We start from the raw sequence: 71,435 nt of genomic DNA, 5'->3' as shown, positions 1-71,435 counted from the left end.
GGACACCCCTCTAACTCTATATGGTCGTCACTTCGTCTCTGCATTCTCAGTTTTGCTTCAACGAATCGGTCATTGAGAGAGCGCCAAGTCTTTCTGCAGACAGCCTCCTTCATGAATAATGACTTTAGTAACTTTAGTGATTTGACAATGAGAATCTTTGAAGGTATTTATTGAAGAATTGCACAGATGTTATGTAATTCCTCTAATAAACGTTCCTCAAGAGTATTTATGTTGCTTGTGGCTGCAAAAACTGGAGAGATAAGCAGAAGGAAATTACTGTCCAGGCACATTTCTGCATAAAGCACGCCCACAAACTTCTGAGCAATCACGCAACACATCGCAGAGATCTCTTTGTGAAATAGTTCGACCCGGGCCTGGTGTCAAGAAGCGGAGGAGGACTCATCTCTACAAACAAGTGGATGCCATTTTTGTCATGCAACGTCGGTAGAAATATGGGAGGGTCCAGTAGTTGGTACAAATCAACTCACCAACACGCATATAATAACTTAATTCTCCTGTGTACAATAATGCACATCTTATATATCAGTAGTCTCACTCCCAAAGCAAAGCATCTGAGGACATGGAGGCAGACGCATATAAAGTATGAGCATCGGTTAATGGTCATCGTGTGACGTTGTGGAACTAAACTCCCAGTTAAAGCATAGCGGGACAATTTTGAAAAATTCATCCAAAGTGGGCAGTGCCTAGAGACACTGAGGGGCACGGCCAAGTCCTGAGCCCTGTGATGACGTCTATTATGTGGCTGTGATGTGAAAAGTGTATTTAGAAACAACCACGCAATCCATAAAAATGCTTATTGGAGCACACACTGCATAGAGGCAATGCAAATTCCTTTTAACGGCATTATTCAGTTTTATTTCATTAGTCAGATAGCAACCAATGCTTTGCATAATTTAAGTATTTGTCTTACAAATGTTAAACAGTTACAGAAAGTAGATATTAACAGTACTTTGATGAAGTTAGATTTTTTTAAAACCAAAATAAAAGGATGCTATTGATCATTTATCAGAAAAATATATGTTTTAATTCCCCATTTCACCTCAGTCATCTGTGTTTTTTATTTTTTTTTTATGTGGCTTCATTATGGGGAGTTGAAATGCAGCATAATGAATGGTTTCGCAGCAGCCCTATCACAGTACTGCTGATCCATACTGTATGAAGCAAATAAATCTTCAGGCTTGTATGTGTAGCAGTGGCTGTTATCCCATTATTCCTCATCTAATGATCTACTAGAACCACTATAGGTGATGTAAAGTCATACATCAAAGCAGCAATAAAATGAAGTGCTTCACAAGTCTTTTAATTTCAACGCGCAAACCTGCATTTTGAAAAAAACAAAAAAGAAGAAGAAGCAGGAGCCCTTCCTCCTCCTAACAAATCACCAGCCTTGTCTTTTAGAGCAGTTATTTGTTAGTTATAGAGATATTGATAAGGAAACTCAGCATGCAGAGGACAGTTAGTATTCTGGAAAGGGCACTTGGAAAAATAGGCTGTTTTTTATTCCTCCCATGGAACACCGCAGGCCACACCATTGCTCCTACTCCAATTAATTTCTACACCCCATTCATATTACTCTTCTATGTAAGTGCGACATTTTCTAATTGTATTCATCACCGAAAGCCTCACTTAAGTTCCCTCAGTATATTTATTATCGCGCTAACTGGGTCTAAATTATTAAACCTTAATGATGTGGGCTCTGAAAATATGTTGTCCTTTCTTTTCCCCACAGAGAATCAATGTTATACATTAGCAGTATAAATTAAGTAATACTTTACCTAGGCGTGTTGCCGCCTTCAGTATTCCCTCTCACTAAAATGTATTCTCACAGTCCAATGGCTTGCGGGTGCCTCTGGGGAGGGGATGATATAGTTCATTCTAATGAAAGAGCTAGGTACCGCTAATGGTTTAAATGATGCATTTGTGCGAGACCAGCAGAGAAAATACATCTGAGAGATCTGGCGAAAACAAGATAATTCACGCGCCCATTGGGAGATGATGTCATCAAACCGGAGGAGCATGCCGGAGCTCCTGGGAAGCCCTGAATGCGAGGACTGACTGCATCATTCTGATTTGATTTATACAGGTCAATAATAGAAATGGGAAATACATGGTGAAGTCCATCTCACTTAAAGGTTAATTACAAAGGCCACTTTTATTTTATGGCCAACGTAGAGCACAGCTGATGTCGAAATATTCCTTATATTTAAGGCTTTCTAGGATTTGTTGATTTCAGTTTACTACGTAGGCAAGCATAAAATAAACTTTGTCTACTCTTGTACCATCAGTACAGTTGGAAAGTAATCCGACCATTAACATAACTTGAAGTAAGTTATGTCTTCAATTTAAAAGCGTCTGTATTATTATCTTCTCAACAGATCAAATGGATTTCTTCTTTTCCAGGCCGGGAAGTAGCCTCTAGATAAACAGAGATTAGAAAGCATTGTCTCATTGAAATGGCATCATCCATAACACCTTCTCTCTTGGTAACTTGTTAAATTAACAGGCTAAATGCTACTGGGAGGCAAAACATTTTAGATGCAAAAACACAAAGGGCTGCTATAAAGCTAAAGCTGGAGACTGATGACAGTCAGGTTGAGAAAATACAGAAGAAAGAACAAACTGGTTTAAGGTAGGCCTTGATATTTGCCGGGGAGAGAAAAGGACTAAAGTCCCCCTGCCTCCTTTTCTCTTGTACCAGGATAAATCTCCACCGATCGCTAATTGTGTGATTCCTCTTGTCTACATCAACTTCAGCCCGACAGCTTATTTCAGCTTGTTATCGGGAAAACATTTATCTGCTTGGAATTATTGCCGTGCAGGGGCCTCTGGTGAAACACAAACAGTAGTGAATCTTTTAGACGTATGGTAAGGCCTCTCCTCATTAGATGGCCAATCGACTGGCGGAGCGGAGGGCCCCAATCTCGGCCCTTTATTGAGTGTTAAGAAGACACAGACTGACATTTACATCTCTTGCTTCTCCATGACTGGCTAGGGAGAAAATGGCCGCCATAGATCCTGGTTCAGAAGTTTTACGGCACGTAAGGTCATAGAGGGAGGCGCATCTTTATCTTTGAGCGATGCTTCATGGACAATATGGCACATTTGTTCACAGCGGAGATTAAGATGAAGCAGAGAAGAGAAAACAGAGGGGGTTTGGAAAGTAATATGTCATTTTGATCGGTTCATGGAAAAAAAAAACAAAAAAAAAACTCTGCTTGTCCATGCCATAGAACTACGAAATCACCAAAGAATGTAAATATGACATGTCACCTAATTTCTACGTCTGTGTATTGCCTTATGGAGCAGGAACAGAAGACAACAAGGCCGTGGATGCAGCACCCTCATATTCCCTAACAAACCACAACGGTCCCACATACGGAGGTGCTCTTTTCATTCAGTGGCAATTACACCCCACACCTGGCAACAAAGAAGACCTGCCAGAGCCTAACAATGTCGCAGAGGAACTCTCCTCCAAACTACCTGCCCAAATTGGCTGTGTAGCTCCGACCCAATTAGGACTGAAATATGGTAACTGCATCAGCCATTAAAGAGCCGTAGAGGCTGTACGAGGAAAGAACTCTTGAAGGTTAGGAGGCGGGTGTGCTTCAGCAGTGATATGTTGTGCGAGACTTGTGCTTACACAGCAGAAAAAAGGACCATGACAAGGAGACGGTGGAAAGAAGAAAGAGGCAAAGGAGGGCTGATAAATAAACACTGCTGGGTAGATATCCCGTGGACAAACAAAGCAGCAAGGAACACTGGGAAGATTGGTCTTAGCAACATAAACATTTCTTCCTCATTGTATGATGATGTAAGGAGACTGCTGTTAAATGCTAATATGGTCTGCTCAGTGCCTAATGTAACAAGTGATAGTCTCAACATAAAGTTGCTGAATTTGCATTGGAGCATGAAACATCTCTCCAATTTTTTTGTGTTTGCAAGTTGGAGACAGCCAGTACTAGTAAATATTTAAAAACCCAAGGTATTAGATATGTTTTTACCATGCAAGAAAAGAAAATCCTGGTTTGTACTCTCACCGGCTAGGTGCTCCTTGCTAACATTGGGTTTGATCCAGTTTTGCTTCAGGGGCTGCCTAAGTACTTCATGGTATAGATTCAGCGAGTGACAGAAAACTTCCTGTGAGGTTTTAATACATATTGACGTAATGGTATCATGCAATGGTTGCACATTTGTTGACTTCAATAATCCTAGGCTTTTTTTAAGTGCACCCTTTTAAAAAAAGGTGCACATAGAGTATTAGTGCTGTTCAGCCTTCCATCCCTCAGCTGTCAGCAGTGATGATGACTTCTTGGGATTCTTTGTAAATAAATTTGATTCAATTAAAAATTCAACTACTGACACTGCCCTGAATGGGAGTACTTTGACTTCAGAAAATGAGGCAGAATTGCAACTGTGGAACTTGATCTGTGTTTGGACTGTTTTTATCCAGTCGCGTTTTCTAAACCTTCAGCGTGTATGTTATATTTACTGGTAGTCCCACATCACTACCAAATTATTTAAGAAAAAAAATTCCCTTTGATTACCTCTTCCATTTTAGATGTTATTGACATATCCTTAGTCAGCACCTACAGACGTTTTAGTTTGTTGTGATTAACATTTAAGAAATGTTTCCTCAAGATGATAATAAATTATAACTTATATCTTATGCTCTTTATCTAAAATTATTGATAAACTAGTTGGCGATCAGGTTTGTGAGCACCTACACATTAATGATGTATTTAAAGAGTCTTACTATAGCACAAATTTAGTATTGGTGAAAGTTATTAACAGCATTCTATGTCCTTAAATAATGAACTTGTGTCTGTCTGGTCCTGTGAGCTTCCAGTACTATTATATTCTGTTGTCTTAGATCTGTCTGACCATTCCCCCTCATGTCCTCTGGCATCAGTGAGGTCTTATTGCACTTAACGGGATATTACTTACCTGGTCTATTCAGGCCATTCTCTGTAAATAAAAAAAAAAGATGATTGTGTCTGTAGGTCAGCAGTTCCTGAAATTCTAGCACCAACCACGCAACATTCAAAGTCACTTAAATCCGCTTTATTGTCTTTTGATGCTTGCTGTGAACTTCACTAAGTCATCTTTCCCAGTGTTAGAAAGTTTGGTTTAAATGCACTGAGTTGTTGCCATGTGACTAGCTGCCTTTTCATTTGTGTTAACAAGCAATTGAACAGTTATACTTTATAAAATGATTGCTGAGGAAATTTCCTCTTCAATCCCTCAAGAACTGAACCACTGCACAATAACAAACTACCTACCCCTGTTTTTCTTTCTGCATTCTGGCCGTGCCCTATAAATACTCCAGACATCAGAGTAACTAATGTTCTCTGTGTTAGCAAAGGATTCAGATTTGATATAAGAATTCAAACCTGTCTGCCTTGAGATATGTCACACGTCATTCATCTCTGCGATTGATCATCCCTCTTGCTCTAAAAGGCAATGCTTGCAACGCATGCCAAGGACACTCGCCTGCCTGGTCAAGTAATGACAATCGTCTTTAAGGAATAATGGCCTGAAACCTGCATTTGAAAAGTTACCAGGGTGCCTCCCATAATGAATTCCTGGTCGATGACACCTTGATAGATTCCTGTTCCTCAGATGGTCTCGCTGTGGCTGCAGTTTAATTGACAAGAAATTAATTCAGCAGGTCGGTGAAGGAAATGCAGAGACAATGCAGCAGTAGGATGAAAGCAAGAGGGGGACTAAATTCTGTGTGATCAGCAAGGTTTCAAACAATCATGGGTGAAGCAAAGTCTCGCCATATCTATAAGTCATCTTGTTTTATAGGCCATTAGGATCTCCAGAGAAGGGCCGTGTGGAGACCGTGGCTTTTTGTCGAAATTAAAATGTCAGAGAGGAAAGAAATAGAACAAAACAGAGAATCTGCAATTAATTACCTGGCCATAAAAATTCAATAATCGGGAGGCGATGCTGTTTTCTGCACAGCAGTACCCCTGATCACAGCAAACTGGAAGGGATTACATCCATCTCCTCAAATTACATTTCTAATCTAAAGGAGAATATAAAGAGGGGAATGACTGTACAAAGCTTGTGGATCAGTGTCTGCAATGAGCTTTAACATAGACAAACCTGAGCAGACTGCCAAATGTATGTGCTAAATCACTAATCTAAATTATTAGATGTATAGAAATTAAAGGCAGTAATTCAGTAATTACAAAGAAAATGTTCTGATATGCGTTTCCTATTTCCTCCTCTTTTGAGTTGTATGTAAATTATTTTTGCCTGAGGTCTCTTCTGCTAATGATTTTAAGAATTATACATGCCATTATGAACACAACAATGAAAAGGCAATAGTATAAGTGTTGTTAATGTGAGGGGAGCAATACAGAGCAATGTAATTTTCACAAATTTGTCGAGCCTGAATGTCAGCCTAGCTTTGGCTACCATAATACTCACACACAACATTGTAATAAAAAAGCGTCCGGCTGTGCTTTACAGCATTTTAAAGCAGACATACACACTTACACATAAGAATCTAGTTACTCATATTATATTATTGCTAAACATTGTTACTATTCGTATGCTGTAATGAATTAGCAATGCATATTTGCTGGTTCATTACAATATGCAATACATCAATGACCACTTTTTAAAATAAAATAAAAAATCTTGGGATTTGTTTGATCATATTTAAGTTATTTAACAAATCTAGATTATTTAACAAAACATCTGGGGGGGCGAATGCCACCTTTAAGGCGCAGCTCCTCCTCTGAGCTGTAGCTTCTGAGCTTCGGCCTCGTACAGCAGCCCTCACCCTTGACTCCCCCACTTGGGTCCTCCTGACACGGTAGCAGCAATTAGCTAACACCTGGTGGAACTGCGCATCAGCTGAGCTCATTATATGAGCTATTTCTCAGTGCAATGCTGGTAAAAACATTGTTAAAAGGTTAATAGAGGAGTCATGTTGTGATCACTTCCTGAAGGCGGAGTTTCAGAAAGAGCAAGAGTTTTTAAAGAGACAGGGGCCCAATTTCAAGGCGTTGAATCAAGAAGTGAAATTTGTTTTAAGTCATATTTGATATACAAAGCTTTTTTATAACAACTGATGGTAGCATATTTACTTGATTATACTATAAAATGGCACTATGTCCCTGGAAAACACATAATAATATCGCTTAAGAAATGAATGTGTAGAGAAATATGGGTATTATCAGTGCATAACTAGTTCACTGGCCAGTAATGCAAGTTTTTTTTTGTTGGTATTTTGTTATTCTGCTAGCTATTTCAGGAATCTTTAAGAGATGAATGTAACTTTCTGATACACCAATTAGTCATTTTTCCATAAGCCGCTCTGACAAGCAATCAGTAGGTCCAAATGCTAAGAGTCCAATTTCTTTGTCCCTGGTTATTAAAATACATAAAAAGAAAAAAATTACCGTATTTAGGGTTTCTAAATGCATAACCCAACAGAATATTCTTTGATGGACATTTTCTTTGTAATTTGTTAAAAATCTGCTCCAGGCTAGAGACATGTTTGGATACATGCATTTTCTCTTAATCCTTTTTTCGGGTTCAGAATACAGCTGCACATTAGACGTTGAATCTCGAGTATCATCACATAATCAAGGCTATGCAAACTTGTGTACTCTGGATATGGAGTCAGATATGTTGAAACTCATTGAGAGTAATAGAAACACTGTGATGAAAAAATAACAGCAAAAATAGGTGTAACCCTGCTTAGCTGCAAATACTATCATCACAAAGTATAGCAAAAACAAAAGTAAATACAAATTATCATCCATAATTTCCAGTAATGTGCGACTATTATTCACGGCTGCTAACTCTATCAAGGAAGCTGCAGCACATTTTAACCTTTCTGGTTAATGTTTATAATATTTACTTGTTGAATTAAAATATAGTTGGATGAATTAAGTTGTGGTAAAGATCTTAGAAATATAATGATGTGTTTTGGTTTGGTGGGGCAACTTTGATTTTTGATTTAAGCTGAAATTTTTGTGACCCAGTAAGAAAACACTTAGAAATGCAATCTACAGGAGATGTTTCAAATCTTCTGGCTTTTTTTATCCAAGAAGTTGCACCACAAGGTAAAAGAAGGTTGAGGCCACAGTCTTCATGACTCATTGTCACAATAACACTCAGCTCCCCGTACGAGGGTGGTCTGTAGGGGAGAGGGAGTGGTTTTAATTTAGACAATGCAGTGGTGCTATATTTCACCCTCTGCTGTTGTCTCACATTATCTTGGTAAACATCCCAGGTACTAATATGATATATTTTCAAGCAGGCAGTGTTTCATCCTGCTCTCTGCGTGACTGATGAATGATGAGGGTGGGGGGGCAACAGGGACAAAGATTTATGACCTGCTGGCGCATAGAATATGTATGATTATCAGCAGTGTGGAGAAAGCAGCTCAGTGTGAATGATAGGCACACAGTGAGAAATCTACTAAATGACTCCATTTCCTTAAAAAGTAAAGAAAAAAGAGGCAGGTTTTGTCTCTCTACTGAATTCATTCCCGGATCTGTGTAGGGACTAATTTTAGAACGATGTACCTGAAAGTACTGCATAAGTACAGTTCTATATAACATGTGTTTTTTCTGTTTTATATGTTGAAAATTCACAAGCTTTAAAACGTAAAAAAAATAGACCTTAAAAATCCACACACAGTGTTGCATCCCACACAGTTTGTGTTCACCTGCCTTTATGATCCCCTGAATAGGTGGGACAGTAACTGTCAGAGCGAAGGCTGTAGTTTATACTCCGTTATCCACTAATTCTGTCCGACTTCTGATTTAGCTATAATACCCATTGGCATGTCTGAGTGCTTTAAAGAGTCAGCGCCAACATGATCAATAGGACGTCATCATAAATCCCAAAACCCATGCACTTTATTGATTTCTTTTGAGCGCATGCCGCTTCTCTGCATATGTGATTGCTTCAGCCTACGCACATGCCAAGTGACAGACATATTTTATCCACAGGAAGCATTATCATATACCGTCTGCATTGTCTTCTGGGTCTGAGAATTACAGCTTGCCAGCCTGACTTGAATGACACCCCTGAGAGGGCTTCATTTCCTTTTCACCTCAATTTATATTTACACAGGGGTCATAAATAACGCTAATGCACTGAGGCGATTTGGTCAGTATAATTGTTTATCTCTCTCTAAGTGTAGATTCTAAACAATGCTGCTAGCAAACAGTCATTTAGAGATGAACTGGGGTTGTTCTCAGAACGTGTGTGAGGTCGTTCATTCAGACTTACCACTTATTAGATGCGGAACATGTCTGATTACACCCCATGATGTTTTTAGACAAAATAAGATATTTTGTTGGTTTGATGTTGTGCCATAAGGACAACTCAATCAAAAATGCATGAATAGCAGGGGGAGTCATTGGAATAAAAGAAAAGGCACCTATCCCGTTGAACTCAGTCAGTGATTTATTTGATGCTCCTGTATCCATTTTTATTTATTTTTTTTGCAGCAGGATTTTTTTTTGCAGAAAAATGGTACATTTCAAAACGTTTATCTGACTTTACGTGTACAGCTAACCTCTTGACTAAAGTGACATTTAGGTCGTTTGATCGGATGATCTTTTGTTGACGTGTTTGGCTTCTGTTAGCAAGTTTCCTCTCTGTTTTAATATGACTCATGCATAATGTGACGCGTAGCATATTTAAATACTATTTCAGAAATACATTTTTCTCATGCAGAGGCCACAGATAATGACACGATACAGAGAGAAAGGAAGGTGCAACAGCCAATGTGGTCTCTTTTTCACTGTAAACATCACTGCAAATAGTGGAAAAATCCTGCCAGAGTTGGAGAATAACTAGACTCATTAGATCAATAAAGCGTTATGCAAGACCTACAATATTGCACTGGAAAATAATCCACAAATTGACTGAGACAAGTCAATCATTCAAGCCATTTTAGGAAAACAGGACAGATGACACATTTGAAGTGATCCCTAAACCTGGCAGCAGGACTCCAAACATACAGCCAAGATGCAACGTATACTGTAACACAGTTTTAGCTAATTTTGCAAAGATGAATGATACACATACCCTAAAAAAAACTTTTAGCTGTAATCACAGCAAATAGTGACTCTCGAATCAACATATGCTAAATATAAATGCATTCAACACTTTTCTCTTCTTTTTTGTCTGTCAACATTTTAATACCAGTTTTCACCCTCTGAGTCCTTGTCATAATTAGCTTTGAAGTTTGTGGTTGCATTGTCAAAATAATCTAGAAAAGTCCAATGCAGTGCATCTTCTACTCCACAAGGAAACTTTCTGGTACCCCCCTTTCCCCACTGTTTTCTTTCCCACACTCTCACAGACTGAACTTTTGTTGAAGCCTTATATGATGTGAACAAGTTACACCGTCTTTGCAATATTAAGTGCCAGTATCGTTTCACTAAGTTCCAGGTGTGTTTACTGAAACATTGAGGATGACTGCTGAGGTGAAACCAGAAATTCAAACGGCTCAAAATCATAACACCAGACTTTGAGACAGGGTTGAAAAAGTCGAGGGGGGAGTGGGGTGGAGGTTACATTTCTTATTATGCACCAACTAACAATGACAGCGTCACTATAAACTAGGATGTGGAAATCACACGTACCTAACTAACCTTTAAACTTGGCAAGAACCAGAAGTCTTTGCCGGGAAGGATGAAGACCAAGTCCTAAGAAATGACTTACCCAGTGTTCATGTGACAGTGGCATGTGTCCAAGCACAGTCCACAAGGTTAAACAATGAGAGGATTTGTCATCTCATAATTGTAATTTGATAAAGATCTCACATGGTATCAGTGAAGCCTGACAGACTGGGAGCTTCAGGGCACTTGTTAATGCAATTGTTCTGGTCAGATGTTGCAGTCACAAATCATGCTGAGAGTTGGATGACAGGTAGCAGAGCTCATTGATATTTCCTGAGAAGGTCAAACAAAGTGTAATACATACCACAGCTTGAACATATATTAAAAAGAAACACTGCAGGGTTTTAAAATTAGAAATACGTGAAACAACATAGAGGAAGGTAATTTTCAACCAGTGTCCTCGCCATAAAAATAAAAAAAAATCACAAGGTGCGGACATGTTGCCTGAACGCATTTCCAAAATGGAGACTCTTGAGGACTAAACAATGCCCTCTCTTTACACTGACAGGTCCACCCTCCTTGTGCTGCATGTGTTTCACCTCTCTGTTTCAGCGCTGAAATATGGGTAATGCGTGACAGGGGGCTCGGAGGGGAGCTCTGGCAAAACCCGACATACATGCCAAAATACATTTTACAAGCTCTGCTCTAATCAGCCTCTGGCCAGAGGCTCGTAAATTGCCGCAGTGTGTCTGGACCTGGTGAGTAAACACAGCTTAGCTTTGGGCGAACATCAGGTCACAATCCCTGGGCAGAACCAATACTGAGTGGAGCCGAGATGTTTGAGAGTCAATTCAACAGAGAGAGAAGGGTAAGACAGTGTCTTTATATAAAAAAGAACAGGAAATGCATGCTCCTGTTTAATCATCTGATTAGATGAAGGCATATGTTTGTTAAGTTTAAGTCAAATATAATTACTTGAACACACTCTCCTTCATGAAAATAACTTCTAACATCATCAGGATATCGAGGGTCCAGTGGAGGACTCCTGAAGGTTTCCCAACGCTCTTGCGCGTCTTGAATTATCCAAATGATTTGGAGCTCTCCCACAGGTTGAACGTGTCACCATTCCAGTTGGGAGGTTGTTTTGTTCTTTTTAATCTCAGCTGTAACCTTCGGTGTCCTCCACTAGCAGGAAGTGCAGTTTATCAAGTGGGGATGACACCGTGGCAGCGGATGATATATGCGGGACTGTGCTTCCCCAGATAATTCTAATAACATGAAGCCCTGTTCCTGCTCTGCTTCTCATTTTTAAACATCAGGGAATTTCCTGAGCTATGTGGAGTGAATCTAGTAAGATAATACTGTAAACTGTGCAGCCAAGATGATGCCAGATCCTCAAATAATATTGTGGATCTGAATAGGCACAGATTGTGTTCTGTTTTTGTTTTGTTTTTTTTCCTTATTCTTTTATAATGTCTTTCTTTACTAAATGTATGACTGCTGAAAAAAGAGGCCAATATAGCACTTACCCTGTAAAAGCTGGGACTGATCTGAAGTCATGTTTAACGATTACAGTGGCATGGGCAACGTTTATAAGGTGCTTGAGAAGTAAGTGTTTCACATAAGTAAGTGTTTTACATAAAATTGAATATCAATTGAGTAATTGGATCAAAAGAATTACAATTCAAAGTATTGATTTTACTAATTTATATCTGTTTTATTACTTCCACAGTCAGAGCTGAGAGCTTTGTGTTTTATGGTCAAGCAGGACAGAGAAAGAGCTGAAGATGACCATATTCACAATCAAAGATAAATGTTTTTTCATATTTTGAAATGCTTAATAGGGCAGCGTCACACATTTTCCAGGCCCGTCGTGCCATTTTAAGACACAACAGTTTTAGAAATCCAATTAGAATCAAATTCATTGATTGATGTCGATGAATTTGTTTCTCATTTGTTTGTTTTTTTTCTCACCCAGGAACAGAATGGTTTGGATAGCTTTCCCTTGATGAATAAGATCAGAATCTGAAAGCTGCTTTTATCACTCACTCGTTTTATTTTACTATATAATGCTATTTATTTGATGACCTCTGTGTGCGTGATGAAAAAAACAAAAGAAAAGCGACAACAAAAAAAATCAAACAGACAACATCTATGGGATCGCATACATTTTTCTACTCAAATATGTGTATTACTAAAAATTTTCTTTACATTTGGATAAGATTGATTTGTTGGCTTTACATTCGTCTTCAAACATGCATCGATCTAACCAGTATCCATTAGGTGGCAGCACTGAGCATGACCTAAAAATTAGCATCAGCTCCACTCACACATCTACGTACATATATAAAAAGGTTTTTTAAAATTAATTGTGAAACAAAATACTAATATTTGAAGTAATCATCGGCTGGCAGTGATAATATAATGTGACATACACTTATGTCTAGAACTGAACACTGGGGTTTTGCAGTCCTTTCCTTTTCCATTGTTCTTTATTGACACATTTACAGCCATCTATCTCATCCAACTTTTTCTCTTTTTACATAGCTGTCATATCAAACTCCTCCAGAGTAAGGCTCATAACTGCTTGCAGAGTCAGGCTGGTGTCTATGAAATCCAAGCCGTGTTGCCTTTTATTCTGAGAGAGGATAAAGTTGTGTTTATACACCAACACGCACTTGTGCACGCACACAAAGACACCGACTTTTGCTCGGGAAGTCAATGAGCAGTCTGTGGCTTTGGCAGTGCTCTGTCTTATTTACAGGACGTTTGTTGCACTTGACATTTATCATGGCTCCGGGGCCATGAACTTCATGCAAAAGCCATTGAAGCATTCTGTGCCAAGGGCTTTGGGCCTCCTGTCTCAGCGTCATCACAAGTCTTTTCACGCTAAGATAAATCACTTCCACTGGACCCCGAGCACGAGGAATTAGAGGGATGGAGGTCAGAGGATGAGGAAAGTACTGAGCAGAGAAGGAAGCAGAGGAAGGAGTGGCTGGAAGAAGAGGAGCGGTTCAAGGAGAGGGTGTTAACATCCACCAAATACCAGGAGATTAATGTGGCTCCAATTTCTCCCTTGTTAATTGTTGGGAACATTCAAACACATATCACTAACCACTAATAAACATCTGGTTTGGCTGAACGCTTTTAAGATCTCAGAAAGACTAAATACTGTCCTCACATGACATGGACACATCCCTGCTCTTTGCTGGAGGTCATCAAAACTATGTGGTAAGATTGATTTGACTATAGCCAAATAAATGAATATAGAATAGGCTGTACCATCTAGGCTCAGGGTTTGGTACACATATACCACACAATAACACATCAGGCAATTTGTGCTTTTCTGATTAATGTTCTCCCTACCCGGCCTGTTCATTTGTTTGGATGGCCATGTCTTTGTAGGTTTTGCAATTTAACATTTTTTGAAGAAAAAAAAAAAGGAAAACTTTTTTTTTTCTTCATCCACCTGAAATAGGTGGATGAAGAATATAAAGTGGAAATAGCATTTTTTTTTCTTTGCAAGGTTTTTGTAACAGTAAGAAAACATCTTGCTGAACTTGCATCATTGGCAAAGTGTTTAATCTTGCACCCTTGATAGTCGTCGTGGTTTCTGCAAACTGGCAATCTGCTGTAATCCAACATTAGTCACCTTTGATTCAATTTATCTTTGGAAGTCAACTAACATGGTGATAGCAGTATGACAAGGTGTGACTAGACTGATCACTTATTGCAATCTACATTTACTAAGCGGGTGATAAATATAAAAATAAATATGTAAAAATAGTTTATGGCTCAGTGTGTATAACAAGACATGTTAATCTGTTACATTTCCTTCACACTGTAACAATATGTTCTGCTCATACATTGCATACTAGCAAAAACCAAAGATTAATGCTTGTAAGTTGTTAGTGTAATTTTCATATGATACATTTTACAGTCATAGATAAACTACACCTTCAAAATTTATACCTTTACATAGATATATAACAAACATATTTGACATATACCTATTTTACCAAACATTTCCATTTTATTGCCTTATTCGCTGAAATACATCTTGTACATTTACTGTTAGATTTGAGTCCATTTTTAACCCTTAAAGATAGTTAAAATGTATATTTTCCATGTAAGATAACTGTACACCTTGTTTGCTTCAATAAAAATATGTGGTTTGTTATTTTTTGATCATCTTGATCCAAAATAGTCAGCTAGAACACAAAAATAAGCTAGGAAAAGACACATTTATTTGTCTTTTTGTCTATTTGTCTTCAACAACATTCACTCATGTATGTTGTCCCAGCCTCTGCGAGGATGGTCCGATTGTCCATCATCTTTATGTAAAACTCTTTATGTATAAAGAGTGTACATTTTTACATAATGTACCACTGGCACATTATGTGGTACATCCTATGCTTGTCCGATCAGAGAAGATCGGACAAGCATAGGATGGAGTCTAATGATCCAAATTGCAATCCCATAATGTACCACTGGCCCATTATGTAAACGTTGGATCAAATGGGAAAAAAAACACTCATTTTAGCATCTGATGGTAAATCACTCGTTTTATTTGAGTATTATAAAATCTTGAAAGCATTTATTGTCTTTGCAAAGTACAAGTCCCTTAAATATTCTCAGATTTTCAATCATTGCAATCACTTACTTGCATTTATTTTATTTAAATTGTACGTGATAGACCAACAACAACTGCATAATTGTGAACTTGAAGAAAAAAAGAGGGTTTTCCCACTATTTCAAATCTGAAAAGTGTGGTGTGAATGTATTTTCAGCTCAATTTACTCTTATACCTTAAAGCACATTCCACTGAAACCCTTTGCTTTTAAAGGTAACTATATTTTAACATGCGAAATACTGTGGCAGGAAACTAACACTTTAATCAGTTTTGTAGCCTTAAATATTGATTTCACGCATTCTCCATATCCAACCTTACTCGATTATTTTGCACTGAAAAAATATATTTTTAAAAAAATGTAGAGACTAAATATTAACTTGGGGGAGCTGAATACTTACATGCTCACTGTTTTTCAAATTCCTTATTGTAAAAGTGAAAGTCAAACATTTTCTTCCACTTCACAATTATGCATAATTTATTAAAATACACACAAGTTTGAGGTTGTCTTGTGATAAAATCTGAAAAATGACACGGATACTTGAGGAAGATATTGCACATCACTTAAGCAATTTTTATTTTTTTTAATTTTTTTTTTTTTGGGGGGGGGAATTTTGTTTTTATAAATTTGGGCACACCGAGGGGTGAGTGACAAAAAAAATCTACGAGAACTATCTTAAGATATTTTGCCCCATTAAAAATAAAGTTCCTATAAAGAAATAAAATGTGACAATCAAAAACAACCAGAATGTGGTTCTGTCAGACTACAAGCCCTAATGGCTGTACACATTAACAATGTTTTCACCACAGAATGATGAATGGCTCTGTGGTGCACAGCAATTCCTTCTAGCAGCTTCCGATGCAATACATCTGAAAACATTGAGTCCCGAATTATAAATTGCAGATCCAATTGATTCATTGTAACTTATTGACAATAACTTGTACAAGTTTTTTCAAGATTTTTTCTGGCAGTAATTTTCAAATAATAATATATTTAAAAAAAGAAAATAGAAGACAATATTTCTTCTGCATGACTTACAATGCAGCAGAGAAGTGACAACGGTTTAAAAAAAAAAAGCTGACAAAAGCTCACTGATTCAACTGCTTGATGTTCTTGGAAAGGCAGGAAAGAGGATGACACTGAAGAATTAGCTCCGGGCTGCCTTCGGAGCATCATGCAGAGAACTAAAAAGGTCTGACTGAGATTTGGTGCCAAAAAAGTGATAATTATTTCAACAAAAACACACCAAAGGCAAACAGCTACAAGGGGAGAGTTAAACTGATCTTTATTCTGTCTTTACTCATTCTGAAAAGTCTCTATTTTCATGATGCCATGTCAGAAAAGTAGGGCTAATGGTGTATCGTACAAGTTTATTCTACTAATGTCATTGAATGTCACTCGATGTGATATCCGGTTTTTAGATCAGCATATACCTTTGTAAGGGATCGTTGACTGAAGCTAATACTGATCCCCTCAGAGGCTATTTCTGCTGCCCAGTGACACTGATTATGTTGACAGCAATCACCTTCCCACATCACAGCGACTGCAAAGGTCAGTGCAAATGAGAGAGATGTGTGAGCGTGGCCTGTTCCCCCTTCTAGAGCCTGACATGGCCTTTGGCGTTCTGCCTGATGAGGCCTGACCATCAACATAGAGTCATTATTCCAACCAGAAGAGACTCTTCAGACGTTGTTCCTGACAAGAGTTGTACCCAGGTAGAGGGGGGAAAAAAATGGTGGGACAGTTTTGGATTATGGTCCCAAACTATGCAGCCCCCCCCCCCACCCCAATTCCTCTTCCTCTCTTGTCTCCTGGCGAATGTAATTCCTGCACACCCTGGGGGAATTAATTAATTACAGAGCTGGCTGGGTATCAAAGGTAAATGATTTAATTACATTCCCACCGTCTTTGTTAAGAAGCCAACTGTCAGGCAGTTGTAAGCAGGGCTGTGGCCCTTTGTGATGCCTGGGGGGCCTGTGTGTGGGTAGGTGTGTGAGTGTGTGTGTGTTTGTTACTGTGTGTCACTTCTTTTGTGAGCAAAAATGGAACTTGACAATCAGCACTAATATTGTTGAAAGTTTGAAAATGTTCTCAACAGGAAAGCTGCAATATCCCCGCTGCTCTATATGTACAAACACAATGAAAGCCAACACACACACACACTTTAGAATTTTAGGAAACTAGGTAGCAGGAATTAATCATTACACCCAGTCCCATGCAATCATCCAACTCCAACTGCAACAGAATAATTTAACAAATAAAGATTGATGTGAATGGATGGGAGGTCCTTTCACACTTCCTGTTAGAAAGAACTGGGACAGTAAATATTAATTTATTATCTTTACTTTTATTTCTTTCTCCCACCCAGCCCTCTAAAAAAAAGAAAAAAAAAGTTGGTCTGCATATCTGAATTGGTGACCTGGATCAGAAAAGATGCTGGAGGGAATTAATATTTATAATGTGTGGATTTGGGGCTTGTGATATTTTGTACTTTGATTTCATCACTTCACTGTAATACATTATGAGTATTATGGTTCACCCCCATTATTTGTTGATTGAATCTGTGTTTTACACTTACACAAAAATATAAAAAACTTATATATATTTTACATTAAAGTTCACCATGGAAAGAGACTGTATTGCTGCTGCAGTTTACTTTTTATCTAGAACATGTGATCTACTTTAAGCTCAGGTGTCAATCAAGGTAGATTTACTCATTTACAGTCAAACAAACCATTAACGGAGCAAAACAAAAAAGTATGTTTTCTTTAAGTTTTCTCTACATGCTATGATTAATGGATCCCAACTGAAATGTGTTCAAAGTCAAATTACTTAATTGTGTCAAAACATAGAGTAAACATGCTAGCATTCACACCGGGCTAAAGTAAACCTCACTGTGTTAAAAGTTGTCATGAGCAATAAGGTGTGAGTTTATTGAAGGCTGCAGATGTGTGTGGAGTCAGGGGGGGGAAAAAATGGTAACGCTAATTTCCACTGACTCCTTACAACCTCCTCTTGTTTTAATCAGGTTAAACTCTTGTTAGTACAGATTACAACGACTGACAGAATTTAAAAATAGTAAGAGTACTAGGACAGACTGCAGTGTTTTAAACATCATTAGTGATTAAGAGCTAAAGGGTGTTTGAGGAAATTCATTTTTAGCGATCTGTACCAGCCGATGCTTATATTTAAATGACTTGAATCAACAAAAAAATGTTGGATGGGACTCCACATATTACAGATATGTTCAATGAATATGGACATTTCACTCAATGACATAAACCAATTCAGTCCATCCTATAAATCTTCGTAATATTTATTTATATATTTATTTATAATTTTCATTTAAATTCTCTGGCTAGGAATAACAACGGTTTATTCAAACAGGTGTACATTGAATTTAAATGGCACTTTCTTTCCTTCAGAAAGAGGAACAAAAAATATTTTTCTTCAAAAGAATTTATTAAAGGAAATGCTATAATTTCTATTTTATGGAGTTTGTCATTTAGTCTTTCATTCGCGCCACCTTTTAGAAAATTTTTTAGACAAAAAACAAATTATTTACTGATAAAAGAAGTACTGTTATTAAAATACTGTGGATTAACAGTGTGGCAATCCTTCAAGTCACTGAAATGCTTTCAAAAGGAATTGTCAACACACTGCAGAAATGTATGATGACTGGCTCTACTTGATGGACAATCTAAAAAAAAAATTTGGAACATTTGCAGCAAAACAATATTCTAAAGCAAATTTACTTAGTGTGGTCAAGCTTTCATATGATGGGGATAAACTGTGACATCAGTCTATCTTGATTTGTGCCTGGCAGAGATTATTTTATGACGCCACAAATCAGCGCGTTGAGTAAATGACCAAGAAACGTGAGCCTAGAGTCTGATGGAAAAAAAAACCTGGGTTACAAAAAAATCCTTCCCTCCACATGGCTGAATAATTGCTGAAGAAGCAGGCCTGAATGCAAGATAAATAGAGCTGTTACCGAGGTTTTGTCACTGCACAAAGAAGCTGTTTATAGCACAGAGGCTTCGGATAAACCATTTTCTGCCCAAACAAGGTAAATGAAGCATAATTGGAAGCCCATTACAAAATTGAAAAACGGGTGTCTTTTGTTTTAACTGTGTTAGAATTGAACCGGGGCGCCTCCTCTACTCTGTAAACCTGCATTAAACTGCAGGACTCAATAATTATAATGTTCAGGATCCTTCTGAGGGGCGAAGAAAATCAATAGACTAAGGACAAAGAACCTATAGCCATCACTTAATTCTCTTATCACTGTGATTTAGGGGAAGAGGAGGATGTTAAATAACTGTAAATCTTTAGCTATGACTTTGAGGGTGCTTTATGGCAGTTCTTACAGCGTCTCCCAGACAGAATGTCCATACCTTCCGCAGACCACACAATTTATAGCTTTATTACCCTTTGTCTTAAAGAGCAGGGAGACATAGCAGAGAGGAAAGAGATAACAGCCCCACACCGGGGCAGCTGGGAGAAAAAAGAAGTCAGATGCCATCATCGACAGAGACATATCTTTGTGACAGCTTTACAGCTCAGGACCTCGGCTACTATTTGGGGGTGCGAGACAATAAACCATCGGTGTCCCACTCCCTGTTTCAAAGTAGTCGTTTCTTCTAATGGCCACCCATGCTTTGCAAGCGCACGCCATTTCCCTCAAAATGCTGCCCCCAGTGGAGGGAGCAAGATTCAATTAATGGCTTATCCCCTGATGATCAGATTAACTTTGCTATGCAGCTGATTCTGCTGCCACCACCCCTTCCTAGAGGTCACAAGGAGGCCTGACAAAAGTAGACGGCTAAGGCAAGCAGGGCAGACAGAAAGGGGGAGGGTGGGGGGGGGAAGTTCTCTAGAGTCATGAGTTCCTATGGTTGTGGCAGATGCTTCCTCATATTTTCTTGCAGCGCTGACAAGAGGCTTATTGTTTCCCTTGATAAGGGTACAGTGTTCCCGGTAATGGGAATTAGAAGGAGGCGTAAGTCACCGAGACACAGGGTGAGAGTGAATCAATAGATAATGGGAGATTTCTCTTGGATGCAAAAGGCACGGATATTATCAGAGCCGGGTAAAAGACCGAGGCCTTTTATTTGTCTTTGAGCTGCACTCACGGGTAGTGTGAAAACCCAGATATAAAAGTTACACTCTGCTTGAACTCTGCGAATGCAGTTTCTCAGCGTATCTCGGCTCATGCCCACAGACATGTGGTGAACGTTGTCATCCTATCACGAGTGAAAGCTGAACTGCTAAATAAGTAAAGACTGGAAAAACGATCTTATGCAGTTTTCTCACAACGAGGCTTCCTATTTGCTTCATAGCGACGCAGCACTTTCATACCACCACTATTAAAGCTTACTTGCATTTTGAAAAGGAAAATTTATAAGAATAAAAGCATTCACACACAGCAAACTTAAGTATCTCTTTTGAGCTGCGTGTGCATGTTATCTACAGACAGACTCCATCCTATGCTTGTCCGATCTTCTCTGCAGTCACAGCTTAGTGTTTGATGACTACATGTTCATTAGTATCTTAGTTAACACACCTCATTTGTGGGGTGTGCCTTTGAGGTTATTGTTAGTGGTTTGAGTATTCAAGCAAACAAAAACCCTGATACAGTACGTAAACATGCAAACAAATCTGATATGCGATGTTTAGCATGGATTCTAAAAACCACAAATCCAAAAAAATAATAATAAATAAATAAATAAAAATAAAAATGAACTCTTATAGAATAAAACACTGGTCTGATCACAGAAGGTACAATTTCACCTTTATTGCTAAAATACTAACTTTCCCAACAGCCTCTACGCACCATTTACATTGAGTTAGGTAAGGTGTCCTGTTCTGTGAAGCTGACATAAAGACAGACTGTAGAAAAATCTTTGTTGAGCCAGGAGTTGAGCAGATCTATTAAAAACTAGACTTTATCATTTGATAACTCCCCCGTCCATAAAATTAAGCTGGGGTAGACATTAATGGCTTAATTTCCACTTCTGGGTAGAGGTAGATGTAGAGTTAAAATATTACTACTCTGAGCTCTGGCAGTGATGAGCTGGTAGTTAAATTTAAAAAATGGATTTTCAGACCTGGAGAGCAACCGAGTGACGAGGTTCCCTGAGATTCTAAGGAATAAAATAAACATTTACTGGTAATAAAATGCTTTAGTTTCTTCATATTCTAAAAAAAATGTTAAGAGCGCTGAATTATAACCATTCACCCCTATGGGACACTGCCTGAAATACACACCGTACCTTGCAAAAGGCACTGTATGTATTTACGGTATCTCTTGTATGCTCCTGCATTTTCTTTCACCCATTGTTATGTTGCAAAACAAAAATAGTTCATTGTATTTTATTGGAATTTTGTGCAATAAAAGCGCATAATTGTGAAATGGAGCAAAAGCAGATGAGAACTGTTTCCAAACAATTCCTCTGAGTTAACGCTTTATCGGCTTTTAGGCACCAACTTTGGAAATCTCTAGTCTCTAACTCAAACTTTCACCAGTTCCTTCCAAATTTGCTCATTTTCAGCCAGACTAGATGGCGAGTAACATGGCGAGTTATAATTGGCTCCCCCCATCTTCCCATAACCGTTGAGCAAATTTGCCTCTCTTCCTGTTGATAGAAATAATCCCTACGGCAAAATATTGTCACCATGTTTCACTGTGAGGAAGGTTTGTTCAAGATGATAAGAAAAGCTGTGTTAAACGATGTCAGATGGAACTGATCAGAGCACTGTCTTCCACATGTTTGCTGCTGCAAACGGTACGTCTTTTTTGATTTCTTTCAAAAATGGTCTTTGTTTTTCTGCTATTCTGGAAAAAGCAAATTTTCAGAGTAAAAATCATTTGCTGTCGAATGAACAGATTCTCCCACCTGAGTTGTGGATCTCTGCGGCTCCTCCACAGTTAAATGGGGTTCTTGACTGCTTCTCTGATTAATGCTTTCATTGCTCAACCTACAATCATTCATTTTGCTTCTTTGTAAGGAAGAAAGGTAATGTCAGTGTGGATGCAGAAATGCACAAAATCGCCATTTCTTAAAAAAATGAAAAGCGTAAAGAGGGACAATGACAAGTTTCTGTTTTATTTGTTTGGGGGGTTTTCTTCTTACCTCCAAATTGTACACTGTGTTCTCTTTGTAATTTCACTAGGGCACTTTGCTGCCAGAGATTTTTTATATTTATTAAAACTACAAACAGGAAGCAAACAAAGCGATTGTTGTCCCGTCTCTATGGGAACGCATAGAGACGGGAAAAGTTTCTTGGCGCATCTATCTGCAGAACCCTGCTGTGGCTCCCTCCCCGTTCCTCGACAAGAAGGATTCTTTCCTGTGTTTTTCCAACCCAAGTACAGGAGGTTCTGCTGAGAACCTCTAGCTGGGAGGCCACTCAACATCGACACCTGCCTGAAGAGAACAAGTTTGTTTTTTTTTCATCTTCCATCAATTTTTGGAATTTTGGACATTGCTTTGATCAGACTCTGATGATCGACTCAAACTGGATCATCGAGGCTGAGTTAGAGATTGATTGATTCCAGAACTGCTGGAATTCATTGGCTCTCTCTCTGCCAATCTCTTCTCCCTGAATCTCGCTGACTGAGTTTTGCTTATGATTTGAGATATTCTGGTTGGTGCCCAGATAAACAATCAGAGACCAGAATGTACAATTACATAAGCCTAACATCAACGCGAGTTCTGATTCCCAACAATTTTGATATTGTCGTGTGAGATTGGCACAACATTATTGGTTTCCAGAATTCTGATTCCCAGCACAATGGACTCCTCAAGAAATAAACTCAATTGTTTTGCAGTACAGACTTCAATGATTGCTTCTTATTCTGTGCTTCCCCCGCCCGCAAAATGCATCTACTTTCGCCACTTGTATTATCTCCTCTTGTGAAACGGCTTGGCGATCGTAGAAATCTTTTAAAAGATAAGTCAAAGAAAAACGTCGCCTTTATCTTGTTGTTGGTCGAAATCTAGAAATTCAGAACCAGGGTCGAGGTTAAAAGGAAAAATTAAAATACGTACCCTCGGAGAATGATTTTCAGACGCATATTATTGAATCATGAGCCATCCAGTGTGGTCAGTGATCAGAGCAGCAGTGAGGGTGTCCTGCCCCCCACACCCCTTGAGGCCCTGAATGTATTAACCACTGGGGTCCACAGGGGTGTGGGGAATAATTACTCATTCCCGCCATGTGACATCCCCAATAAATTAAACTCCCCCTATAAGTTTTAAAGGCAAATGCATATTGTGGCCATCACTTACAGGCTGGCCTGTCCGTGCCTGCGCATAATTCCTTGTAGGAATCTGTTACCACAACTTAGTGAGTGGACCCAGCAGCCGACTACAGATGAGTGAGCAATTTGCCAATTGAAGTTGTAACAAGTGTGGAGGAAAAGTCTGTGTGTATGTGTCTTCATCATTAATAAATCCTACTCCATTAAGCCTTAATCTAATTATAAATCACGCCTTCATCTGCCATGAATCATCTCCGCTCTGTGTTAGCTAAATTGGGGAAAAAGAATTTGGACACATAATTGAGATTTTAATGATTCCCCCCACCCCCCTCTGCCTTTGTGCAAAGAACAGAGAAGTTATCAGCCTTACATAAAATGATTGTTTAAGCCTCCGTAACTAAATGGCTTTAAAGAAAAAATATAATTATAATTTAATAATTGACAAATTAAGCCTGGGGAACTTTCAGTTTTTGGCAATGGATTCCTAAAAAAATCTCTCCTTTTTTTTTTTTTTTTTGCAGCCACGTGTCAAAAAGAGGTAATTATAGCCTCTGTACACACATATAAAACTTAAGCAAACGCACCGAGCAGAGAGCTGAGGATTAGGAACGAGATGGAGATGTCATCCAATCGTCACCATGGCGCACAATGTGCAGAATGGGTTTGAAAAAATGCAACTGGTGATAGGGGCTTTCAATAAATAAATTTCCACAGTGCAGGAGTGACTTCAGCAGCGACAGCCCAAAGACAGCTTGTGCCGAGGAACATCAACACCTTTACTCCAAAATCTAATTATGTGTCACATGGAGCTTATATTGAAGCCTATATTGTTTTTCTTAGTTAACACACGAGGAAGTCACTTAAAGGTAATTATGGCAAATAGCTCAAAACAAGTCAAATCACTTCTCTAGCAGCAGCTACTCCGACTTGTTTGTTGCTGTGGTTGTTTAAAATAAAATAAAAATAAGTAGGCAACATCTGAGATGAGAACATCTGCAACGTTTCCACAGTTGAAAGCCCACCCTCCCTTCTCCTCTCTGTCTGTCCACAGACATTCTTGACAAACCCCTGCCTTTCGACACTCCCCTGAGCTAATGTTCTGTCGCGAGGAAGCCACCAGCTTTGAGTTGCAGGTGAAAGTTTTACTTTTTCCTTCCTCTGTGCTCTTTTCGGTGCGCTCTAATGATCTCGATGTGCAACACCCGCGGCACAGGCAACGGGGAAGCCATAGGTAATGAGTCAGATGTATAATGTGATTAGTCGAGTCCCCGACCAAGGCCTTCAGTCAAAGGCAGCAACAGCAGAGATCACAAGACGCATTAAGAGGCACTCCGTCACGATGCAAAAGAACATGTGAGCTTTCAGCTGCCGCCATTCATTTTCATAATGACAGTAAATGCAGTTGAAAGCAGTGGGATCTCTGAATGGCATTAGGCTCCCTTCTTTCAATTTTGATTAGGTGTCTCGCTCTAGATGAAGAGAAATCATTTAGAGCGGAATAAGTGTGTCAGGAGATAATGGCTCCACAGGTTGAACACGGCGAGGAAACACAGGCTGACGAAATACAGCTGCGACCTGAGAAATTCAGGTGCACGCATGCTTATCTGTGTGTCTCTCCACGCACGCACGCGAGCGTTTGTTTAGGTGCCGGATCGCGTGCGCACGCGCGTGCGTGTTTGCCTGGCAAAGATCACAGGTTCTTTGTGTTTCATGTCAGACGTTTCGGTCTAGGTGACAGCATTTCACATTGATGTGACAGGTCTTTAGAATAAAACTAAGAAGGCTGAGTATCCCTGGTGAATACTTTCTCTTAGCATATTTAACCTAATTAAGGTCAAATATTAATTTGTGATTAATGGCCCTTGCTTAAAAAAAAAACTGTAAGCTTTTGTTGCTTTGCTCCTTTTTGTCGCTACTAATCATAAACGGTTTTTGCTCAAAATTGTAAAAAAAACACAAAAAGAAAACTGTACCGGGCAATCCACCTGGAGATTTAAATTGTAGCTGTGAAAGTATTAAATCCTTCCGAATGTCTTTTAAAACTTTACGAATGTTCGTTGCGCCCTGACCAAAACAAAACACGATGACAGGTGCCAGTTTACGACATCCCTCTCTTTATGTCTGACTCTCCTCAATTTCCCCTGACAGATATAGGGGTGGGGGGGGACAGACAGAGAGAAGGGGGAGGAAAGAGGCAAGGAGGAAACACAGGGGACCTGAGGAGTGTTTAGGAGGAAGATGGCTGTCAGTAGCTGTCAATCGTTGACTTTTTGATGCCATCGTCTTGGCACAGGCCTGTCTGTCTCACGGTGCAGCAGCTATCAAAGACTCACTCACAGCAGACAGACGCTGGGATGGAAACACAAGAAGATCTGCACATTCTCTCATTTCCACCTGGCACACAGACTCCGTCAAATCTGTGGATTGCGATGAAGCCCGTCCCTTCACCTGGTCTTCTCGAAACTCAAAAAAGCTGGTAACGCATAAAGAAAGACTTGATTGGAAGCAAATTAACAGAAAAAGGTGATTAGAGTCCAGTTGCACTGATGTATTTGTTACTTATTTATCATTAAACTGTTGCATTGCACAGCATATCAATGGTCTAGGAAGACACACTTCCTTATTACACACCTGATATGTAACTTGATTATAAACGAAGCCCAGGCTGACACATTTTTTAGCATATAAAAAAATTATGCATTGTCTACTTTCCTGAATCATTTCCATTTAGATAACATTGTGAAAGTGCTTGGAAATGTAAAACGTGTCGAAGAATGACGACCAGCCTTGTCAGCTCGTCAGTGAGTGGCTGTCAATTTTTTTGTGGATGTCTATGATTTGTACATTTTATGCAAATATAAGAGCAGAATTAAACTTAAGTCTATTGTCGACTGCTGTTCATTCCTGGTGTCTATTCGTTTTTGCTTTGCATGAGTGAAAAACCTGTTCTTGGATCGACGGTCCCATTTGAGGTCCCCTCTCTGCATCATCTCATTGGCCACGATGACCAAACCACAACTGAACACAACGTGCTGAGCGGATCGACGCTGCTTTCCCTTCCGAACATTTACGACCTACCTTGTTCATTCCTTCGCCCTCCCTATTTAGCAACCGAACATAAAAGCCAGAGAAATAAACTAACAGCAGGATCTCTATTCAGATGCACAGCTCAATATCCTACGTCTCAAGCAGCCTTCGGGAAGTCCTGTCGGCGCTCATCACTTGGCCTTGTACCTCCGCTAAACCATTGAATTCATCATGCATAAAACATCAAAGACGCACATCTGAAAGAGTGTCCGCCTGTTTATTGGCTCTCACTGCTCCATAAACCATTTTCATCCTCTGTGGGATGAGACACACATGCTCCTCGGTCCTATTGATGGCATTTAACACAGGAATATAAACTATAAAACACAATAATAAACATAAGCGGAGCAAATAAATCAGATTCATAATAACCCTGAGGTGGGATTTATGTAAGCAAAGATGGAGGCTTTGTGCAAATTGACGGCGCAAGCTCTATCAAAGTGCCGGTGAGACACTAATATAGTCTTATAAACACACCCAGCAACACTCTAAAGTAGCTCCATCTCTCCTCTTTGGCCAGCGTAAGTGCTTAAGTAATGTATTGCTTTCATAAGTGTGCAACTTAGTGGTACTTTCTTTGGTGTAAATGTGTCTCCATCCTCTGGGTTGTATGATTAAGTATAAAATACAAAGACTATTGCTGTGGAATAAATTCAAACTCAGAGCTGAGCAGCAGCAGTTCTTTTTTGGAAAGGCCCATGTGACAGTGGCAGAGAGCCCCAGAGAAATCCATCAGCGGCACACACACTGTCCCCCTGGCACCCAGGCTAATGTATCACCTCTGGATTGCAGTAATATCTGTCTGATGGATGTTTTTGGAGCACAGAGGGCCATATGAACCCCAGACAGGAGCCTCAATTGCAGGGTGTAGCGCTGAAGAGATGGGGCTCCAGCTCCTGGAGGTCCATTATACTTCTTTTCTCCTTCCCTCTCCCGAGTCCTGGACCCTATACCTCCTCCCAGTCCATTCATCCTGCCTTCTTCCTTCATTCTTCAACTATTTGTGTGCATGCACGCCTGCTTGCATGTGTTCGTCACAGGTCTCCGCTGAGAGGCCGACAGCCATCCTGGGGCGATGCCTGGGTTCCTCCAGTCAACTATACTGCCTTCATCTGGCCTGATGAATGGCTAGCTGCCTTATCAGTCCCTCTGCCTGCAATCTCAAGTGGTTCCCCGGAGCCTCACACCGCCTGCAGGTTCGGTCGCTCTCTTCTCCGAGCGGTTCCATCCGCCTCACGCAGCACACCCAGAGACACAGCAAACAGGGGCACACAATTACTTACAGATAATATTATTCCGCTGGATGTACAGTTCACAAAAGACACGCACAGGAGCGGAAAAAAAAAAAAAACAGAAAAAAAAACAAAAAAAAAACAACAACACACCAACGGTAGCAGCCAAGAAAACCTTCACACAGCCTCTTCCACAAAGGCACACGCACGTCAACAAGCAAATCCATCATCTTTATTTCCTCCCCAATGTGCTCATATTTTCTCGTGGCTGCAGCAAGCTCACGAAAATATTTATTTTTGCTGATTTTTTTCTTTTTCTTTTTTTTTTTTTCTCGAGAAAACACAAAAGAAATCACACCTCTCGTTCTCCCTGGCTCATGCCAAAATAATCAATGCTTTCCAGAGAGGGACTTGTGGCGCGACATGCGTGGAGGGAAGGCAGAAGGATGCAGACATAGCTCCAGGGCTCTGGTTGGAGATAATAAGTGAGGAGAAGTCCTTGGGTATGTTTTACAGCTATCAAGACTCATCATATTTGACATGCATTCTGGTGTTTACACAGACTCTTCCGTAAAATCCTCTGCAGCTATAGAAGAGAACCGGGTGCACGGAGCAAACACAATGCAAGCGCAGGCAGAGCACACACACTCTTACACACACAAGTACTTCAGAAAAGGAGGAACCGGTTGTTGCCTCTGCTTTTTTTTTTTCTTTTTTATTTCTCCCTGCCTCTTTTCTCCACGTCCCATCTCTTATCCACGGCACAATTGGCGGCGTTAGCACCTGTCAGCTGACTGACTTCTTGTTCCCGGCGGCTTATGAAAAAATCATGGCTGCTGGGCTTCAGAGGCTGCTCTCCCATCAATATGAATTCACCATGGTCTTCATGCAACATTAGGCCAGGTCCTGTTTTCTTACAGCAAGCCGCACGCTGCTTCGTCTGTTATACACAAGAGGAAATGAAAAGAGTAAATAGTCCTTTTAGAATGTTGCATTCAATCATGGGTGGAACCAAGTCGCCTATGAAAGGGACCAGTATACTTGGCTCTCTAAAGCACATTTGCTTTCTACCCCCAGATATAACGGCGTGCTGCTCCATGTCTTTTATTAGTGTGTCCAGTTCTCCTGTAAATAAAACAGTGCAATTCTCTGTGCGGCCCCAGTAGATTGTCCCCCGTTCTTGTACTCCAAACAAGCTCTCGCAGATTTATGTACTTTTAGTTTTACTGCTAAAGCAGGAGCACTAAAGGTGGCAAAATATATGGGGATTATACTTATATATTGCAAAACTAAAAAGCCAGAGTACATTTAGCAAAAACAAATAAGTTGAATTCTATTATTATTATTACTCATATAGAAAAAAAAAATATCTGGCAGGGAATTTTGTGTTGTCTGCTTGTGCCACAGGCTTTGCAACTGACTATTAGGATTTAAAAAAAGAGATTGATTTAGCAACATTTTTTTTAATTATGCCTACTGTAAACATTCTCTTCATCAATTCAAACAGAATTGTTTGAATTGATGTGGCTATAAGAAGTTATTAACCCCCGAATGTTTTGAACTTTCTATTGCTTTTGCAAACCATCCACAGCCAGTAAAAAATTACAAATACCCTTTAATATCAATGAGAAAACTGATTCCAATGAAATGTTGGCAATTAAACAAAAATGTTCAACATAAAAATAAGTGACTGCATGAATATTTAACCTCTTTAAAGCGAATGATCTAATTCGACAGAGTTCCAGCCAATTGGTGCTGCTGGTCTCACAATGAGTGGAATGAAGATCACCTGAAGGAGAGTGTGTCTGAAATTACTGTTGTTTGAAAAAAAAAAAAGAAACACTCCAAGCAAAACACAGGAAAAAGAATTTAAAAGTATCAGTCAGGGGATGGATACAAAAAATCTCTAAGGCATTGAACATTCTGTGGGCAGATGTGTAAATTTGCCTGGATCAGGTAAAAGGAAAAAAACAGAGATATCCAGGAAGACAACTTGTTTTTAATCTGAAGAATCCAGCTAAATCTACACAAAAAAAATGGTTTGAAGACAACAAAGTGGATGTTCCAGAGTGGCCAAGTCAAAGCCCAGACCTCAATCCTGAAATTCCTAAAAGGACTTGAGTTAATTACAGAAAATATAGTTATTTAATTGTCTTTATCTCGTAGATGTCAGTTTTCACTTCAACATTAAAAAAATCCTCCAATGTCAGAGTGGAAATTGATTACATCAGCACCTGAGGTTAAGTGATTTCTTGATTCAACATGCCTGGTATTAATCCATGAAGTCGAACCTAGCTTTTCAAATTACATGGCTAGTCACAATTACTTCAAGATTTAGCAAGAGGGCACAAAGTACTATTTTTACACATAGTCAGCTTCTTGTTTCTTTCCTTTCACAATAACAACAAAAAAATATCATAACTTCTATGCTTTTCTATTTCCTGAGGTTAACTTTGTTTGTAATGTGCTTGGTGATTAACACTAAGGAGCGACAAAGACACGGAGCATTTTTGTCACGCATTAATGAAACTCTTTTGTAAAAGACGAAAATTGTCAAATTAGCAAGTAAAGCTCAGTCTACAGTAGTGAAACCTATAAGAGTTCAGCAATAACAGTCTCTCACTGACATCAACCTGCTGATAATGCATTGACTCATTCAGCGTTCCCGTTACATTTGCTTGGGTAGACCAGCTGCAGGAATCTCTGCTTTCCTCCCACTTCCCTGCCTCTCTCCCAGCCCTTTAAACATGCCGACAGTCAATTATCTACACCACTTCTTCCTGACATCATCGCTCTAATACAAGCTGCTCCTGACCTTATGTTTGTGTGTCTTGAGCGGATGAAAGTGCTGTGTTTCTCCCTGATTGGATTAACTTCAGATGTGGTGTGTGTCCGGGTCTATTACACGAGCCCTGTCGAGATTTCGAACCCCAAGCCTGGACTCCCTCCCAGCCCCCCTCTAACCCTTATCTCCACATCCAAACCGTTGTGATCCCCTTCCTTACAGCCACGGTTCCACCCTTCTCCTCCTTTTACACCTCCCCAAAGGCCCGCTCTCCCTGCGCGCCAGCTCCTGCCGGCGCACACACACACACATGCAGCGCTGTCATGTGCACGCTCGCACATGCACATATGCCCCAGATCAGGCCTCTAAACAGTCATAGTCCATGTGTCCATTGCTCGCTGATGGAATGCCTGGGGAAACCCTGTTTCTTCATCCGCACCCTCCTTCTCTCCCTGCTTTCCAAGTCCAGAGGGGTCATCTCAGATGGGGAGCTCATAATCAACTCAATTAAGTGAATCTGATTGCGATGGCAAATTGGTCCGAGTTATAACATTATCATTAATGCCTCAAGTGCAGTCACAATGGGACACAGCAATCAGATGGGAATGAGACTAATAGGAAGGGAGGGAGCAGCGACTCTGCTCTGCAACTTAGGGAAAGACTGACTTTGCTTTAGTAGAGGAGAGCGAATACAAATGTAACTTTTTGTGAGAAGCATAAGAGCAGATTGCAGAAGTGGAAATGGGCAGTTAACGTATTATTTCTTCAGCAGAGAGCAGTTCTCCCTCTGACAAGGAGGAGTGACAACAACTGCGAGATGTTATTGGAGAAGCTCTACTGTATTTGAAATGCGGCTGGGAGAACTAGCTTTAAACCTGGGGTTCACCCGGTAATTGTTTCTCAGGATGTGACATTTGCCTCTTTTTTTTTGTGGGTTGCTCAAGGTGTCAACACCTTTCACATAGCCAAGATTTTTTATTTATTTATTTTTTCTTTTACTGTGGTTCACGTGCCCTGGAGCGGCCCGTTTGATCTTCTTGAGGACTGTCAACTTATTGCGTGACTGCATGGAAATTGAATTCTGTATTTATTTACACGGCAGGTTAATAGAATAGATGCCTTGGTGATTTGAAAGTCAAACAACCACACCTGCCATTCATTCCATTTCATTTTTTTTTCTCAGTAGAGGCAGATCCACTCCTTTGTTCTGTTTGGCTTGAACACACAAAGAGAGGATGATAATGAACTGAATGGCTTATCCTGTGCATTCTAACTGCAGAATGCACTGTAGCTCAGACACAAAAGTAGTAAATCCAGATTTTTATGATTGGCAAAACCAAAACAGTTTTTGGGAAGATTTTTTTTTGTTTTGTTACATCCTCATCTGCATTCTGCAACCCTTGCAATAGCCTGCATACAGCTCCTTGCAAAAATATTCATTGAACATCCACTGGAAGGTAAACATTTGTCCTTTGCAGCCTTTAACAGATTTTCCCTCAGAGGTTCTCTGTATTGTCAATCTTTCCATCAGCATTCCCACAGCATGATTCTGTAAAACACCACATTGTCCAGGGTGACTTGAGGTGTTATTTATTTACTTATTTTGCCACTCTTGATGTTTTGAAATTTTGAAATTAGAAAGAGCATTCATTGTGAGAGCTCTGAAATGCTTGGAATGTAATTTTAAAACGTACCCATGATTCTCCTGGTGTGGTTCTTTGTGTTGATGATGCTGTTTATTCATAAAAGCCGCCTAAAAAATCTCTGTAGTTTCACAAAACAGATGAATTTATACTCAAATTATATTACACACCGATGGACTCTATGTACCAAGTAGGTAACTTCTAAAGGTAACTAGTCAAAATGAATTGTTTCAAGGGTATTAGAGTAACATGGAAGAATAAAATGCATGTTGTACTTTTTTTTTCTAATAAAGAAAAAAAAAATAGTAGCCCAGTGCAACAGACTAGATTTTTCCATGGCTGTGTGACAGAATCAAAAAAAGTTTAAACAGTGGGAATATTTTCCACAAGCCACTTTACTAAATGCTTTTTATCTGTGTTGGTACATTGACTAATAATACCTAACCGGGCTTTTTTTTCTGAAAAAAGAAAAAACAAAAAAAAAAAGAAAAGGAAAAACATACGATGGCCCAGTTTGAGTAAACTCTGCCTCAGCGCACGCCTATCTGCTCATACTGGAGCTTTAAACAGACTTGTCATGCTGGAGGATGCTGTCGTCAAACAGAGGACAAATCCAAGGATGTCAATTGAATGCTGAGAACTGTCTGTCATCTGTCCTGATGTTGGTCTCTCCATTGTGATTAGCATCACTTAATATTCATGCATGCCTATCTGACTGCGGAGATGATGCCGAGCTGACTCCTGTTGTTCGTGTACAGAAGAGGCTGTCTCCCTATGATGAACACACGGATGATGTAAGAACCTTGTGGCGTTACGAGCGCATCAATATGTTGCGCCAGTGTAGGCTCTGATGGTGTCACAGGTCAATTCAATAAGAGGAAAGCGATATTGCAACAGAGACAAGGAAGTGAAAGCCTTGGTCTCTGAGAGTTGGTTTTTTTGTGCATTTGCTGAGCAACACTGCCACTCGGTGGTCAAAGTTAGGTACTGTATAGCAAAGTACATGGAGGAGAAAGCTGCACAGATTTGAAGACATCCTTTAAGTGAAAATCAGACACAAATCCCTGCCTAGAATAACATAGGGCTGGTTTTAAACTGACAAAATACCTCAGCTTAGCTTCTATATGCCCCCAAAATGTAAAAGGCTGTTTTGTTTTTTTTAGTTCTACACAATCCTCCATCCCACATGCATCAAACCAGGAACATCCTGAATTATTTTATTTCATATTAGCAGTTGTATGTGTCAGGTTTGTTTCCTTGCTCCTCCACTTGTTCAGACTTTTTTTTTTTTTTTTTTTTTTACCTCAGAGAGACTTTGTGAACGTGTATCATTGTGGCACAGTGACAGTCAAGGCCGGGAGGGGGAACGGTGGTGCGCTCGCCGCAGATGGCAGTGCACATTTTTTCATTCCTTAAACAGACACAAAAAGCAGCCGAGGGACCAGGGCCTGTCTGTGGAATGTGCTGGGGAAGAGTAGGTACTTGGCACAAGTAGCAGAAACAATTAGCATCACATAAGCAGGGGCCCGGAGCAGCAGGAGGCAGAGGGAGAGGATGGCGGAGAAGAAACACGGCATCTCGTTTTCACCAAGAGGACTTTAACAGATCTGCATACACACTTTGAGACATCCTCTTCCTTTCCTTTGCCACAGCTCAAACATTTTTTTAAGAGACAGCTTGTGTCATGGCTCATTTAAGTGACGTGTTCTTGTTCCCGGCGTGTTTTTGTTTGGATCTGTGCATTCTTAATTGGGGAACAGGCAGAGGAAGTGCAGTGTCCTTGGAGAGGCGTTGCATCCCACTCACATCCCGAAATTCCTTTTTGAACAATCCTGGCTATTCCCATTCCAGTTCTGAAGTTGCGAGAAGAGATGATATTCTTGCTGTAGATTGGAAAAAACTATATTTTTCCTATCATATATATATACTTCTGATTTTTATTTTATTTTTTTGCTAAATGGTGTCTCACTCAGTGCAAGGCTAATATGCAAACTAGATACGTTTTAGACTAGCCTCCAGACCAGCAGAGGGCCCCAAGATCACTAAATGCATGTCATGCATGTCAGGCACTTAATTGCAAATCTTTTTTGCTAAAAGATGTCAGTAGTAATAATCATTCAACAACAGCAGAAATCAAGAACCTTGATTCTTGATGTATATTTTTCAGTTGCAAACCAATCATCCTTTCATATGGCATTTTTTTCAAAATTTCATTTTGTTGCATGAATACATTTAATCTGGGTAAACTGGGGTTGAGCAGTGAAATGAATAAGGTTTTGATGCTCATACATATAACCTTTAGCAGGGTTTTGCAGTAAGGTCAAGATATCTGGTTGTAATTTTAAGGTAGGATGGTTGGAAGGCCACAAAATAAAATATTGTATAGGATCCCCTTTAATCCCAAAAAGGCACTGACATTACCTAAATACTCTCTGTTCTCAGTTTTATTTTTTTCACATCATCCCCAGCAATACAGCTTTCCCTTCTGCATGAGTGAATAAACTCACACCTGACCATGTACCGTACACATTTTTAGTTGCTTAACACAGATAGCAACCAAAGCTGATCCCCTCATATCATCTAGATGTGGCGAAGACATCTATCCAGTCAACTAAGGAGAGGAACCAACCCGAGGCTGCAATTCCAGTAATTTACATGATGCTTTAAAGATCCATTTGGAACAAAATCTCTGAAGAACGTTCCTGACACCTATGAAAACATGTGGTCCAACCCTAGTGGCAAGGCGTACCCAGTGGCGCAACTACACAATATACACAGGTGGATGCGAAAACATAGATCGGCGCCCCCCCCATCCCAGGCAGTGGTGGAGAAAGTACTCAAAAAATTTACTTAAGTAAAAGTACAAATACACAGTCAAAAATGTACTTAAGTAAAAGTCAAAGTACCACATTAACATTTTACTTAAGTAAAAGTAAAAAAGTCCTGGTTTTTAAAAATACTTAAGTATTAAAAGTAAAAGTACTCGCTGAATGCATTACCTAATCGCTAATATCATTAAGTGTGCCGATCGTATTTAATTTTAATACATCAGAAATGTGCCATTTTAATGAACACTACCACAGATTAAACATGTTCTTATTGTGTTTATTCTCTGTAACAGTTTAGACTTAGATATGTGATTCTATGAATCATAATTTCAGGGATGGAAACATTTTGTCTCGAAGTCCCACCGTCTGTGAAAGCGAAGCGCTGCTGATTTTACATGTCGCCATATCAATTTATGCAGCGCTATTATATTATAGACAAACATCTCCTCCCGCTCAGAGGAAACTACTGCGCATGTCTGGAGCTCCGAGTGCGAGTAAAGGTGGAGCCGATGGGTGACAACAGACACTAAGTCACGTTATTGCTCGGATTTTACAGCGCCACCTTAAGACCCTGAACTTCACATTTTAACGGAAGAAAAGAGCAGCGCGACTTGGATGTAACGAGTAACGCGACAGTTTTGTAGAAATGTAGTGAAGTAGAAAGTACAGATACTTACTGTAAAATGTAGTGGAGTAAAAGTAGAAAGTCCCCATTATTAAATCTACTTAAGTAAAGTACAGATACACGAAAACTGTACTTAAGTACAGTAACGAAGTACTTGTACTTCGTTACTTCCCACCACTGATCCCAGGGAAGGAACGTCAGGGTGAAGGAGCGACGCTCCCCCCTCACACCCCAAGGCGACGATACGCGAAAGGTACAACTCGCTACATTTACCTCGTTATGTGCGCGAGGTGAAGGAGCGGAAGGCGCGCGATGAAGTGTATGGGAAAACATCATCGGCGCGCCGCCCCCTCCAGATGGGGTTTTGGCGCCCCCTCTGGTGCTGCGCCCCGATGCGTTGCATACCCACTTTTTGCGCCACTGGGCGTACCCATTAAAAGGCCGGTGAGGTTAGTGTTATTGTGTGTGTGTGCTACTTGGAAATTCTGCAATTTTATTTCTTTTTTTGTCAAAATGTACTTTTAAAAGTAATTAGGCCCACCTTTATGTAGTTAATTTTATTTTTATAAAAGCTCACACTTGTCAGTTGTGTATTTAAACTGGAAAGTCAAACATGATTTGCCCCATAAATTTCACTAACGTCAACATTTTGAAGCTATTCTGACACTGTTCAAGAAATTGCTACAACATAATAATAGCAATAATCTGCACTCTGTCAATGAAGCTGTATTGGTACAATTTTACTTTGCGAGGCCAAACGCAGAATCAGTTGGTGGCTCTCATAACTTCAGTCAGTATGCAAAATATATTATGTCAAATCTTTTTTATGGACTTTTTATATTTCACTTTATTTATGTGAGTGTGGCGGTCTAAGGAGTTATATAAAATTATACTGTTAGAAAAAAAAAAGTCATCATTAGCTTTAAACTATGATCATATGCCAAAAGATAAACAGACTTAGTTTATTTCTTTCAGATGTCAGTGAAAACATTTAAACAAATAAGTGACAATCGTGAAATAGATTAAATTAAAACATAGCTTCAAAGACTGTTTCACAAAATGTAGAAATATAGTCTTTTACATTTAAATGTGACAATAAAACAAAAATATAATTCAATAATTTCAATAATAAAACAGGAACAGGAGCAGCAATTTCTGTTGAATTGTTTTACAATAGCTTCCAAATATTTATCCAATTTTGTTTTGCTGTTGCCTTTGGATTTTGAAAAATGCTGCATCTTACACCTTGGGAACAAGAATATTTCTCAAAAATCACTTGTCATATCTTCTGTGTTGTGAAGCAGATTCATTTTAGGCCTTCAATTGTGGAATAACAAACAACAAACTGAACAAAGCATATCAGCCTGGTTTGTAAGAATTCATGCAGCACTTCACAATTTATGACTTGAGCAAATAACATGGATGTATAAATGGAAAAATATACTGCCTTTTCTCAAAAAAGCTGATGTTACAAAACTTGATAGACAAAAAGTCATTATGTTGGGTTTTCCCTTTAAAAGGTTAACCAAAACAAACACTGATTGCAAAGTCCAAAAAGAACAGACAGTGAGTGATTTAGTACAGTCAAACACTAGCTGTTCAAAAATTTCCCACAAAAAAAAAAATCCCAAGACAACAGAGCAGAATGGCTGCAAACTTCAAGGTTCTTGTCTGCATTGGACTTGCTGTTGTTTTAACAGGTAGAAAATGTTTGAGGCGTTATCAGCTGGATGAAGAAATATTTGAAGTAATAATGTTTATTTCAGATGTTTTGTTTCTTTCTGTCCAGGTGTGGGAAAGTCTGCCTTTATTGGAAAAAGTCACAGTGGGGGAAAAGATAACCTGGTTCTGCAGTACGTAGTTAACAATTCCCTAAGAGAGCATCCAGTCCTCACCAAACTCAGGCTGGTAAGTAAAATCCCAAAATACTTGATATTATTTTTATGTCTTTTTAGGCAACTGATGACTAAACAGAGCATGAGATTCTGTCTTTATGAATCACAGACTATTTGTCAAAACTAAAGTTTAAGTTTTGTTTTTGTTATAACCACTGTAGTATTATTATTATTATTATTATTATTATTATTATTATTATTATTATTATTATTTACTTTTTAGCATTGCTAAAGTGGTCATTGTTCAGCATCTAGCTGGCACCACTTTATTAACAGGGAAAATAAACTGGTGTTTATAGGATAATTGTGAGGCAATAACAGATTTCCCACTCTAACATAATTTGCTTGTTAACAAGTAAAGTTTAGGTTCTCAGTAGTTTTGTGTTGAGCAACTCATGGAGCTAATGATCAATCTGACTTTTGAAACCAATGAAATCATAAGTCATCGATAAAGCGTCTTCCATGCTGTTTTTTTCTTTAGCAAACAGTATTCTGTTAAAATTAATTATGCAAGCACTTTTTGATTGAGCAATATTAAACTTGATATTGATTTAGCTTTTATTTGTATATCTGTAAATAATTAACTACCTCCTATTCAGGGAAATTTGGCCAGAGGTTAATTGATAACTAATTAATCATGTGTTCTTTGAGCTCTGTGGTATTTCATGATGCTATGTCCACACGAAAATTTGATTTAGGCAAAAAGAAGTGAAGAACATTATTTAGTTAAGAGTGAAAGCAATATGGTTCTCAAACACTGGAGGGCAGACACACACCAGTAAAATGTAGCAACATACAGTCTGAAGCTGCAGAACCAGTTCTTCTGTGTTTTCGCTTCAGAGGACCCTTGAAGATCAATGGAACAGAATGATGGTGGCAGCAGAGCAAGCCCAGTTTATGGCAAATCTCATACGACTGATCAATGCCACAAAAGCAATTGAAATAGGTAAGATAAGATTAGCGCCACACGCTGTGTGGATTTGAAAGTGACAGAACAAATCACAAGTTTATTACTTTTATTGTGCAGAGCTATCTGTTTTCCTCTAATAAACATTTTGCTTGAATGGTTCGGATTTGTTCCTTTTTCCGAGTAAAGGTTGTATTTATCTTTACACGGGAATCAAAATTTTAATGCAAGAAAATAAGGAAATAATCAATTAATTTCAGAAGAAAAGTGACAATAATTGTTATAGTTCAGAGCTTTGATCAAAGCATTTGATTGCAGACCAGCTTCTAGTTTCCAGCAGTGATTAATTGTTGTGCTAGAATAGTATAATTCAGATGTGTACACACTGTTTTCATAAAATGTTATTGACTAACCAATATATCTGTGATGCAGGGATGTACACTGGATACAACGCTCTGAGCATGGCTTTGGCCATGCCAGAGAATGGACGAGTGGTAGCTTGTGAAATAGAAGACAACTACATAGAAATAGCCAAACCCTTTTTTAAAGAGGTGAGAACAGTAAAAAAAAAAAAAAAAAAAAGAGCCAGAAGAAATATGACTTGGACCCCTCTCTTATGAATATCCTAATGTTTCAAAGCCCTATGCAGATTATATTACACAAGTGCACAGTTCTTGGTCTACCAACACCAGAATTTGCCATTAAGCTTCTGTCAGAGCTAATTTGTGCAGCAGACAGCAGATTGCACATCCAACAAATGTCAGTGTGTCTCCAGAAATCCTGCAGGCTGGACACTTTCAAGGTGTCTGCTCAGGAAACTGTGTTTCAGAAAGATCCAAAGCCAAGCAGGGAAATCAATTCCTGTGTAAACCCTGACAAAAACATTATTTTGAAGTGGCTGCATAAAACTCAGTTGATCAAATGTTCCTTTTATTTATTTTTTATTTTTTTGCAGGCTGGAGTGGAAAATAAGATTGATGTTCAGCATCAAGTTGCACTTAAAACTCTGGGTAAGTGGTTTCATTGATGTTATCGTTGCTCTTAAACAGATGTGAGTTTTGCGTTTACTTTTTCCATCTTGCGTTTTGTCAGATGAACTGACAGCAGCCGGGGAAGCCGGAACGTACGACTTTGTGTTCATCGACGCCGATAAATCCAACTACGACAGATACTACGAGAAGTCTCTGGAGCTCATAAGAAACGGTGGTATAATTGCAATCGACAATGTGAGTAAAGCTCAAGTATCCAGTTTGTGTTTTGACAACAAACATAAAGTGAATCATCTCTGTGATGATTGCCGCACTGACAGGTGCTGTGGAGTGGAAAGGTCGTGAACCCTGCGCCCAATGACACCACGTCACAGACTCTAGATGCTCTTAATAGGAAGATACACAAGGACCAGAGAGTTGAACTGAGCATGCTCACTGTGGGGGACGGGCTCACCATCGCTATCAAGCGCTAACGGGGGAGTTTTTACGACACAAATGTGTTAAACTTATGATGATACTGTCCATGATTTGATTAAACCGTTTACGTTTTTTCTGTAAATTCAACTCTTATTGGTCTTCACCGTTTTAGACATCAGTGTTATGTGATAGGGCCTAATTATAAATATTAAAAAAACATTTTGAGCTTTTTTGACTGTTTATGATGTCCTTGTTTTTACTGCATGTGGGCAAAGAAAGCAAGACCACAAGTGGGAAAACAAGAGAACATGGGGGGGGAGTGGTTCTGAGACATTTATGCATTTAAATCAAAATTAAATGGTAAACATCCAATCCATTTGATTGGATGCTTACCATCCAATCAAATGAAACTTTTTGATTAAATAGTCCATCCATTCATCCATCCATTTTCTATACACCCTTGTCCCTTGGGGTCGGGAGGGTTGCTGGTGCCCATCTCCAGCTAACCTTTCGATTAAATAGTCTATCTTTCTATCTATCATCCTACCCACAGCCATCTACAACTTTTTGAAGATTTCCTCACATTTCTGTCTACAAGATGTTGGTTTGCACACATCTCACTGTCCAGAGCTCCATTCCACTAAAGGGCACCATGGCAAGAAAGAAAGACCAAAAGATGGAAAGAAAACAAAATATTTCCTACTGTTAATTTACATGTTCAGGGAATTGGGAGTGGCCATGACAGAATACCTATAGCGACTATATGTGATCACTTCAAATCTGAAATGTAAAATACTAACACATGGTTGAGAGTGCTAGTTTTACTGTACTGATTTACACTAAACAGAGACACCATTAGAGGAAAATACAATTGTATTCAATTTTTAAATACACAAAATAGAACAAGTTCAACGTATTTTTAGTATCAGGACTACCTTAGATTGAGATAAACATTAAAACAAGACAAAACAGATCAACTGGATTATACCCCAATGATAAACTGATTGTTAAAATGTTTTAATTGTGCAACCTTTTAATCTATTTGTAAAAACAACACAAAGCAAAAAAAAAGTAAGTTAAAGATAAAATGAAGGAGTCAATTCCAACAAGAACTAAAGGTGACCAAGTTCAACTCAATCACTGCAAGGTGCAGAGCCGTGCAGAGACCACTAAAGGGGCAGGCGCTCAACAACAAAAAAGGTCACATCTAACCGCATTCTAAGACAGAATATTTAAAAAGTCACTCAGCTTTCAGAGTTTAATAAACAATGATAAATTACAAAATTGTGAGATATACAATCAAAGCTAACGAACATCTCCATATAGAGCATAACACTGCATATGTAAGATATTTTATAATTTCTTTCTGCTGTTTTGTTATAGGAAAGTATTGCAATATTCAAACCCGCAATTTAGCAAGATATGTAAATCAGAGCTGGACCACCAGACATATTTTGTCTTTACAGAATTACACTATTAAAAATATAAACAAGGGCACAATGCAACCTTTTAGTGTACCGTAATCTATAAAAAAGAGCTGCCGGTTTGCTGCAGTGGAGATGAAGATGGTCCATTCAGGAAAGCAGAGCTGCATCAAACTTTAACGTGGAACTGCAGAAAAACAAAAAAACAAAAGCAAAAATTGAATTGTTAATGCTTGCCACCATGAGAAAAGCCTACTGAGTTTTGCTTAAAAAAAAACTTTAAAAAAAATTTTAATCACACATTTTTGACTCATAAGGTTAACTTTTTTTGCAAAACAAACTTATTTGCGCTTGTCAGAAATCTTTTCTTGCTATTCTAAGTTTTTGTTTGCGACTCAAAGTTTTGCTTGTGACGTCTTGAGCAGGGCCTAAAATCACAACAAAAGATTTCTGATGTGTGCAAATAAAAGTTTGTTTGGTAAAAATGAGTTATTTAATTAAAAAAAGTATTTTTCTTTTAAAGAAATCATTACAATTCCAAAAGTTTTGATTACAATTTTATTTTACTTAACTGAGGTTAGTTTTTTTTTTTCCATTGAATAATTGGGAAGCGATTTTAACTTCATACTCTGCGAACTAGACCCTATACTTAAAGTCTGGGTTGGAACACCGGAGCCCTGAAACTCTATAGAAATGAAAGGGTATCATTTAGAGCTGCTAGATTTTCCACACAGGAAAAAGGACATTATGGCGGCTGGACCAGATGTTGTCCTCCTGAGGCCTGACAGACAGCAGGTGTCACAGATAAAAGTGAGAAGAGAAGTGAATGGGAAGCTCACAGTTTGTGAAGTTTGATCTCTTAATTATGTTTACATAGACATTGTTAGAATAGCTTTTTAATGGTGTTATAAGTAGAAGACAAAAGGAATTTCTGGGCTCTTGAACATGTTTTACCCCAAATATAAAAAAGTTTTATTTAACCACTAAGATGAAGAAATCACCTATGAAACCGATGGAAAAAAAGGACGTCATATTGGCACACTTTGTGAGCACCATTGCCTTTTCATCCCTGGTTCAAACCTTGCTGGGATGTTATAATTGGGAGTTTGATTGGTTTCCCAGTGCCTGACTTGTTCCATCTTCTTCTTTACAATCAAAAACATGTAGGATTTTTGATGGCATTTCTAATATGTCCATTAATTTGAGAATGCGCCAGCATGGTTGCCCCGTGATGGACTGGAGGCTGGTTCAGAGTTCTCAAGTTATACAGCAGGCAAAAATATATAGCAACTTAAATAAACTTTATGATTTCTCAAGATATCAGTGATTTAGTTTCATTCTTGAGATAATACAGCATCTAGAATGGGAGCAGCACTTGCCAAAAATCCAGTGGCAGGTGCTGCAGGAGGACTTAATGAAGATATCAGTCTTGTGCTCGCTGCTGTAAGTCAGCAGTTTTCCAAGGCACAAACGATGGTAAAAACAGTGGTGTAGTGGTTTCCTGCAGGATCCTGGGCTGCAAAAAGTTCCGCAGCTGAGCCTCGGTCGCCAAACACCACATTCAATTCATCCTCATTTGGTCAGCTTGACTAGCTTGCTGCCTCCTTAGTAGTTTGCTATGCAGCTCATCAGTCAGACATCAACTGCATTTCTTTTAAAAAGTGGACAAATAAAATTCTGGTTTGAATTAGGACTGCATGATATTAGAAAATCTCAATAAAGGTAAATATTGAAATGACAACATCAGTTTTAAACTAGAACATTTCTGAAGAAATTTAAATGGGGCCTGCCAACGTGTGCCAGTCTGATGCTACAAATTAGCATCAATGCTAAAGTAAGCTGCAATGTACTCAATAGCATGTGGAGAGTCACAAACATGTTCAGTAACATGGACTTACTCCATTCTGTATGTTAAAATTAACTAATGTTAATACACTGCCTTGCTGCACAGTGTATTAACCAACAAAAGAGATGTATATTCTATCATGAATATAGATTAGCCAAAAACCCTATAAATTACAATGAAATACTGCTACTTCCACTAGCCGCCAGGAGTAAGACCCATAATCATTTCCCCAGTAAGCCTCTCATGAAGGTGGATAGAATGTTCAGTTCCAATGGTATCAATGACATCAGCAGTGATGTCATCACTCTATGATATCACAAGGTAATCTCTCTCTTAAATGTAGCTGACAGACAGGATTTTCTCTGATCTGCTCCACAGTTCTATCACGACAGATCACCCTTCAGAGCACGTTTGACGTTCAGAGAAGCAAGAAGTTATTAGAATACAGATATGAAGCAACAACAGATTGTTTGCAAACATGAAGCTTTTCCAGCTAAGCTTTCATGGGTCGACATTGTAGACCGCAACATCCAAGTCGACTACGACGCTGTCATTTTCCCTGTTGAAGATGACAGCCCCATTGAGCCGGAAGTTGAATCAGAGATCCAGGGGGAATCAAGTCCTTCCGGCAACTTTGAAAGTCCAACATCTTTGGAAGTCAAGCAGAAAATAACACCCTCTGCTGGCTTCAAGATCACCCCCTCAGTGGAAGACGTGGCAAAGACTAGCCAACACGTCAAAGATTTGACAAAGCAGGTAGACAATCTTAAAACAGAACTGCAGAAAATGAATTCTGAACTCCACGAGGAAAGAGACAGAAGGATTGCATGTCAGGCTGAAGTCAAATCCCAGCAGGAGGAGATTCAAAGACTGCAAAACATGTTAGAAAAAGAACGTCACCTGCAAGTCAAACATGAACAGGTTTCTTGCTCTACCAAAGTTACAACTGACAAGAAAGTTCTTCAGCAGCTGGAATACTTCAAGTGGGAGGCTGTAAAATACGCCTCCCACAATAAAGGTCTGATTGAAGTAATGATGGAAGAATACCAAGTGAGACTCAAATATGAGGAGCAGCTCAAAAGTCACTCTGAGCAAGCTTCCAAATTTAAGGCTCAGGAGGAAACGGTGAAAGCTCTACAGGGTCAGGTTGCGGACCTGAAGGTGGAGTTGAAACTTGCTCTAGAAAACAACCATCCTAGAGTCTCCACCCAACCAGAGGTCCCCCTGCAAAGAGAAGGCTCCCCACAAACAGAGGAGACCGAGGATAGACAGACCTCCAATCAACTAGGGAAGTCTGAGGAAAGATGGGCCTCCAATCAACCAGGGAGGTCTGAAGAAAGATGGACCTCCAATCAACCAGGGAGGTCCGAGGAAAGACGGACCTCCAATCAACCAGGGAGGTCCGAGGAAAGATGGACCTCCAAACAACCAGTGAGGTCCGAGGAAAGATGGACCTCCAATCAACCAAGGAGGTCTGAAGAAAGATGGACCTCCAATCAACCAGGGAGGTCCGGGGAAAGACGGACCTCCAATCAACCAGGGAGGTCAGAGGAAAGATGGACCTCCAATCAACCAGGGAGGTCCGAGGAAAGACAGACCTCCAATCAACCAGGGAGGTCCGAAGAAAGACAGACCTCCAATCAACCAGGGAGGTCTGAAGAAAGATGGACCTCCAATCAACAAGGGAGGTCCGTGGAAAGACAGACCTTGAATCAACGAGGGGTCTCCATGCATAGCCTGGCTCAGCCTTTGCACCGACCCACACTCAGGTTGCAAACGGAGGAGTCCACGCAAAGCCAAACCTCCACACAAACATGGAGGTCCGAGGAAAGACAGACATCCATGCAATCAACCTCCACTGGTTGCATGGAGGGCCTTCATGTTGGCGTTGGCAGGAAGGCCAAGAAGCTAAGCCCAGCTAAGCCTTTAAAGCGACCCACACCCAGTTGGCACTAACCTAGGTCACTATCCAAGCCCAGGTTTTGCCAGCACTTTGCATTATGAAAATTTGAGGCTTTGCACAAATATGGCAAAGCCTCAAACTGTTTAATAAATATTCATTATCATCATTTTAACTGTTTAACAAGTTCCTTATTCATCCATCATCTAACGTACATAAGTACGTTAGATGATGCATGAATATTTGTTAAACAGTTGACAATAGAATACGAAACAGAGAATTTGTGAAAATTCATTTGGCTCTGCTACTGTCCAGACACAACCAATCAGAACCAAAAGACAAATTTTTGGTTCTGATTGGTTTCTAATGTGTTGAATGTGTCTCAGCATATTCAACACATTAGACTACTAGTGTACTGCAGCTATGCAATTGGCAGAAAAACCTAACATTATATCATCATTATTTATAGAATGATTTAGAAAACAAAATTCTACACAGGCTGGTCAAAACTATTTCGACCAATATTAGAACTTTGCATTGATTTCCCTTCATTTTAGTAGCTGCGATTTTCCCTAACCCAAACCAATACTAGTCTATTCCTAACATTAACTAAACCTTAATTCACATCTTACCTCTAAACATTACCCCTGACCCAATCAATGAATCCATCATATTAGGACAAGACTTTGGTCCTAATATGGTGGACCTAATATGACACTGGACATATAATGGTGCGTTCACACCAAACACATTTTGACCGTCAGGCGCATCTGGTTTACATTCAAACTCTATGTGGAGGCGCGTCGAGGGCCGTTGCGGCGCTCTCCGAGTGTCTAGCGCGATGCCATTTGAACCGTTTGGAGCGTTTAACACGTCCAGCGCATCCAATACTTCACATAGACTTTGAATATAAAGTAGACTTGCCTGACGCTCAAAACGTGTTTGGTGTGAATGCACCATTAGAATGTTTAGTTCCTATCAGTGGCGCAAAAAGTGGGTATGCAGTATATGCAATACATAGGGGCGCAGCACCAGCAGGGGTGTCAAAACCCCTTCTGGAGGGGGCGGCGCGCCGATTATGTTTTCGCATCCACCTGAATAATGTGTAGTTGCGCCACTGGTTCCTATGGTAACAATGACATCATCAGTGATGACATCACTCTTTGATGCATCAAATGAATCTCTGTCTTGAGTGTAGCACACAAACTGTTTTTTCAGACCTGTTCCTTATAAGTTAACTTGTAGGTTGCTGAAACTTTTAAGTTATGAATCTTCTACAGGAGCATTAAAATTATTTGAAGGCACAGAATCAGCCTAGTAGGTTCACATTCTCAGGTGAGAGATTCACTTGAGAATGTGACTGGTGTAAAGTTAACTGGTGTTGTTAATTTTTTGGTATTGGAATTGCACCGAGGATAAATTACTTTAATCAAAGCATGTCATGAATATATGTGCATATATTCCATCTTAAGAACATAGCATAATAGTTTTTTTGTTGCTTTTTCCATCACTAGATTATATAACCTAAACAGCACTATTCAGAGATGCAATGAGTTTATAGCAGCGGTCTTGATGCTAACATCTCCAGAAAACATATTAAAGATTGTAGCATGTGTTACACATATCAGGGCTGGTGTCAGTGGAACAGATGCTGATTTTCCTGTCAAAGGTCTAGAACAGATAGGAGTGATGAGGCAGAAACAAATCTGTGCTTCACTAATCCTCCTGGAATCTTTTCTGGTTAAATATTTAAGATTTACAAACACCACCATATCTGATCTTTCTTCAAAATAATCATTGTGTCCATGTTATTTTCTTTGTCATTCTAGACAATATACTTATTCCTGTAATAAACAGTTTTAGATCCTTTAATACAAATGTACAGCTTATGTCACACACTTAAGTCTCAGAATAACCCCCATGTGCTACTGCATAAGAAATATGCAGTAGCACAGGGGGTCTATATTTATTTGGGGTTTTTTTCTGTACACAAGCATTTTCACAGAAAGACACAATATAGCTAAACAGATTCGACTTATGAAACAAAAAAAAACAATCTAAACAACATAACAGTATTACTTTCCAACAAACTCCCAGAACCGTTTTATCTCAAAGCTGATAACTGACGGTGTATTAAGCATATAAACAGATCGCAATTCAGCTCCTGTACAGTAGGTTTATACCTCAGCTAACTAGAACCGCCGTCGCTCTTCTTCCTCCCAGTGCCCGTTAGTTCAGTTGCTATGACAACGGTAAATAAAACACAAAAGGAAAAGGTCTAGTAACGGAGTGTTCCACCATGTCTGTAGTTCTAAAGAGCAGCTCTGAGGGGCAGACAAAAGTCTACATCTATTTTGAGTGGCACTGTTTTGTGTCAGACTGTTGTTTTGAGTTGAATTTGGCTCGTTTTGTATTAATTATGTCGCCACAGCTACTCGAAATGCCAGCAAAAGTAATAGCTCCCCTCCAGGGCCGTGCAGAGACCCCTAAAGGGGCAGGTGCTCAACAACAAAAAAAGGGCACATCTAACCACATTCTAGGACAGAATATTAACAAAGCCACACAGCTTTCAGAGTTTAATAAACAATGATAAATTACAAAAATGTGACATATACAATCAAAGCTAATGAACATCTCCATATAGAGCATAACACTATGCATATGTAAGATATTTTATTCGTAATTTTTTTCTGCAGGTCTACTTTGTTATAGGAAAGTATTGCAATATTCAAACCCGCAATTTAGCAAGATATGTAAATCAGAGCTGGACCAGACATATTTTGTCTTTGGGTCATTGACGTATAAGGATTTCCACCAAGCTAAATTAAAAATGTCAAAAATATTTATATCCATTGCAATTACTAGAATATTTGAAATGTTGTGCGTACAGAACTCATATTTTCACATTCAAATTAGACCTTTTCAAGGGTTTTTTATCAATATGATTTGGCTGTGATCCTAAAAAATGCCATTTGGTGCGACCGTGATTTATCTAAAAATATGGTATTTTCCATGATGTACTAAACATTTGTTTTATAAGTTTCCATTTATTTAAGGTGCTTAGAAACACATTTTTTAAATTTATTTTTATTTTTCTGGCAATTATGACAGTTTTCCCCTCCAAAAACCTGTGAAATTCCATTTATAATTGATTTGACCACTATTTTTCTTCACCATTTTATCAAAATGTGTTAAAATAATAAATAAATACCAGTCACTTAAGGACACTGTATTAGTGGTTAATATTTACGCTCCAGACAGTAGATATTCTATTTTGAATTCAATAAATGTAAATTTTTAATCGGTCGCACCAAATGATTTCTGGTCTCACCAAATGATTTATACAATAAATGTAGGCCAGGAAACAGGTCAAAATCCTTTTAATACATGAAAATGGAATTGCATTCAGTTACAGTACATTACAAAAATAACAACACAAATAGAACACACCAATTTAATTTGCCTAAAAATTTATGCAGTAATCAACTTTGTAGTAAACATTTCCAACATATCCCTCATAAAATCAGATTGTACAGGAGACTGCTTTAATTTCATAATTTTAAAAAACTGGAAAGACATTTTCAATCTCTCAAATGTAAGTGCATTAATGAAAATATAATAATTCAGTTTAACTATTTTAAACAGAACCATATAAGTAATGATTTCAAAATGGAAAAATTTAATTAACTTAAAAACCATCATGCTACTCCTGGGTAGAGACGCTCCGATTAAGTTTTTTCCTGCTGATTCTGATCAGTGAGGGCCGATCACTGCCAATCGCCAAAACTGATCACGTGGATTGACTGTAAATTTTTCGCTTTAGGTATTAATGACACCATGTGATCAGGCAAAATGGAACCATTTTGCCAGATCAATTGGACCGGTGGGACCATCGGTGGCCGATTGATCAGCACACCTCTACTCCTGGGTACTTAAATGCCCAAGTGAACAAAGGAAAATGCTTATTTTCAAGCAATTTTTAGAACCAGGCATTTGTGAACTTTGCCCAGTCTTGGCTGTTCAATTTGGAACTCTATGAGGTTTTGCTGGTTCAGGTTCTGGTGACCATGTGACCAACTTCTTGTCATCAGACTGTCGCATGGTGCCGACTTGGACTTCTTCTCTCACATCTTGAAGTACCTGGGTCACATATGGTACTTCATCATAGCTCAGTTTGATGACAGTGGGATCTAGTAAAATAGATAAAAACAAGAAATGACAAAATATATGCTATAATTATTCCCGTAATGTTAGATGTTCCATTATATTTTTATCATACAATAGAATGCAAAACAATAATAAAACTGCACAAAATCCTATCCTGGAAATAATAATACAAAGTATTGCTTTTGCATTTGAGTCTTGAAATCAAAAATAAAAGCACAGAAACTACTTTTCAAACACATAAATGTATCATTACAACGGTCGCACCACATGATATTCAGTCGCACCAAATGATATTTGGTCGCACCAAATGATATTTTCATGTTCGGTCATTATCAAAAGGCAAATAATTTGCTTCCTTAAAAAAACAACCTAGCTTCAAACACAAGGCAAATATAACATTTATAATCAAAACAGAAAATAGTAAATATTAATAGTTTTTTGGTGGTCGCACCAAATGACACCCAAATATGGCAACTACATACCTACTGCTAAAAGTGACACTTTTTCTGAAATTTAAGAAAAATAAACAAACCTGTTTGCTGTATCCAGTGATTCTTGTCAGACTGTTGGATGATTCAACCTCCTGTTTTTAAGTGGATTTCAAAATTTAAGTCCAATAATCTGAATTTTTTGTTGGTCGCACCACATGATATTTTGTAAAATGACATTTTTGGACAAAGTTTGTTTAAATGTTATAATGGAATTATAACTAAAAATGCTTTGAAAATTTGTACAGGATGAAGAAAAGACTTTGAAATTCATGCCAAACAGGAAATTAAATATATTTGAACAGATTTAATGTAATTTTAAAGACATTTTTGCAACAGTAATTGAGTTTGGACAGTCGCACCGCATGACATTTTGACCCTTCAAAGACCCCAAAAATGGCCAAAAAAGAACAGCTTTTGACAGGTTAAAGAAGGTGTTAATGGGGGAGACACATTACATATTTATGGTTTCTTTTTATGAGTTTAAACCTCTTTTTAAATGTAAAAAGTAGAGCCGGACAAAAAAAAATGGCCGTCACGTCTTTGAGCCCTTTACAGAATTACACTATTAAAAATATAAACAAGGGCACAATGCAACCTTTTAGTGTACCATAATCTATAAAAAAGAGTTGCCTGTTTGCTGCAGTGGAGATGAAGATGGTCCATTCAGGAAAGCAGAGCTGCATCAAACTTTAACGTGGAACTGTAGAAAAATGAAAAAAACAAAAATTGAATTGTTAATGCTTGCCACCATGAGAAAAACCTACTGAGTTTTGCTTAAAAAAAAACTTTTAAAAAAATTAAATCACACATTTTTGACTCATAAAGTTAACTTTTTTTGCAAAACAAACTTATTTGCGTTTGTCAGAAATCTTTTGTTTGTGACTCAAAGTTTTGCTTGTGATTCTCACATGACGTCTTGTGCAGGGCCTAAAATCACAACAAAAGATTTCTGATGTGCGCAAATAAATATTTATGTTTGGTAAAAAATGAGTTATTTAATTAAAAAATGTCTTTTAAACAAAACTTTTTTTTTTAAGGAATCATTACAATTCCAAAAGTTTTGATTACAATTTTATTTTACTTAACTGAGGTTAGTTGTTTTTTTTTTTCACTGAATAATTAGGAAACAAATTTAACTTCATACTCTGCAAACCAGACCCTAAACTTAAAAGTTTGGGTTGAGTTTTTTTCCCCTTTGTCACTTTTATTACATTCATTATATCTATCATGGTAATTCAGGGTGAGTTATTTTTAATTCTAAATGAATATCCTCGTTGGACTTAACGCCAGAATAAATGCGATGTACATTATGCAGCAAAAGAAATTAGAAGATCGGACATATACATTATGGAGATGATCGGTTTTGGCCGGGCGGTGTGCCCCTATTGCATAAGCGATGCTAAGGAATGACTGATATCATTGAAGATACAGGGGAGAAGCTTTTTAGTTATCTAGCTTTGCTAGCAAAGTCGTTAGCTATCAGCTAGCTAATAGCACAACAACAGCCTAATGTCTGTATGATAAAAATACTGAATCGATAGATAATTACAGTTTCTCCTCACCTGCCTGTCTCCTCCCGCTCAGTAGTTCTTCAGAGAAAGGCAGACGCAGAGGCCTGTCAGTGTCTGTGTCTCCGAGCTGAAGCAGAAACAATATGTTCAACGTCTTCCTTTATCTGACAAGTAGCAAGTTACTCCACTTTATTCATCAAAAACTGTTCTGTAATCTGGAACGTTCGCTACGTTGAGCTCGGCAGTTAGCCGCCTTATCGCACTGCGCGAGAGGCAACTGCGTCATGCGTCACGGCAAAAGGTCAAAGGTAACAAGGTGACCGGCTTATTATGTTATACAAAAAAGAAACAAAAAAAGCAAATAATTTTAGTACATGTTTTTATGTGTCAGAAGAGGGATTAGGAAATAATAATACCAACAAAAAAATAAATAAATAAAATAAAATAAAAGGGCACACTTGGGGGCAAGGAGCAAAAGGGGCAAGTGCTCCAGCACCCCCCGCCCCCCTCTTCCTCATCTGCACGCGCCTGGCAAGGTGCCCAGAACAGAACCTGCGGCTGCCAAGTGAGTCCACTTCATTAATACTCCACATAGCGCAAAGTGATTCAACAACACAATTATGTGATAAGTGTGCCAAAACTACCTGTAGCAAACCATCTTGAAGGAAACCCAAACATTTGACCCGATTAAAGAGCAGTTGTGCCAATTTCATGAAATGTCGGAACATTTCTCAGAGGAAAAGTTAAATAAATAAATAAATAAATAAAAATACAGAAATCGGAATAAATATCTCATTCATAATTCTGAGATTTAGCAAACAGAAATACTCGTTGTGGTAATCTAATAGCAAGGGGAGGCGCGTACTTTCATAATGTGTGTGAACATCAAGCCTCGATTGTAAATATAGATGCAACTGAGTGAGAAACACCACGACCAACATCCTCTGTTACTTTTGTTGCTTTTAAAAGATATCGGATGTAAAAGTTAATTGTTTCTGTATCGACGTCGACGCCGGGGCTTACGGACGTCATCGCTTTCTGCGGACAAAAAAAAAAAAAAAACGTGGAGTAAGAGTTCTTTAAAGCGCCAGCTGACGCGACACCTTTTCAGCACCACGGACAGCTTCGCTCTGCAAACTGGGCAGCTGGCGGCGCGGCTATAAAAGCCCGCACGGATGCCTCGCTCTCTGCACCAGAGATCCGCACTGACGACATGAGTCATAGGATGGATGACAGGTTCGGCTTCCCGCGTAGAGCCCTTCTCGATACGTATTCACAACACAAGCCGCCGAGACGATCGGAATTAGAAACCGGGAGGGCTTCCGCGGACATGAGCTCCCCACACGCCGGATCTGAAAAGCGCAACGAGAAAGAGCTGCTGCACGGCTTGAACGACCGACTCGCAGGTTTCATAGAAAAGGTGCACCGGCTCGAAAACCACAACCATCTCCTGGAGAGGGAAATCGAAGACATCAGAGGGAAAGTGAAGCCCGCGTCTTGTTTGGAGGAGGAGTATGGTCCGGAGCTGGGGAGGCTGAGGCAGCTGCTGCGGGACATCACCCACCAGAAGAACCAGATTGAGATCGAGCATCATAACCTGGAGGAAGAGCTTTCCACCTTGAGGAAACAGCGTGAGCGGGAGACGGAGAGCAGATCAGAGGCTGAGAGCAGCATAGTGACCCTGAAGAAAGACATGAGCGAAGCGTACCAGGCCAAACTACTGCTGGACCGGAAGGTGGAGTCCCTCGTGGATGAAATCAACTTTCTGAAGAGAAACCACGAGGCCGAGGTGTCGGAGATGTGTGACCAGATTCAAGGGGCTCAGCTCAAATTTAAAGCGCACGAATTTGGCCATCCCGGCGTCACTGCGGCACTCCGGGACATCAGGACGCAGCTGGAAGGTCACACCGGGTCCGACGTCCAGCTGGCCGGGGAAAGTTTCCGAGTTCAGTTTGCTAGACTGACGGAGGCCGCCGAGGCCAAGAGGGAGGCGCTGAAAGCGAGCCAGCGGGAGATTCAGGAGTACAAGAAGCGTCTGCAGGGCAAGAGCATCGAGCTGGACTGCGCCAAAGGCACCAGAGAGGCTCTGGAGGCGCAGCTTCACGATGTCGAGGATCGCCACAAGGAGGAACTTATTCACTATCAGGTATGGCATGTTTCTTCCCGCTTCCCGTGGCGTTAACACACGCCGAGACACAGCTTAACGAGGTCATCTTGTCTCTTAACTCAGAACACAATCAAAGAGCTTGAAAATGAGCTGATAAACTGCAAATTCGACATGTCCGGCTACCTGAGGGAGTACCAGGACCTCCTGAACGTGAAGATGGCTTTGGATGTGGAGATATTGTCATACAGGTCTAGTAAAATTAGAGAATAATTAGTAAAACTTATTGATAACATACATTAGTGGAGCCTTGTATTATTTCGTATATTTTATGCTTTCTGTGTCCATATTTCCATTTAAACGTGCAACTGTATTACTTTAATTAAAGGTCAGCTAAAGAATTTGTGCAAAAATGTTACATACCAAATCCAATAATACATACCATGTAACTGGTGATTCTACTAATCAGTGGCTCAGAAGGCAAAGAACTATTAGTGCATCTGTATTTAATGTAAACTCTCTTCTCCATCCTGCAGGAAACTCCTCTGTGGCGAGGAGGCTCGCCTGTCCTCCGTCTCCGACCCTCAGGTCCCCTTACCCCACATCTACCACCAATCACCTGTTTACACCCTCCCCAGCTTCAGTCGACCAGGAGTCACGCAGAGGCGAGCAGAGCCCAAGTACAAGTTTGTGGAGGAGATCATAACAGAGACCACCAGGGAGATCGAGATGTCAGAGTTTGAGGAGACGGGATCAGAGGAGACGGATGTGGGGAAGGACGAGCAGGAGTGTGGAAAAAGTGAGAAAGGGGGCAGCGAGGAAGAGGGTGATCATCAGGACAGTCGAGAGGACGAAGGAAACCAGATGTCTGACCGTCAGCAGAGTCAAGTAGCCTCCGGTGAAAAGCTGGAGAGTGAAGGTGATGGAAAGGCAGCCGACGACGAGGAGGATAATGAAGAACAAAACCACAGCGAAGAATCAGAGAAGACAGCGGCTCTCGGCGGTGAAAACATGGACACAGAGGTAGATAATAACGAACCAGTTGAGGACATGAAGGAGAAAGAAACTGCAGGGGAACCTCATAAAACAGACATCTCTTCAAAACGGCATGACTCAGATGAATCAGAGGGATCTCTGGTTAAATCTGATGAGGATAAACAGGGATCAACTAAGGAAGAAAGCGTTATCGCAGTACAAAGTGTGAAGCCTACTAATGAAACCGTGGTTTCAACATCTGAGGAAGATAACAAAACTCTACAGCACGGTGGTGTAGAGGTGCAGGAGAAAGCCAAAGAATTGAGGGGAGAAGCAGTTGTGTTGACAAAGACGGAGGGATGTGTAGAAATTGCAAAAGCGCCTTCTACTGCACCAGAAAACGAGGAGAAAGACGTGAGCCAAACGGAACAAAAAGAAACTACGAAGACTGATTCTGCAAAAGTCGAGGAAGAAAACGCAAAAAGCACCGCGGAGGCCACACGGGAAAGCAATAAAGACCAAGATAAATCCCCATCTTCCAAATCTACAGCGAAAGCAGAGGGTGAGCAGCCAGAGAGAGGTGGCAAAACCCAGATCACTTCAGCTGCTTTGCAAAAGGAAAAAACATCTGTGACTGCAGAAACAAAAGAGTTACAGCAGGCGCCTGCAGACGGCGGCCAGACTCCGATTTAAAATCAGAAGATTCAAAAGAAAAAAAGAGAAAAAAAAAAGAGAGAGCTTCTGCTGAAGAACGAATGGACAATAAAACGTTGCATTCAAAGACATGGCAGCCAAAAATAGAGAGCTCATAATGCAAATGTATAATTTTGGCACCAGCAGTCGAGCGCAAAGAACAATGCAAAGTACTAGAATGTATTGTCAGCATTCTTGTTTTAAAAGAACAGAATAGGCTTCATTTTTTTGCAGCATGACTGATCTCAAAGTTGAAACTGGACTTCAAATGTCTTGAAACAACAAAAACTATGAATGTAGATGCATTTTGGTCATTTGTTTGAATGACGTTGACTTTGCTATGGTGTGTGCAAATAAAAGCATTAAATCATTTATTGATTCTGGGAAATTTTTCTAAATTTATGTTGCATTTCTGAAACAGACAAGTCAACAGATTCACATGCATACATGGAAACACTGTTTTTCTAAATGTTCACAACTATGAGGTAACGTTTTTAGATCAGCACATTTCTGAATTACATAACAGACTCCTATAATCAGATGTGTATTTTGAAAAAAATGCACTGAAAACAAATTTAAAAAAATCTGTGTGCACCTTGAACTAATGCTTTAGTGAACTTAGCGCATTTTAGAAGACCAACACATTTTCTCTGGGAAATTTTTACAGAATCTTATGTCCTATCGCAAGCCAATTTGTGTCAATTTTGCAGGATGTTACACTAACTTTTTGCAAAACTTTGAAATAATTTAGCACTTTTTTTTTAAATACCTCACAAACCCCTAATATGAGGTTTGCACACTTTATAAATGCATTATAATTATCACTCTGGTGGACAGTCGTGACTTTAAAGACTTTATTGAAAATCCATACATACACAAAGGGACCTCAAGGACTTCTTTACAGGATTGGTCTCCTCTCGGAACAGAAACACAGCTTTACATGGTGCACTTTACTCCTCCAAATAATTGTATAGTTTGGCATCACTTGAACATTATGTGCTCCACAGTTAATCAATCTGTTGCTGCATAATTAACAAAATATAAACTCTGTTTGGGCGAGCCAGCATGCAGGTTTCTCTCCCACTATAAGTAACCCCAAACCTGATCAGTTTAGGGTAAGGTCACATGTGTAGCTTTGCCAAAATATCCCAGCCTCAAACGTCGACAAACAAGACATCCATGTGTGTGCATTATTGGTATTTAAGCACAAATTGACATTAATTTTAGCTCTGGATTTGATAACTGCTAAGATGGCAAAGAATATCAAAAGTCATGACAGTAGATAGTGGAGGTAAAATATGACAATCCTAAAGTAACTAATGTTTGGACTTATGTATTTGCGTAAAATGGACAACATTGGAGTGTCTGGGATTATTACACTGAAGCCACACACAGTTGTACAGAAGGATTGGATTATTACAATTATCGTGGCAGTGTTGAACAGGAACAATGACAAAATGCATAAATAATATGACAATGACGGACTTTTGGATTGATGCAATTGCAAAGTAAAAAGCATCAACAAAAATAAAATATTCTGAAGACAAAAGCAACAACATGACTTGGTGCCCGAGACGATGTTGCAGAAGCCTTTGAACCGATCTCTCTATGATTTCCCTTTGCTGGTTTGAGTTGGACATACTTTTAAGGCCCGATTAGTCCGATATTCTCTTGTCCCTTGTTGCATGAAGACAGTTTAAGCTTCCAGCTCCAAGCCCAGACCCAGCTTATGGCCTCCTACATTGATGTTCTTCCCATCGATCAGACCAGAGAGAGTCAGTTTCACACCTACAAACACAAGGGAGAAGGTTTAGCTGTCATCTAAACACTAGTTTTCAAGCTGTTGCTAACCCAAATTCCACATCTTTCCAGACTGTGTAGAAATCATGTTGTAAATTGGAAGGAAAATTACACTTTTATTTTAAAGCTGCAGTAGAGTTCTGAGAAACCCATGGACTTAGCTTGAATTTTACAGCTCTCTCCCCGTTGCTCTGTGCTACACTACAGCCTTTGCTCTACAGCAGTTTGTCAAGAACTCAAAAAAATTGTTCATTTTTCTGTAACGTTATTTTCGCTGCCATTAGCTGATGGCACACTGATCATTTTTAGCTTGAATGAAGGTACGCGCTGTGCATACATGAGCACGATTGACAATGCCAAGACATTCCTCCCAGTTCTGTTACAAACTACTTTGGATTTGACCATTACAAAGATATCCTGCAACAAAATAAACTGAACCTTGTGGTGGTTTCACAGCAAAATGTAAAAAAGTTCAACAGGTAATAATATTTCTGAAACATATACCAAGTGTTCCTGCAAATTACACTGCAGTAAGAAACTCACCTGGTCTAAGAGATTGGGTGTAGCCCAAACCAACAAGGCTACTGTTGTTAACTTTAGCCTGAAAAGTCCAAAAACACAGAGGGGAAAACAAAGAAGTCAGTGAGCAGTATTAGGTTCAGAGTTGCATGGTGACTTTTATTGCCTTAGAACTACCACAGATGGTGTGGAGAAAAAAAAAAAACTTACACAGATAGAGGCATCTTTATCCAGTTGGTATTTGGCAGCAATACCGAAGCTTGTGCTGTTGTTGCCAGCGGTCCATGCCAGGTTGATTGCAGTCTCCAGCTTGTCACTTGACTTCTGGTAGATGGAGCCACTAAATTCTGCTCCATCATTGCTGTAATGATTGAAAATAAACATTTCCAAATAAAAATGCATTTAACTCCTTCAAATGGCAAAGAAAACCCAAAACTCACAAGGAGCATAAGGAGTAAAAAAACAACAACAACAACAACAACAACTCTACATACACGCTTGTATGTAGCTGGAAGTCTGCCGTCTTGTAGCCGATAGCGAAGTTGCTCTTGGTCATTCTGGATTTGGCGGAGTCAAAGCTCATCTGGTAACCGCCGAGCCATCCCTCGTAACCAATGACAGCGGCTCCGTGGATTGTGGGGCCAGCGAAGTCAAAGTCAATATCGCAGCCCAAGTTGATGTACTCGCGCTTGTAAGCGGTCTTAACTTTGCCACTCTTCTTGCTGTTAGGTAAAAGAAGGATTTTGTTAAAGAAAAAAAATATTTACAAAAATTTTAAATCTACTCTATGCATAAGTCGAGTATCATTTCCCACATTATGTTTGTCTTTTTAGTACCCTTTTTTTGGCACATATTTTTACGAAATTAACTCAACATCTTGACAACAAATACATAGGCAGAGTTTCAGAAGGGAATTCAATTTAAGATTTGTCTTTATCCCAAACATACAATCCCAGTGAAGTGTTGCAACATACTGGTTCTATACAGGGACTCAGATCACATAGCTGGCAAAGACACTTGTCAGAAATATTTGAGGCAAAGATCAGGTTTCCATAATTACTTATGGAGTGAAGCAACAGGCGGAGCAACCTCCTCCTGTTGAGTTCTGGACTAAAATACACACAAAAACAAAAACCCCAACCATCATCTTACCCAGTGTTGGGTGAGAAGGTTGTGTCAAATGTCAACTTCAGTCCTTTTGTAATCTGCAAGATGAAAAATTTGGGATTCATTGGAATTAAGAAAAGTTATGCTGCTCTGTCCACCCTGTGTACACCCTGTTCTTATGTTGTAACTGCTCTTAATGTACAAAAATGTTAAACATTTATGCAAACCTGGTCTTCAACAGCGATTTCTGTTCCCAACGTGTTGTCAGTGTTCCACTTCTCAGTGAAGGTCAAGCCATATTCAGGCCGGTTGTATTTGGTTTCCAGGGAACCGACAACTTTGCTGGTATCAGTGTTGGACGAACCAGATGTTTTGAATTCCTGCAGGAGACAGTTTTAGAGAAACTGAGATCACTTAACAGGCATGAAATTAACATTACCAATTGTAGTAAATTTTGAGAAAATTAGTTATTGCACAGTTTATATGTATTTTTGTTGCTATACTGATTTTTTGTGGGTACTTTAAATCTAAGCCAACAAGTATAAAAACACTGGGGTTTTTATAATTAAAAGTGACTTGAATGGAGATTCCGATGAACAAAACAGAAGACTGCAAAGAATTGAGCTAGGAACAAAATAAAGATTTCGAAAGTTCAAGGCTGAGTACAAACAATACTTTTAGGTGTTTGCCAACATGATTATTCTCAACCAAAATCCAAATGATCTTACAACTCCGCTGGCTGACTTTGTCTTGACATCAAGCTTCACCAGGCCAAATCCTGTATGAAATATGATTTTCAAATTTAAGTTATCAACTACATTTGAAAAAAGCTTCAACATCTTCATGGGTGAACAAAGACCTACCATAGCCTTTGTTGAAGATATCCTTGGCAGACTTGCCCAAATCAGCATAAGTGGGAGGCACAGCCATTATACCTGCATATAAAAGGGGGAGAAAAAAGTTACATCTGTTTAACGCATATTTTTTTAATTCTTTTTAAGTATAGTTTCTTTTGACAATTTGCATAGTAAATATGTAAAGGGACAAAAGAATATAAATATACTTCATGTGAATGGAAAACACAAACCCCTATGAATGGAACAGTTGTGTGTATATATGAAAAACAAACTTACTAGATCCACAAAATATTACAGTTCCACTTGTGTATAAACTCATTATGTTGCTGAATTTACTGGAGAAGGAAGCTTGCAGTATATCTTTAGTTTTTACATGTTTTTTGTGTTCTTGAACTATTATTGTTATATTTTTACACACAGCAATTTGGGTACAAAATGTTCAACTTAGAACATCTTTAAAAAAATAAAATAAAATTAGTTTCAATCAAATTTTTGTTCTTGTGTTTTTAGTGTGTATTTTTTTTTAGAAAGGTAACAGAAACAGGCTTATCCATTCAATGTAGAGGTTTACAACTCCAGTGCTTCATGTCCCATTGGACTGCAACTTTTGGATGCATCCTTGCTGAATTACCTTGTTGGCATGTCAGCACACTTGGCAAATCCCTGATCATTAACCTTTTATCTACTTCAGGTGTGTTAAGAGTCGAAAGGCATCCAAAAGTTGCAGAACATTCGAGGACAGGAGCTGCAGACCCCTGTTGTATTCAATTCCATTTGAAAACCCAATGCCGATGTTATTTGTGATCTTATACATGGTACAGGTGTGAAATACTAGAAAAATATTGAATTGCCATGATGTTACTGGTGGATGTTACATTGTTTCAAAGTGTAAGACATATAAACTAGAGCTTACCAAATAATGCACCTATAAGTAATGTGCTTTGTAGTTGCAATGCCTGACACACCGAAATAGGCTAACTGACTTAAAATAGCATGCAGCTTTTAGGCTACGTTCATACTGCAGGTCTTGATGTTCAATTTCAATTTTTCATGTGAAATGTGACTCTCTTTTTCACGTGGTCGTTCACATTTCCAAATATATGCGACTTGCAAATGACCTGCTGCCAGCCAGCTAAAAGTGTCCTGCATGTGTAGTGCAGGATGCAGGCACATCACATGTAGCGAACGTGCTCAGTGTTTGTGGAAGTAAACATGGTTGGGAATGATGGAGATCACCTTGTCATTTTAAATTTGTTGTTCAAATGGAGCCAGCACATTAATAATCCTCATTATCACCTGCCAAGGTTGTTTGACTTCCCGCTTCCGCGTATCAGGACGCAGAATAGTACAGGTTGGATGAATGCGACCTGGCCGCACAGGCACAGGTCGCATATGAAAAGATCAGACACGCATTAGACATTGCATTTAGGGCCACGAGTGTCCTGGGTAGCATTTGTAAAAATCCAATCGGTTTTGTTCAAACTGTCATGAAAAGATCAGATACATGTCGCAAAAGGGCAAGAAAATCAGATTTGGGTCACTTCAGGATGCAGCGTAAATGTTGCCTTTTACATGCATCTACTCTTTTAAGTTGCATTACGCAACACATATGAAAGCTATAAGCGACTGTTGAAAGAATTTATTAAAAATATTTTGTGGAAACATTTCAAACACACATTTTTATTCAAGATACTTATGCCTGGGTGCCAGAAGGACAAGAACAAAGTTGTTATGTTTTGTTTTTTTTTCCCTGCACTTACACAAGTTATTAAGATAAAGCTTGGTCTTATATCCCTGTTATGACCAACGTATTAGACATAGACAGACTTATCACTTAAGTGTGCATTTAAAATGTAGATGAGCAAACTTTTGTTGCTCCAATATTAATAAAATAATAAACAAATATTAATAAAAACAATATCAATAGAAGTACAGGCAACACAAATATTAATGGGAGCTTAGTAGTCTTGTGGCATGAGCGATGAAACAGTTGTGGAATCTGGTTCTGCATTTATCCTTATCATTTATTAATGATAAGCGGGAGCACCTGAGTTGCTGAACTGTCGGGGTTAGAATCTAAAGTCTATAACTTTCTTATATAGCCCCAAGTTATACAGTTTTTATACTCGTTCAGTAAAAACAAACCCACCTCTCTTGCCAACAACATAACTGTTTCACTTTTTTGATGAGCACCTCTGGCACAAATGACATCCTGTGGGTCAGGTAGTTAACTGCCAAGGTTACCGGGAAGAACAGGAGCCATTTTAACTACAATGGGTAAACTATTAAGTCGTGACTCTTAATGCTTTTTATTGTAAATCAGTCGCTTAATACAGTTGGACTGGAGAAGGCTTTGACCGGTGCGAGTTACTGTGATGAGCTAAAATAGCTTATTCACTTTGGCTGTGGGTGTCGGCTAGTTTCCGCAATGCTAACAGGCCAAATAGATATGAAGCAATATCTAAAAAAAGATTTGTGGCTGTTTTAATTAAATAATTAAAAACAATGTGTTTATTTTTTTTAGACTGCAACTAAAACCTTACAGTAAGAGCACATGTGTCAGAATTAGCTCGCTGCTACAGCTACTGAAGCTAATTATGTTAGCCTGCAGAGTTCCGCAGCGAGTAAAGCTACTCTCTAGCTTGTGTCTTAGATAAGACCTACGATACAAAACTAAATAATAAGGAGCCTTACCAGTTGAAGACTGTGTTAGTGTTGCACTAAAGTGACTTTTTGGAAGTGTTCCTCACAACACACGGCAGAAGCAGGCGTCACCGGTTGGAGGGCGAGCTGAAGGAGACTGTTCTGCAACGAAATGCTGACCTTTCGGTTTCCAGTTTAGGGCCAAGAGCGCCCAAACGTTTGCCTGAGTAAAAATGGTTTTACATCACAGACGGCATTTTGGTTTGAGTTTTAACTTCGGTTAACCATTTTCTCTATAAACGTAGACGCTTGAAGCTAAAGTTCAGTTTTCAATTCTTTGGAACGAGTTAAAGCTGTTTACATGTTTTTTGCATTCAAAAATAAAAATATATTTTTTGCCTTTAAGAGTTACTAAAAATACTGCCCGATTAGTCATTCTTTTCTAACTTCAAATTGCAGTTTTATTTATTTTTTCCTACTTATTTAATTTTTGCTACTTATTTAGTTATTTAGTTTTGATGTAAAGTCATATTTACCGAAACAGGTTATATTCGGAAAATGTTCAAGCCATCTTTGTAATTTCTGTGGGTCTTTGGAACATAGACATAAATACGTATTCGTATCAATACTTTGGAAGATTATATGTATGTGTGTGTGTCGGGGGGACGGAGGGATGCGTGTGTGTGTATATATATATATTTTTTATTTATTTATTTTATTTTTATTTATATATTTTCTTCTTTTTCTTTTTTCTTCTTCTTCTTCTTCTTCTTCTTCTTCTTCTTCTTCTTCGTCTATCTTCTTCTTCAGTCTTTTTTGGGTGGTGGTACCCAACGTTAGGATGCAATATCGCCATCTACTGTGCTTGATGGGTCACAATATTAATTTCAATGGTCTCAAGGGTCAGAGTCCTGCAACTTTCATGTTCTTGTCCTGCACACTTGAATTAGATTTCTAAACTGCCACACTAGCGTGCAGCCAAGATCTGCAGAGCTGCAGTCAGTCACTACTCTCCCTATGCATTGCTATGGGCAGACCTCAATAAAATAATAGTTTGTAGTAATTCATTGTCTGCACTGTTGAGTATTGAAAAGGGACGTACAAATAATCATCAAAATATATTATATGAGATTATGGCTGATCATAGGATATGTGAACAAAATAAAAATGTAATATTATTCTGGACTCCTGCTCATGTATTTTGGGGAATGAACGAGCAGATAGGTTGGCTAAGGAGGCATATTAAAAAAGAAGATATTGATATGTCAGTAAAGTTACCAAAATCTGAAGGCAAAAGTATAGTTTGGAGAGAAAGCAAGAAGATATGGAAAATTAGGTAGGATAATGAAATAAATGGAAGACATTTATATAGGATACAAAATACAGTTGATGTAGTAAGGTTCAGAGGAATAAACAGGAGGGAAGAGCTAATTATAAATAAAATAAGAACCGGGCACAGTTTTTTAAGTGGAACTCTTTTTAAGATGGGGAAGCATCTTACTGGTTAGTTGGTGTGATACTGTAGAAACAATGGAACATGTTTTTATTATTTGCATAAAATATGCAAATCAAAGAAGATGATTAAAAACGGAATTAGGTGTTAATAGGGAATTGAAATTTGAGAATGTGGTTGATCAGTTAAATAGTATTGAGGGGAAAAAGAAGATTTTTCGTTTTTTTTAAAATACTGGGATCTTTTTAAGAATTTGAGGTATAGATATTAGGATCCAATAGATGGCAGTAGTGCAACAATAACGAATGCAAGCTGCCGTTAAAACCCAAAGAAGAAGAAGAAGAAAGATTATCGGAATGAAACATGCTCCGCACCACTAGGAGGCAGTTATGCAGCCATCCTTTGTTTACCAACTAGTGCGCCATCAAACAGAAGAAGGCGAAGGTTTGCCGCTTGCTAGCGTGTGGGTAACAATACAAGTATCTAAGCAATTTTCTGAACTGTTGACTATTTGATTGTTTGGACGACTTGAAGTCACCTTATCTTCTTTTGTTAGTTTTCCTTCGTTTGATGATCATATTCAGAACGCGGAAAAAGGTAAGCTGGGAATTTTGAACGGAGTAACAAGGCTGTGAACGTTAGCATGTGTGAGTTTTGACCATAACGTTGCAAATTTAAAAGGTACAAATGGACGACCTGAACGACGAGAACCTACAAAAGAAACCAGTGGTTGTTTTGACTCGACTCCCCGAGTTTACGCTCAATGCGCTTCAACCGCCGACACCCCAGCAGTTCGACAGCGAAGCCGAGTCCCGCGGCAGCTCCGACTCCGACATGCTGTGGGAACCCGGAGACGATTCGGGAGACTCGGATTTTGGAGCTAAAAAGAAAACCCAGCTCAAACACAACAATTCTAAACACAAAAAGGCGAACGAAGTGACGGTGCCTTCACCGTTAGTGAGCATCAACAACAACAGCACCAGCAACAGCAGCGTCTGCAATAACGACAGCAACACCACCATCAAAGGTAAGGACACTTCCATCCACAAATATAAACCAGTAATGACACTGGAGTTGCTAGAATGCCTACGGAGTTCAATCTCCCAACTCCGTATTGCAATTGTGTTTCCCCCCCCTCCCCAGCCGCATTAGTATCACCCGTCATAGTGTCTGCAGCTTTTGCCAGCCACTCCAACGAGACGAGAAACGTGCGGCCTGATTTGCCAGAGGCAGAGATTACGTTGGACATGGTAGTCCTGGCCAGGAGGAGAGTCACGAGGTGGCAACGGGGCAAGATAGTCGAGATCATCAAAAAAGGTAAGAAAGAGCACTTCAATGCGTGTGTGGGTGTGTGTGTGTGTGTGTGTATTTTTTAATAAGCTGAAATAAAATCATTAGTTGAATGGAAAGACGGGTGTTCTAGTTGACTCTAGTAATCCTTTTCCAGGAACTGAGGTAGTTTTCTGTGACCATTCTTTTCCCCTTCTGTATCAATCAGGGTAAAACCTTTACCTCAGAAAAGACCCCAGCATGAAAAGTGAGTCATCCTGTTCAAACTTATTGAGATCTCATTAATCAGAGCTGAGAGTAGTAATAGTAATGCCTTGTGCTTCATGGGAATATGTAACATTGGTCAGTGTCGCGCGTTTCCATGGAGTTTGAAGGCGCTTCGAGTCAGTTGGTAAATCAAATTAGGGAGTCAGACTCGAGCTGCAAAAACAAACACTTCAGGGTTAAAACAGTTAATCAGATTAACTCTGATGGATTGATTAATGAAATAATCCAGTAATGTAGAAACTGATTAATGGTCAACTGGAGTATACTGACTCTCAGTCAGAGTTTCTGACAGAGCAATGTATTTAAGCAGATGACGGCAGGAGCACAGGGAGAAGGCAGAGGAGCTAATTTTAAATTTTTTTTCACAGATTATACTGTCATGACAGTGATAATTTTAACGCATATATAAAAAAAGCCATCATTTTTATATATTTGAATGCACCTTGAGACACATTCTTGGATTATGTGACATTATTGGCTCATTGCAATCTATTCATGGTAGCTGTAACTTTAAAAAGAATTAAAAAAAAAAACATTACAGTCGCTCTTGTGTCGTCTGGAGTAACTTTCACTCCGAAAGTGAAAGAATCATCATAGTTATCTTGCTAAGGTTTGCTAGTTTTATTATTTTTTTGCTAGGTCAGCCTTTTCTTCTTTCACTCATTTTGCATACATATTGCCACACAAGCTTTTACTGTTTTTCTGATGTTTTACACTGTGACTGCTCTGATGCAAGCTGAGAGAAAGACTTTGTTTGCCTGGGTGTCTTTTTAGCGTTTTCTGTTGCTTTCTGTATCTTCCTTACCTGATGCAGGAATGGTTGGTAGAAGCATTTCCAGAGCAAATTACATTTACAGTAAAGACTGTTCAATTTTTGTTTTTAAGTTGTCTTTTAAATTTATTTTTTGTAAATAAATTTAAAAGACCATTGACTCCTTTTCCCCTTTAATCCTATGTTCTGACTCGTGAACATCTCTGAAACATTGACACGTTTCATCTTTTTAAAAAAAACAACAACTTTGCATCCTTTTTTATTTTTAATATATGCCATGTTAGGCTTGTGCTTTTTGTGCTTCTCTCAGTTTTCCTCGAGTTTCATGAGCTGCAATAAAATCACGTAGACAAGATTCAGTAGTTTTGTTTTGTTTTCGTCTTTGCAGACGATGGAAGAGTGAAATACAAAATAATTTTTGACGAAAAGGGGAAGAGCTTGGTGTCCGGACATCACATTGCGAAAGAAACCACTCCAAAGCTGGACCAACTGTACGTCGGAGCCCGAGTTTTAATTCAGTCTCCAGAGGATGAGCAGTGCTTCCTGCCTGGACTTTTGTCTGAGCTCCCCAGCAGAAAGAATCGCTTAAGGTCTTGGATCAAATGACTGCTAATACATTTATGAACCCCCCTTTAGAAAAAAAAAAACAAGTCTTCTTGAATAACTTTATGTTTTTCAGGTTTCTGGTGTTTTTGGATGATCACACACCAGTTTATGTCAGCTTACCATCACTTTATCTCGTTTGCAGACAAAGTAAGTTTGACTGTTTCCTCCTTTTTTTTTCTGAATTGTATTTTGCATCTTCTGTAGAATTGTCATGATGTATGTTTCATATGTTATGTTTTAGAGATAATATTTACCCTGCACCTACCTAGGACTTTACCTTTTTTTTTTTTTTTTTTTTTTTTTTTTTTTTATTAGTATTTTTTTTATCCTAGCATTGCAAATAAACCAAACCCTTTCTTGTGCTTATTTGGTTTCATGCTGCATACAGTTGAAGCCAAATATTTACACACACCAAATTAAAAGACACATTTCTTTGTCACTGTCTGAAATTAAATTAGACCAAAATGTCCATGGGTTAGCTTGGTAAGAATCGCAAAATATATTTCTATTTTGTAAATGCCAGAAAACTTGGCAAAGACTTTTCTTTTGTGACCCAAATCATACATTTTATGTAAACTTTTGAATTTCCTTAAAGTCACAAAGGAAATTCTGAAAAAAAAATTTCTTGCCGAGTTTTTTGGCATGTAGCAAATAGAAATAATTTGGGTCTAACTAAGCTAAAACAATAAAGGTTTTGTCTAATGTGTGTTTTTATTCGGTGTATGTAAATATCTGGTTTCAACTGTAATTCCTCATGATTTATCAGGATTAGTACTTATGCTACATTAAGATGGTATGTTTATCAATTTAGTGCAGTTTGTTAGAGATTTTTTGGTGTTATGATTTTGTTATTACTTTAGTTCATATTCAGTCTAATGTTCAACAATCAACATTATTGTGATTTTCAATTTAAAGTGTTCTCTTTCTTCTGTGTGTATAAATTGACCGGGAGGCCCCATCTGCCTGTTTGTCTTCATGTGAAACAGTTAACTGTGTGTTTCCCAGACCTTAAATTACGTTTCCACAGGTGCCTTTTTATCAACCGGAATACTCCCCATCTTAGAAACTGCCTGTGCAGTAATAATTTGTCTCTGCTGTCTTCTTTAGCTATCCTCCCTGTTTATGCTTGATAATAAAAGACGAGCTGTAACCAAAGGTCTTCAGAACGCTCAGTGAACGGCTTGGAGGAGCAGTTTGCTGAGTCTTCTTTTGCAAAAGCTTCACCATAAAATTCATATACCTTGTCTGTGGTTCTTTTAATTAACTTAACATTTCTGTAATTTATGTGGTACTTTTTGCTGTTTGGTCCAGAAGAGGGCACTGTGAACAAAAAGTGCTACAAACTGTGGAAAGAACGTATTTTTTTTCTTTAATACTTTGTGAATAATTTCTCTTTTTTTAACAGTGGATGATCCTTTAGGCGACCTTGCAGAGAGTCCACACAAGTGCTTCATGACACAATACTTGAGGAGTTGGCCGTATCCACACCTAACCCACTACAAAGAGGGACAAATCCTTAAAATAGAACTGAATGGAGTCTATCAGAAGTGTCAAGTCGAGTTGGTTGATTGCAGCTTGATGAAGGTTGTTTTTGAGGTTCGTATCTTTCTTTTCTGATTTTATTCTATTTTGTAAAACCTAATCCATTTACGTGATGTGTTTTAATTCAAAAATAGAACAGTGTTGAATGTTTTTAGTTTTGTGCTAGTTATCCAGATGTGGGAGATGCCAACGTTCAGCAAAATCTATGGGTTTAAGAAATTGACATTGGTAGACTGAAAATTTGGTAGTATTATTTGTTTTATTGATGCTAAAAAATATCACATTTCCCTTTGAAGAGAAATCCACAAACACACAGATTCTGTTTAAACATTTTCTCTTTATGGTCATCATTTGACTAATGACATCATACAAATATTCTATTAAACTTTATTAAACAAAAGTGATGATCCCAACCATACTTTTCTCTTTTGTTGTTTGCAAATGTCACCAGTTAAAGTTAGTCGATTTTCAGTCGGGAGAATCGCTTCCATGAACAAGATTGCACTTCTATTTCAGTATTGCATTGACCGAAGGTTCTTCTTGAATAAATTGTTTCCTGTATGTGTCAAGGCTGAGCTCTAATACAGAATTTAAAGTTATTGGGTCAGGTTTAAAGTAATCTGTATGACTGAGTAGTATATATATAAGGCACATTTTCCTTGTAATTCAGGGAAATCATACATTTCAATATATTATTTCAGCATCAAAATGTAAAAAAAAAAAAAAAGAAAAAACAAGCAAGAAACAGGACATTACTTTGGCAAAATAAAGGAAGATGATAAGATTAAAAACAGACATACACTAATGATTGAAGTATTAATCAAAAAAATTGTATCTTAGCATTGATTTTAAAGTAACTCAGAATTTCATCATTTGTCAGTTTTCAGAGTCATCTCAATAGGACAAGTGTCAGGTTCAGAAGCCTAAAACATCTATAACACACAGATGGAAGAAAAGAGGAGACCTGGTTCATTCTTATCTCGCGAGGAGAACACAGAGAAACCCAGTTACAGTTTCCCCATATGTTCTGAAGTTCTGTCTGCATCTCCAGCACTTTCATTGCCTCAAAACCTGCCACTGTGTAATTTCCCAGATTGTAATGGATGTTGTTGATTTCTGTAGTACACTACCAGCATATAGAAGATTCAAACCCTGCTTTAATTTGGTCTGGAACACCTCTTGGCACGCCAATTGCATCTATATCATTTCCAGGCAGGGTTATTTTAGATCTCTTTTGTCTAATAGAATAAGCCCAATCTTCTGGCATGAGGCTGTTGAGATTTAGCAATAGGTCAGATGCAGATGAAGGGTATAGGGAGACAGACAGGGAGGAGGAGCGTGCACACAACACAATCTGTTTTGGTGGCATTAGCTGCTTGTTCTGCCATTAGGATCCATCTGTATGGTCTTCCAAAAATCAATTCATAGTGTGTTAACCTTGTTGTACTCATGATGTTAATGTACAGCTTTTCTGTTTTGCACAAAGCAAAGCCTTGGCTACAGTGATTGCATCTGGATGTGCTGTTGGAAACAGTTCAATCCATTTAGAGAATACATCAATTATTATCAGGCAGTACTTTTTCCCTTCACTTTTATTTAGTTCAATGAAATCCAACTTGTCCTATTACTTGGCTGAGCTAGTGGGAGGATGTATATACTAAATAAGAGGCGCCCCAAGATGGAGCCTTGGGGAACCCTATATAAGGATTTTGTCAATTTCCATGAAAAGTTACCCATTGACACAGAGAAGTCCCTGTTCTGTAGGTCAGTCAAGTCTTGTTAGAGAATCTGACCCAGCTTTCCAGTCGCTTCAATATTGTCATGGTGAACAATACAATCAAAAATGTATTCAATACAGACTGGAGGTTTTTTTCAAGCCTGTTTTTCCGCTTGCAGCTGATGTAAACATGGCATTAAAGGACAGAATATTACCTCAAACTAATATTAAAATCTTTTAATACACAAATCTGGGCTTATTTTCAAAGACTACTTTAATCTGACAAACGAACCCCTATTCCAATTTATTGAAAATGTTTGCATGTAAACATTTTATATCTTACACAGGAAAATGGGGAGACGGACTGGATCCACCGAGGCTCCCTACGACTGGAGCACATGTCCAAGTTCTTGGAGTTGAAGCAAAATCGAGGATCCAAGGCAGACGATTCTGACTCCAAATGACCTATAAATTGTTGTTGGAGAAGGAAGACATTAAATGAAAACATTCATTTTGACCTGCAAATACATGATTCTTTCTGGCCGTTGACTTATATTTTGGTTCCTGACAGAACAGATGTAAGGTTGAAGCATGTAAACTCAAATTGGTAGTTATTTCTTTGGTTTTTCTTTTGGTTTCTGTTGGAAAGTGTAGATACGTTTATTCTCTATTTGTTGCATCTCTCCTTTTTAAATATATTTCCAAATCTTTGTGCATAGAAACCCTGCTAATGGTAACCTGTTTAAACAAGGAAAAAAATAATAATAATGTAGCCCTTTGCTGCCTGATAAATATGACAAAAAATATTATACAGAACAACTTATGTTTGATTTGAACACAATACTTCAAGCTTAATTTTACTCCTATTTTGATCCTGGAACTGTTCTTACTTGATGCCCCCGTACAAGTAAAGCATTTGTGTGTATTAAAAACGTCCTTTTCTTTTATCAGTTTTTTATTTGACGCGATTTTCACAATTTGGTGTATTTAAGCGGACATCACTTCTTAGGCAGTAGTGAAGGTATTTTATTCTGTTATTCTCACCCCTTTTTTTTGCCCTAGAAATATTAGTGACATTTAAAGATAAAAAAAATTGCAAACTTTTGTCTCATTTCTGTATAAAACTTGGCTAATGATGTCAATTCTGCCATGGACACTATTGTTTAAAAAAGGAACAAAATAATAAAGCTTTACCATATGTATTTAGTTTGACCTTTGTAATTAGCTTTACATGTAATCTAGTTCAACATTGAGATTTAGTTGTGAAATTGACAGTTAACGTGTTTTTTTTTTTTTTCTTTTTTAGTTCTCATTTGTTTAGCTTGATCATAACTGAGGGAATGGTACACCATGAATAAGTTACAATAAAGTAGTTTTGTCTGTGTATTTGGCATCATATCGAGGTACAAAAGGGAAAATATGAGTGTTATCCAATGTGTAATTTGATTTTAAACCCGCTGAAAATAATAGGCGAGTGGAAACCTCTTCAGGTCCCAACCACACATACACAGTAGCTGTCGTACAAGTGTGCATAAACTTGCAAAAGGCATGAATATCAAATTTACATTGTGCTTTCTTTTTAAGCATTTTTGAATATTTTGTTCCGTTGCAAAAATGTTGGTCAATCTAGATTTTCATTTATAGATGGATTCATACATCTTAGTTCTTCATCTTTGCACATGCTCTTGGCTCCTGTTGGAGGGAAGTGGAAGTGTTAGGTGGTTGATGCAACTTCTGGGTTGTGTGCAATAGAAGCAAAGAAAGTAAACAAACCCATTTTTTATGTACTTTAGTTTTGGATTTGATGGCGGACAATGATGT

The 71,435-nt window shown here is 38.8% G+C and overlaps 4 protein-coding genes and 1 long non-coding RNA gene across 8 annotated transcripts; 3 read left to right on the top strand and 2 right to left on the bottom strand.

Annotated features, from left to right (window-relative positions):
• Positions 1-35,938: 35,938 nt before the first annotated feature.
• LOC103476818 (catechol O-methyltransferase domain-containing protein 1-like) lies at positions 35,939-40,160 on the top strand. The gene is made up of 7 exons (XM_008429424.3): positions 35,939-37,422; positions 37,512-37,630; positions 38,458-38,563; positions 38,957-39,075; positions 39,480-39,534; positions 39,617-39,750; positions 39,834-40,160. The coding sequence occupies exons 1-7, from the start codon at positions 37,368-37,370 to the stop codon at positions 39,984-39,986; spliced, it is 741 nt and encodes a 246-aa protein (XP_008427646.1). The 5' UTR covers positions 35,939-37,367; the 3' UTR covers positions 39,987-40,160.
• Positions 40,161-41,174: 1,014 nt separating this feature from the next.
• Positions 41,175-52,181, bottom strand: LOC145555148 (uncharacterized). Its single transcript, XR_014091243.1, has 3 exons — positions 51,321-52,181; positions 50,389-50,458; positions 41,175-41,541 (listed from the first exon to the last, which is right to left on the bottom strand). It is a non-coding gene; the product is annotated as an uncharacterized LOC145555148 (long non-coding RNA).
• A 149-nt stretch (positions 52,182-52,330) lies between these two features.
• Positions 52,331-55,413, top strand: LOC103476816 (alpha-internexin-like). Its single transcript, XM_008429421.3, has 3 exons — positions 52,331-53,415; positions 53,500-53,624; positions 53,910-55,413. The coding sequence occupies exons 1-3, from the start codon at positions 52,483-52,485 to the stop codon at positions 55,039-55,041; spliced, it is 2,190 nt and encodes a 729-aa protein (XP_008427643.1). The 5' UTR covers positions 52,331-52,482; the 3' UTR covers positions 55,042-55,413.
• Positions 55,414-55,881: 468 nt separating this feature from the next.
• Positions 55,882-62,175, bottom strand: LOC103476817 (non-selective voltage-gated ion channel VDAC2). The gene is made up of 9 exons (XM_008429423.3): positions 62,019-62,175; positions 59,331-59,402; positions 59,196-59,245; positions 58,695-58,847; positions 58,513-58,565; positions 57,855-58,082; positions 57,571-57,721; positions 57,385-57,442; positions 55,882-56,829 (listed from the first exon to the last, which is right to left on the bottom strand). The coding sequence occupies exons 2-9, from the start codon at positions 59,395-59,397 to the stop codon at positions 56,738-56,740; spliced, it is 852 nt and encodes a 283-aa protein (XP_008427645.1). The 5' UTR covers positions 59,398-59,402; positions 62,019-62,175; the 3' UTR covers positions 55,882-56,737.
• Positions 62,176-63,743: 1,568 nt separating this feature from the next.
• Positions 63,744-70,998, top strand: LOC103476814 (histone-lysine N-methyltransferase SETDB1-B-like). Of its 4 annotated transcripts, XM_008429418.3 has the most exons (8): positions 63,744-63,883; positions 63,977-64,017; positions 64,102-64,447; positions 64,564-64,737; positions 66,138-66,339; positions 66,429-66,502; positions 67,761-67,951; positions 69,962-70,998. In XM_008429418.3, the coding sequence occupies exons 2-8, from the start codon at positions 63,991-63,993 to the stop codon at positions 70,076-70,078; spliced, it is 1,131 nt and encodes a 376-aa protein (XP_008427640.1). In that variant the 5' UTR covers positions 63,744-63,883; positions 63,977-63,990; the 3' UTR covers positions 70,079-70,998. The 4 variants fall into 4 exon arrangements, with proteins under 4 accessions (XP_008427640.1, XP_008427642.1, XP_008427641.1 ...); XM_008429420.3 differs by having other exon boundaries at positions 63,765-64,017; positions 64,597-64,737; XM_008429419.3 differs by having other exon boundaries at positions 63,765-64,017; positions 64,588-64,737.
• Positions 70,999-71,435: the final 437 nt, after the last annotated feature.

This window comes from Poecilia reticulata, chromosome 15 (assembly GCF_904066995.2).
Source record: "Poecilia reticulata chromosome 15, P_reticulata-male-v2, whole genome shotgun sequence".
Lineage (NCBI taxonomy): Eukaryota > Metazoa > Chordata > Actinopteri > Cyprinodontiformes > Poeciliidae > Poecilia > Poecilia reticulata.
The sequence above is the reverse complement of the archived record's forward strand: the minus strand, read 5'-3'. Positions and strand labels throughout refer to the sequence as shown.

Excerpts from the sequence above, each read along its gene's own strand:
- LOC103476816 (XM_008429421.3), top strand. The coding sequence starts at position 52,483 with ATGAGTCATAGGATGGATGACAGGTTCGGCTTCCCGCGTAGAGCCCTT. Across the intron at positions 53,416-53,499 it reads AGGAACTTATTCACTATCAG|AACACAATCAAAGAGCTTGA; the intron begins GTATGGCATGTT and ends CTCTTAACTCAG. Across the intron at positions 53,625-53,909 it reads GTGGAGATATTGTCATACAG|GAAACTCCTCTGTGGCGAGG; the intron begins GTCTAGTAAAAT and ends TCCATCCTGCAG.
- LOC103476814 (XM_008429418.3), top strand. The coding sequence starts at position 63,991 with ATGATCATATTCAGAACGCGGAAAAAG. Across the intron at positions 64,738-66,137 it reads AGTCGAGATCATCAAAAAAG|ACGATGGAAGAGTGAAATAC; the intron begins GTAAGAAAGAGC and ends TCGTCTTTGCAG. Across the intron at positions 66,340-66,428 it reads AGCAGAAAGAATCGCTTAAG|GTTTCTGGTGTTTTTGGATG; the intron begins GTCTTGGATCAA and ends TATGTTTTTCAG.
- LOC103476817 (XM_008429423.3), bottom strand. The coding sequence starts at position 59,397 with ATGGCTGTGCCTCCCACTTATGCTGATTTGGGCAAGTCTGCCAAGGAT. Across the intron at positions 59,246-59,330 it reads TATCTTCAACAAAGGCTATG|GATTTGGCCTGGTGAAGCTT; the intron begins GTAGGTCTTTGT and ends TATTTCATACAG. Across the intron at positions 56,830-57,384 it reads CACCCAATCTCTTAGACCAG|GTGTGAAACTGACTCTCTCT; the intron begins GTGAGTTTCTTA and ends TTGTGTTTGTAG.
- LOC103476818 (XM_008429424.3), top strand. The coding sequence starts at position 37,368 with ATGGCTGCAAACTTCAAGGTTCTTGTCTGCATTGGACTTGCTGTTGTT. Across the intron at positions 37,423-37,511 it reads ACTTGCTGTTGTTTTAACAG|GTGTGGGAAAGTCTGCCTTT; the intron begins GTAGAAAATGTT and ends CTTTCTGTCCAG. Across the intron at positions 39,751-39,833 it reads GTATAATTGCAATCGACAAT|GTGCTGTGGAGTGGAAAGGT; the intron begins GTGAGTAAAGCT and ends CCGCACTGACAG.